The sequence below is a fragment of the Limanda limanda genome, chromosome 12 (genome assembly GCF_963576545.1).
Source record: "Limanda limanda chromosome 12, fLimLim1.1, whole genome shotgun sequence".
NCBI lineage: Eukaryota > Metazoa > Chordata > Actinopteri > Pleuronectiformes > Pleuronectidae > Limanda > Limanda limanda.
The window spans coordinates 18807002-18878707 of record NC_083647.1 but is presented as its reverse complement, the minus strand read 5'-3'; the positions used below and the strand labels follow the sequence as shown (position 1 = coordinate 18878707).

The 71706-nt window shown below is 43.7% G+C and overlaps 3 protein-coding genes across 4 annotated transcripts; 2 read left to right on the top strand and 1 right to left on the bottom strand.

Annotated features, from left to right (window-relative positions):
• Positions 1 to 34493: 34493 nt before the first annotated feature.
• lbh (LBH regulator of WNT signaling pathway) lies at positions 34494 to 45107 on the top strand. Its single transcript, XM_061082715.1, has 3 exons — positions 34494 to 34736; positions 40293 to 40395; positions 43269 to 45107. Exons 1-3 carry the CDS (start codon positions 34708 to 34710, stop codon positions 43497 to 43499), a joined length of 363 nt encoding a protein of 120 aa, XP_060938698.1. The 5' UTR covers positions 34494 to 34707; the 3' UTR covers positions 43500 to 45107.
• A 7223-nt stretch (positions 45108 to 52330) lies between these two features.
• lclat1 (lysocardiolipin acyltransferase 1) lies at positions 52331 to 64023 on the top strand. Of its 2 annotated transcripts, none has more exons than XM_061082246.1 (6): positions 52331 to 52488; positions 57415 to 57582; positions 57990 to 58188; positions 58787 to 58933; positions 60517 to 60633; positions 61621 to 64023. In XM_061082246.1, the coding sequence occupies exons 2-6, from the start codon at positions 57415 to 57417 to the stop codon at positions 62139 to 62141; spliced, it is 1152 nt and encodes a 383-aa protein (XP_060938229.1). In that variant the 5' UTR covers positions 52331 to 52488; the 3' UTR covers positions 62142 to 64023. The 2 variants fall into 2 exon arrangements, with proteins under 2 accessions (XP_060938229.1, XP_060938228.1); XM_061082245.1 differs by having other exon boundaries at positions 52331 to 52659.
• Positions 64024 to 66351: 2328 nt separating this feature from the next.
• Positions 66352 to 69730, bottom strand: ypel5 (yippee-like 5). The gene is made up of 3 exons (XM_061082439.1): positions 69568 to 69730; positions 68360 to 68526; positions 66352 to 68244 (listed from the first exon to the last, which is right to left on the bottom strand). Exons 2-3 carry the CDS (start codon positions 68498 to 68500, stop codon positions 68020 to 68022), a joined length of 366 nt encoding a protein of 121 aa, XP_060938422.1. The 5' UTR covers positions 68501 to 68526; positions 69568 to 69730; the 3' UTR covers positions 66352 to 68019.
• Between the last annotated feature and the right edge of the window lie 1976 nt (positions 69731 to 71706).

Here is a 71706-nt window from a genome sequence, read left to right as displayed (position 1 = left end):
ACCCATCTGCAAATGTCTTAGAATAAATTGCCTTTAAATCCTTTTCCCTGACTCCTGGCTTGTGTTAGCTATTTAGATCCAAAGAAAGAGCTGTTACACCATCACTATCTGTTTTCATGCAATAAATGTGTCAAGGATCTAGATTGATATTTACAGAAAAACCTGTCTTCATTTAATAACAGCTTTCAACCGAATCACTATGCAACACTGGCTTGCAGCAGTAGTTTCCCTCTCAGGGTCCTTAGAGGCTGAGTCAATTTCAGTTGTGAGTCAATAAGTGTTTGTGACTCACTTTATGGGTCCTTGTTCTCCGTGAGTCACCGGGACAAACCATTACAATTCCCGCAAAGTGACTTTCTCGTTGGGTTTCGTCTTGTTGTATGCACCCACTGTTTGGACAGAATAACTCCCCTAATTGACCTCTTTCATGTTTGCAGTTAAAGGTTTAGTCTGTGTAGCGTCACTCAGCGGGCAACATGAACTAATGACAATCTCTCTCACTCCTGATGGGGGTGGTGTTCTCCTCAATGCAAGTGCTACCCTTTAAAAAAAAAAATCTTATGGGATCCTAAAACCACATTTATTGGATGAGTGCTCCAGGGCCTGTTAGTTAGTAATCCAAGTGAGTAAGTAAACAGTCACTAAGGACACATCCGAAACAAGGTGGATAAATCTGGGAACCTTGTTTAAGAGAGGAAATTATTTCCATCCCATGTTGTCAATGTGTTTTTTTTAAAGGTTCCCTGCCTACATTCTAGAAATATACTTATTTAATTTAAGAAGGCATGTTGAATGGGGGTGGCATGGTGGTGCAGGGGGATTGGTCACAGACCAGTGTTTCCATGGTCCCGTCTCCAGCTTCCCCAGTCCGTATGCCAAAGTTTCCTTGGGCAAAGCTAAAACCCCAAATTACTCCTCACGTTTCAGCAGTGTGTGAATGGGTGAATGGGACTTGCAGTGTAAAACACTTTGACTGGTCAATAAGTCTACAATAACGCCCATTTACCATGTTCTGGATTCGAACCAGGGCCTTAGTATGCAGTTTGCCTGTGGGTGAGAGATTAAGTGCTAATGGTTGTTTGTCTCTAGATGTCAGAGCTGAGACGTGATGGTGAACTCTCCTGAGTGCATCTCCTCCAGTGTCAGCTGGGATTAGCTCCAGCCCGCCTGCAACCCTTAAAGGAAAAGCATAGATGATGGACGGATGAATATTGGGCACAAATTTACATCAGACTTACACATTAGCCGTTAAAGATTATTACTTTACTTCACTAATTCAGCAGAGGTGTGTATACTGGTTCATATTACCTGTTACGTTGCTTCTGTTACTCAGCTGTCAGCCCTTTTATATGTGCCTTTAAGCAACTTCAAATTCTCCACACCTCCATGTAGCTTCTTTTGTAAACAAGAAACAGAGACAGAAAATTGTGCTCTAACAAGCAGGCACTTAATATGATTTGGGGGAATTACTGATGATTCTCTCCAGAATTCTCTCCCCACCTCAGGAGCAAGGTCATGTGCTCTCCAAACTCTGAAAAAGGGTTGACTCCTGAGTGAATGTGCAAACTTTGGAGGAGGTCACGATTCTCCTCTTTTTGGTAGATACTGACTGTCCACTGAATTAAACTGATTCCACCTCTCCATCAAACTCCTGGATAGAATAAGCCGACTCCCAAACGTAGCGTTAGTCAGATTAGTATCTATAAATGAATTACTGAATTTAAAAATGTAATCTATCTTCATTACTGAAAAAAGTGTGTTTGTATGCTGCCGAAAACAGTCACTTTGATATGAATTACTGCCAAAACTGAGAGTTATCTTCCCACTGACTGATATGACCTTCGTCTGAACAGGCGCAGAACGACACCGTGCATAATCCCCCTTTTTTGAGTTTTAGTAGTTTATATGTTCTCACTCATGTTTTTCAACTGAACAAGTACAAAATAGTAATATGATCACCAAACTTTATCCACTCCAGTGTTTCAGACTAACTCTTTTATTAGGTGTGAAGAGCGGTTGCCTAATGTGGATTGAAGCCCGAAAACCGAGGGGGGAAAACATGAGTTCTCAAAATGTAGTCAGGTTACTGAGGACACGGCCTGAGTCATCCATAGTTGTACCCTCACACACGCACACACACACACACACACACACACACACACACACACACAACTCCGTCCCCTTCCTGCACCTCTATCTCCGAGGTGCTGAGAGCAGAGGTTTTGGTTCCATCATCGCTGGCGGAGCGGCTGCAGACAGGAAGAACCGGCCCATCTGCTAAAGTAGTCATTGCTGCTGGTGCTGACTACAGAGGACGTGAGTTGTTTTCTTTCGGGCCTGTTTTTGTTATTTAACATTAATAACAGCCGGTTTATCAATTCACCACAGTTCAGTTCTGTGTGTGTGTTTTATTAATATGATAAATTGGACAGAATATGGGTAAACACACACAGTGGGGTGGACGCAAAATCACGACCACCTGCACAATCTAATGCGATCCACCCCGACTACCCCCTCTGTGAAGCTTGTGATGTTGATACTCTGTCGCTATGGTAACTTTTGAGGCCACCGTCTGCCGTTGTATTAGATTGTGTAACAGGTGAACTTTTACATTATCGTCCCTGGGTAGCTACAAGGACGCCGAAAGTTAAATTGGCAACAACACAATTTGTCGAACTCAAATAAGTGAAGCAGAACGCACTCACGCTAATGTAAGGAAACTATATTTTAGAGCAGCAACGCGACATACAACAACAGCACAATGGACACACACACATACATAGACTTCAAAGGGAGCTGAAATTATAGCCTGCGTACTAACTGGGGCCTGGCATCCTCGGCTCGGCTCTCTCCTTGGTTCTCCTTCATCTGAAATAAATACACCCACAAATACAAAACAGGCAAATACGAAAACCGATGAAACACATGTTTTTCTTGCAGTCCGTAGCAATTGTTTTCTTTTCTTCTTTCATATCTGAGGCAAATCTTTGGTGAAATATCGCTATGGCTGCAGCATACGCAAGCCTTTTTCTCATTAGTGCTGTACACGCTGGTTGCAGCTTTATGAACTGGTGCAGGGCCTGTTCAAAACCTGCCTGTTCGGAATGGGCTGTTTGTTTGGCCTGTGGTGCAGCCGGTTGCAGCCTTCTCTCTGAAACTGTATGTGACCTGTGGTAATTGAGCCGTGGCGAGTAAAGACCGACAGTGGGCCTGAGTCTGCAGAACCCTGAAGCCGCCGCTGCTGCACAAAGAGCTGTTCACCTGTTTACTCAAAGTGCAGTGAAGCTCGACTCATTACGCGGAACCGTGAAGAACCCCAGAGAATCACTTGTTGCTGGCGTGAACGCACTGTTTGTTGCAGTCAACAACGTCACTTACGTTGATGAGTCCCAGCTGCCGTTGCTACCGAGTGCTGGTCGTCTGTTCATTCAAATTTGTATTAGTATTGAACATATCACATCGTCCAAATCGCACTAAATTCAACACTGCACTTCATTGGGCTCTTAAAAACAGTGTGAAGGCGATAAGATGAACGGTTCTCTTGAGATATGCATTCCATGTAGAGACAGACAAAAGATTTCTGGAGTTATTAGATGGATCATTTCAGATTATGCTCACAGTGTTGGGCTGGGATAAGACACCCACATGTGCAGATGAGAAGATGTTCCTTCCGTCACGCTCTTTTTTCCTGAACATGCACATTGCCAATCTTGCATGCAGGCGTCCAGATAACAGCCTGCGAGAGTTCAAAGTGTTAACGGCTACACACAAACCGTCACTATCTCGTTTTGGTTCTTAAATTTTGATGGAGTGATTGTTTCACTTTGGGCAAATGTGGGAATCATATTTCCAAGGATCGTCACAATAGGATTTCTCCCTGGAGGGCGAAGTTAAACAAAACCATTCCAGGGATTCCTGGGCTCTGAGTATTATCTGCTGCTTGGACCACCGTCCATGAGAGGAAAGAAAAGGAGGCGACCTTCAATCTTTTAAAGATGGGGTCTGAACATCTAAGCGGTTGGAGCTGCACAAAATGTGTTTGACGTGTCAAGCAACAACCCTTAACAACTTAGGGAACGGTATGTTTTTTAGTGCTGTGGGTTTATAAAGTACATCTGCTTTCTTTCTTTTTTTATAAAGAGAAATGTTCTCTCTCTCATCTTTTTCTTCCGCTATAAATCAGAGACCACAATGGCACGATGAATAAAAGTCAGGGACAAGCACAGCTCTGTTGTACATCTCACTAGCAAGAGAAACGTCTGTGTTTATGCTCTCATACATTGTTTTTTTTTGTCCCGACTCTCTGTGTGTCTGTCAGCCTCAGCTGTCCATCATTTGCGGTTGTCTTTATCGTCATGAGAACCCACTGAAGAGGGATGCAGAGGATTAGCATGTCCTTGCTAGAATAAATGATTAAATCCACCCTCAAATGTTTTGCGGAAATTGCGGTGGATATCATCAATTTACTCTTTTTCATTCCTTCTCTCTAACTTTGAAGCGTTTTCCCATGCACTGGCTGATTGGTATTAAAACTGTGGAAAGATTGGGTAAGCTATTACGCTGGTAGTTCCCTCCCTCTCTCTCTCACACACACGATGCTGTTTTCAGTATAGTTTCTCTTACAACTATTTTCAATAACTAAGTCTATTCAAAACACACACACACACACATGCACATAAAGAGCCAGCTGGATGAGGCCCACCCTGCAGCCTGATCTAGTTAGCGCTGCAGAGCGCGGCCACACCTCAGAAGAAACGAAGGAAATGATGGGGACAGGGAGAGAGAGAGAGAGAGCAGTGCTCTGGGATCGACCCCTCGGCTCTCTCACGTTATCTTGAGCCTTGGACCCGGCTGCTCCGCGGTCCAGAGTCACGGCGGTTATTCATTTTGCCGCGTGTGTGGGCACAAACACACGTTACCTCGGATGCATCTGCACAGAGGTTCCCGCTCGATCAACATTACAACAGCGAACGTCTTGTTTACGAAAAAAAACGTGTTATTCATAAAAGGCCCAAAATAAGCCGTTATCAATTGTAAGTGATTAAAAAGGTTGTCTTTGCTTTCCAAAACACTGAATGATTTCTGATCTGGCGCTCCGACCAGCAGAACAACAGTGTTTGCATGTTGTGCAAAACAGTTTATACGAGAGGTACACAAACAATCAGTCTTTTCTGATCCACCACTCCCGTGATTATGGTTTGATTAGTTTAAGGCAACTAAAACTACTTGGGTGAAATTACTGGAAAATTGTGGACGTGATTAAAAGAAACAAACATTTCTTCTTGGTAAGAAATGGGATGTGAACCGTGGCCGTCCGTGTCAGAGTCGAAACCCTAGTTTTCGTAAACATAACACGCATTGTTGGCATGTAATGCATGTCAAAACAAAAGGACTTTTCATGCAAGGCCACACAACGGTGGAATCTTGAAGTGTCACTCTCTGTCGGACTGTTAACACGCCTCAACGCTCGAGCAGCTCGTTTAGATCAGATCCTCACATGCCCGCACTGACGCACACTTGTTGTGGCAATTACGAGCAAAGTTAACTCTGGTCTTTCTGCAAGTTCACTCACAACACGTTCAAGTACATGATGCATAACAGAGACAAGAAAATGTAAGTCTGTTATAACAGTGTATGTTGTAGTAATAGAGGCTACAGGTCATGTTGTGTCGTTACACTGTGGGTTTTATTTCCATATTTCCTGTTATAGACTTTATATAAGGATGAACGCCATGACAGCTCTCCTCAAAAGTGTCTTCATCATAAACCCTGCATCCTCCTTGTTTGTGGATGGGACAAGGATCAAACCAAAATGTCAACATACACTTCAAATAAATGTTTCTCAAATATGGTTTCTGTCATTTTAGGGAGTTCTTATGTGAATCTATGAAAACAAGGTGAAAGTCTACAATTGCGAGTGGAGACTATCTCATGATTGGTGGAGTGTGGGACCCCATCCTCTGATCACAAGTCATTAGCCCAAGATGGAATCGTTCATAAGTGGGATATTTTTAGTTAATTTCTAGAAAGTGGAGATGTGTCCCAACAGTCTTTACTGTTTGAATCTAGATGATCATATGGGTTGTAGAAGAGCCAACAGTTTAGCCGTATTAGCTAGCCCAGGTAGGTTAAGTGTGATGATCTGCATCTGAAAACCTTAGGTACCCAAGATCTCAGCAATTACTTTACAGAGTGCAGTTCTATCATTATCAATATGACCAGTGGTCTTAGTTATGAAAATAACACCCAAGTATTAAATAAAACTTGTTTTTATAACATTGTAATCACATTACTGCCTTTGCGTCTAAAAGAGAGTATTTTTTATCGGTATCACAAGAGGACTCTCGTAAGGAAAAAAAAAAAAGCATAACATGAGCACAAGCATAACAACATTCTCGTGGAGAGAGGACGTCTCAAGGCACATGTGTAACTACAATTTACAGAAATCTGATTTAGATTAGGCTGCACTAATGCATGCAGGTTACAGTGGAACGGAGCAGAGCAACATATTGCCTGGGAGGGGGTAGAGAGTAATGGAGTGTGTGTGTGTACGTGTGTGTGTGTGTCTGTGTGTGTGTTAGTGTGTAGGGGGGTGGGCTGGGGCTGAGCTCACAGCTGGGAGAATGGTGTGCTAACCCTGCCAAAGCCTCAGCACATGACTCCCACCACTTGTCAAAATCACCATGTGTGCAATAATGTGATTACAGTCTGGTTACTATTATGATTTAAAACAACAGCTTGAGCGGAATAGAAGAAACGCACTGCCCCGCAGAATGTGTGTGTGTGTGTGTGTGTGTGTGTGTGTGTGTGTGTGTGTGTTGGAGGGTAGGAAAAGGAGGCTGGAGGGGGGGGTATGGGTAACAGGAGTAGGGAGGGAGCATGTTGGACTTGTGCCCCGGTACCCTCCCTTGGTTCTCCCATCTATGCCCTGCAGGGGGACACTGGGTGGGGGGGTAGGGGGGGTTTCAGGGTGACTGTCTGGGTCTTGTCATGGATTTACAAGTTGGGGGAACACTTTATGTCATTTTCTCCCCCCCCCCCGCCCTCTGTAGCCCCCTTACACCATCCACAGCCTCCCCCCCCTTCCTTTCATTCCAGGTTACACAATCACTGCGCTGCACACAAGGGGTTGTCATCACAGGTGCAGCCGAGATTGGCCAGGATAAAGGAACGCTTCCAGCTCAAGATGTTTTTCCCCTCTCTTTTCTTTTTTCCCGAAACCAGCTCCGTCCCTCTCCTTTCTTGTTTTCCCTTTTCTTATCCTATCCTCTAATTCCTTGTTTTCCTTATGTATGCTGCACATTTTTCACGTACGTTTCCTCCATACATTTCTTTCTATATTGTTCATATCTTCCTGTTCTCTAAGAAAAATCTGGCTTTGTTTTTTTTTTTTTTTTAAGGGAAAAACAGGCCACCCTTCCCTGCCACCACACAGGGTTTGTCCATTGCCTTGATCAAAACAGTCACTCTGTCCCCTTCAACTTCCCAAACTCTGCCAGAACGATCACTCACAGCCTCTCGGTGATGCCTGCCCTTTGGCTCACTCCCGAGCATCAGTCATGCAGCCGGCAACGCAAAGGTGTGACATCACCAATTTGCCAAAGTTGTGAATATGTGTCTGTTTGTAATTACGCAAGGAAGGTTTTCAGCTCCTCGGCCACAGAGAATGGTGAGCCTCCTTTCTGGTGGTGCAGCCTTGGCCGCGGGGCCAAATGGAAAAGAGAGAGGGAGGGATGGAGGAAAGGAGGCAGAGAGGGAGGAGTGTAAACTGTAACCCGGCAGCGCAGCATGTTAGAAGCTGGACCCGGTCCACACAATGCCGGCTGGGCATGAAGGCAGCTCTAACGATTCCCTCCTGGGCATCTGGAAGTGGGAGAGAGAGAGAATGAGCGAGGCCCACAATGCCACCCATCTCGGAGCTCAGCTAAGGAAAACAAATGCCAGCGGTCACAGAGAGGGGATTTCCGGTTAGAGTCACCTAATACCTCCCTGGAATCTCAGAGCTTTGGAATCCAGAGTTGTGGAAGAGCTCTGGTTGGTATAAGCCACACAGCAGCCATGTAATTCTACTTTTAAGTTCCATCTCTCCTTATTAAACTCTGCCAGCTTAGCCTCAGAATCCAACTCTCCCTCTCTGTGCCAGCTTAGCTTAGATGAAGGAAATAACAGTGGATTTCACCGACAATAAAAAGATCAAGTGAGTTATCCAGTTTAACAAATCAGCGAAATCCCAAAGCGTATGACTTCCGCACTTCCTCATTTAATTCATACTTTTCCCAGGTTTGATCCTCATTTGTAGCGAGTTTTAGCTTTTGTTAACTACAGGCCGGATACAAGAATTTAGAGCAGGCGCTTGGCACAGCCTCGGGTCGTGAGACTGAGACATGGTGTGAAGCATGTACGCTGCAGAATCTCACGCTACATACAAACTACTGCGTTTAAGTTTTTAAAAGTTTTTTTTGTTGTTGCAGAAAGAGCGAGTGTAGCTGTTAGCAAAGACAAAAGGGTCAGCAATGCTAGTAATTGATACGCAAGCGGTTGTTTCCAAACATCTCCAGACTGAAATGCAGCCCTGGAGTTTTCAAATTAAAAGCGGGCCAGCAGCGATTCTAAACTTTTCCAGTTTAGCAGCTCTAAAACTCTGGAGTACTGTGGACAGCAGAAATTTCCGTAGCTTTGTTGTTAAACTAAGACGTAGTTGTGCGGTTGTAGCTGTAAATTAAAACAAGCCTTGTAGCTCAGGCCATATTGTGTTAGTGGGGCGGATGTAGCCTGAGACTGAGACATGGTGTGAAGCATGTACGGTGCAGAATCTCACGCTACATTCAAACTACTGCGTTTAAGTTTTTAAAGGTTTTTTTTTGTTGCAGAAAGTGTGAGGCTAGCTGTTAGCAAAGACAACAGGGTCAGCAATGCTAGTAATTGTTTCGCAAGTGGTTGTGAGTGTCTCCGTCATTGTTTCCAAACATCTCCAGACTGAAATGCAGCCCTGGAGTTTTCAAATTAAAAGCAGGCCAGCAGCGAGTTTAAACTTTTGCCGTTTAGCAGCTCTAAAACTCTGGAGTGCTGTGGACAGCAGACGTTTCCGTAGCTAAGTTGGTGTGGTTGTAGCTGTAAATTAAAACAAGCCTTGCAGCTCAGGCCATATTGTGTTAGTGGGGCGGATGTAGCCTGAGACCGGGACATGGTGTGAAGGTGCCGACACCAGTCTGTGCATGTGCCTGATGTGTGAGAGACCTGAGCTGCCCAGTCACCACTCATACGCAGGATAGTTTAATAACCCTGGTAGCGAGGACCCTCATCCGAGGCCTAACCTTAATTCTTTCACCAAGTCCTTTTTTTTTAACAACAGATGTTGCTAGACAGAACAAAAAAAAAACCAGACTCCTCATAGAAATAGTTTCAAATACTCCCTGTTGGCTTTTAGGGAGAGAACCAATTGTGAGGCATGTGTAAGGTCGTGTGTGCTGTGGAGGTTTTGGTCCAATTGGTTTTATGGCCTCTTTCGTGTCTTGTGATGAAACATCTGTGCACATTCGCGGACAGACTACAGTTGAGAGCACCGGGTGCATATATGTCTCGCGTGTATTCGGTGCTGTTTACAGTCTGTGCTTTCACCAGAATAGTACATGTCCTGTGAGCACTCCAGCCTCTCCAGTTTAGCGCTTCAGTCAGGGGCTTACGTGCTCCGGGGGACCCTGTGATGAGGCAGCTGTCTAAGAGAAGTGTTTGTACATTTACGAAAACATGTGCACGTCCGAGCAGGCCGCCTCGGTGCTGCTCGTAGCACCACGTGACCCTTCACTCCCGATGCCGCGGCACGGTGTGAACGAGCGAGGTCACCATACGCCGCGGCCTGATGGGAGTTTAGCCATCTGTCTGGGCCGTGATGAATAGCAGGCACCTGCAGAACTCACGGAAACCAGTGAGATTGAGAGATGGAAAGGAGGAAAGAGAGAGAGTGTGCGGCTGTGAAATTGGCAACAAGAGACCTCACCTGCTACGAGGCAGAGCAATAAAAAAACAGCCTCCCTGCTAAAACCCCCACCTCATACACCCCCCGAACCACCTCTGTCATACACACAGACACATGCAAACACACGCTCGCACATGTATGCTAGCTCAGCCCGCTGCATTGGAGATGTTTGTCTTGCTAATGTGCAGCACCACAGGGAGAATCAGCCTTAATGCAAGGAGACCACAAGCTCTGTGCTCTGTGGTCTTAATAAGGACTAAACCACTTGCCGAGCCGGGCCAGAGCTGGATCGAGAAACCAGAGAGAGAGAGAGAGGAAGAGAGAGTGTGAATGAGTGATGATGAAGCGAGAGAGCGAGAGAGCGAGGGGACGGAGGAGGAGAGAGTACGAGAGAGAGTAAGGTCAGGGATTGTTTTACAAACAGAATTCCTTTAATTAATCACCCTGTTTGAACAGCTGGCCTCCTGGAGACAGGTCGTAACGGGATCCCGAGGTGGAAGTGCGGATTACAGACGCGGATTCGGCAGAAAAATATTAGCTGTCAAACGCTGCGGCGGCCGAGAGGTGCAGAAGAAGGCCCCTGTTTCCTGGTGGTGAGAGAGCCACAGACGGGGGGGGTTGCTCAACACGGCTCCCCGAGGACCGAAGCCGCACCAGACAACCTGGAGGCCTGCGGAGGGGGGGGGGGGGGGGGTGCACCTCGGGCCAGGGGGCAGAACCCCAAGGCCGGCCGCCGTCTCCCAGGACCGAGCCCGGTGCGGCGGTCGGGGGGAAGGGGGGTTCAGATTCAGGGTCAGGCTCTGATATGGGACTGGAAACTTTGAGACCCCCGTGTTGGCCTTTATGTACAGGCTGCACATCAACAAGCGCTCGCAGCTGTCAGGAGAGAACGCAGCGTCCTGGTGCTCCGTGTTTATTATCGATGTCCCAGCAGAGGGATTGACATCATGGTTAAGAATGTGGCTGCGGAATAGTTGGCTACCTGCTCTTTGTAAATAAATACATTTTGTATGTAGGTCAGATTGCAGACAGGTCGCTGGCATTTTGAGGGGAGGCTGGGAATTACATTTATTCACAGAATATTCCTCAGTGGAGGTTTTTCATGACAGGAGGTTTCTGTGAGATCTTTGGTTTCAGTTACTCTGGCGTCTATTGGAGCAACATTTCAGTGGGAAAGTATCACACAGTGAGTTTTGTTTGCATATTGATATATTAACCTCGGCCAGTGACGTTATGTTTTTATCTTTTTTTTTTTTATTTGATTGTTAACAGGATTATGCAAAAACGAGTCGACTAGTAGGATAACAAAGAAACTTGGTGGATCAGGGGGCGGATCAAGAGATTCTCTACCTTCTTTAACAATGCCAGATGACAGGTATTTTGTCTGTTAAGGCTCCTTTATACTTCTCTGTTTTTTCGGATACGGACAGATAGAACGCCCTATCCGCCGTGGAACGCCCTCTCCGAGCGCATCGGAGAGCTTTTCGTGCACCTCTGATTTTTCTAACTGTCCGTGTTTATTTCGGAGACCCCACGGACAGCCCTTGGCTGTGATTGGTCCGCGAACGACATCATTTCAGTACGACGTCATTTCCGTATTTCACATTTCCGGACCTCAAACTTCCGGTTTGCTTCCGGTTTTCTTCCGTATATCATAAGACGGCCACGGTATAATCCAAACACAACTACGATACGAATATGGATAGCAACATTGAAGAGCTTCTAGTGGAGGAGGTCCGGAGGTACGAGCACCTGTACAACCCGTCTACGAGGTAAATAAACACACGTTGACTTCTTCTTCCCAGACATGGGGTAGGCTTCTCTGAGCTCGTCTTCCGTTGCGCCACCTACTGTCTGGCGGTGAACTGTTTACAGACGGACGGTTGTCGGAGAAGCAAAAATCAAAAAGACTTCCAGGTATCCGTGCGTCCCACTCCCCAAAACGGATACGTAGAAGCATAATGGAGCCTTTATTGCTAGTGGGACAGATTTGATCACCGGACGGCCACTTGTAATGTATCCGAGGACAAAGAAGAAGACATGTTTAACTTGGTATGCCTCTATAGCCACGCCCCCACTAACTGCAGGTCTGTTCGCCTCTTTATTAACATTTTATTTATATTGAATGTATCACGTGTCCAAATCGCACCAAACACTGCACTCCCTCAGGCCGTTAACAATACACATGTCAAGTTTAAAGACGATTAAAATTAACAGTTTGCGAGATATGCGTTCCACATACAAACAGACGATTTTTGTCGATATAACATGAAAAATACAAATTCTGTGTATTGCAGTACTGTATAAGCATAATGAAGAACATACCAAATTCCAAAAATAATGTTTTCTCTTTCCATCTCCTCTTTCATATGTTGTAAGAAAATGAACTGTCACCAATTCTCCTGCCTCCTCTCCTTCTTTCTTTTTTCCAGCTTCCCACTCTCCTCCTGTCTTTGTCCCAATATCTCATTCTGTCCAGTAGGTGCGGGAGGAGAGAGAAAGGGAGTAATGTTGGCTCAGGTGCTTGATTGTCAGAACACTCACTTACACTGTATTTACATGTAAGGGGTTAGGGAGGAAATAAAATGTTCCCCGACCACACACATGCACTCGGCACAGCACAACACAGCATACACACATAACCAAGATGTATCACTCTAATTGTGTAAACAGCAATATTACTTTCAGACCTTCCACCCCGCCTCCACTCCCTCTCTCTCTCCCTCTCTCTCTCATGGCGATGATGTAATTACCAAGGCACTTAATTAGTCATTGAGAGAGTTGGAAGAGGACGCAGCTCCAAAATGAGATTTACCACTTTGTGAGGCTGAACCACAATTCTATCTGCTCTCATTTAATGAAAACTAATGACAACCACGATTATTTTCACAAAACAAAGCTGGGGCTGTTTATAAAATACAACATATGACTGTAAGGCAGGTCAGATATATATACGGCAGAAACTACAAACCTGCCTGGACAGTGCGTATCAGAAAGAAAAAAAAAGAAGAGAGCTTCTTTTGAACATCTGTTGGACTCTCCTTTGAGAGCCCCATAAAATTTCACCTCCGAGTTTAGTGGTTATTTTCTGGGTCGCTCTGTGTGTCCCTATAGGGAGGCAGCAGCTTGTTCAGTGAACCGTGTTCAGTTCAAAGCGCAGAGAGGAGTTCGAGGAGTGTTGAGGACGATGATGTATAGCACACCGGACCACCGGGGTCACGGCTTTGGTCTACCCCTTCTCTGTGTGTGTGTGTGTGTGAGCAGTATAACAGCAGTATTAACTCACAAAACTGACACATACACACATACATGCAGAGGTAGTGAGAATTAGGGGGATTGCATTTAACAATTTTGTACTACATTTCTGTAACTTTTCAAAATTGACAACCCGACATTCATGCTAAATTTACATTGATGGATCAATTCAGAATTTATCTTTTTTTTTTGTGAAAGCAGATATGCATTGACTATCCAAAAGTCTGTAAGATAGTTAATCAGTTTTATAGCCACGTTCATACTTGCACTGAAGTCTGTACATTCTCATGAAATGATTCAAGAGAATGTATAAAAGAAGGCAAATATCTGAGTTAGTTGAACAGCAGAACTTTTCCTGCCAGGCCTTGAGTCAAATATTTAGAATATATCGGAGTGAACCAATGAGAATACGGCAGGAAAATGTCCAGAAGGTTCGCCCTGAGCAAGTGGACAGGTTGATGTTTCCAACACACGAGAAAAACAAAAATCATCCAAATATCTCAGGATGAAAACACGGAGCCATGCACGAAGAAGATGCATGAAGTTGTGAAATTGGCAAGACAGCGATATTGGATAGCTCTCGTAAGAACGCTCCAGAGATTTCCCTGTTGCTGTGAACGTGTCTGACCCGAACAATGTTCTGCTGAGATCTTCTCCTGTGAAAGGTTAACTCCAGAAAACGACATTTCCGGAGTTGACGTTTCATAAAGGCTTATGACACCAGGGTTCACCTTTAAATTACACATTTGTCATCTTACATAATTGATCAACATATAGTCAAAACTATTTTGTTTCTATTACATCCCAACTTTAAATGCATATTTCCTTTCATGGCCCCTAGTTTGTGACCCACACTTCCTGTTAAATTATTCATATCTCAAACATTACTCTAGTGACACCAGTGTGAATTCTTCAGACTTTGGAAATTCCCACCGCAGCCACATTTGATATTATTCACCTGTTTTCACTGGCTGTGTAACACAAGCTAAATGAAATTCATGTGTAAAATTGGTTGAGCGCTTCTTTCAGGAAGCTGTACTCCAACTTGACCAAAACAGAAACTGGGTGTCATGTGAAACTTTGTCTACACTCACTGTGGCTTTGTGTATTTATTTACACTATACACCAGCGGGGGTGCATTAAGAGACTACAGTAATACCCGAGATAAAAGCAGTGACCAAAAACTGAGAGCGGAACAACAACACTGAGTGAAGAAAGATTGTAGGATATGAGGTCTGTGTAGTCAAATCAAACCAGGATCCGAGGCTCGAATATATCACGAGGCGTTTGCACGAAGTCGCACCACAAGAGGAATGGAGAAGCTTTTCCGCGGAGTTCAAAAACCACTGCAGCATTTCAACTTTTTCTCCGAATGGTGTCTGTAAACAAGCCATTTCAGGGAAAGTCAACCCTGAGAACATCACTCTCCAATTCCCAGGGTGCTTTCACGAGACGTGGTCCTTTTGTTGTGTCCTCGTCAATGTGCCGAGTCGTGTGTGTGCATGCTTGTGTGTGTTGTGACCACGCATGTTATTGCCTTGTGTTTGCATGCCACTGCAGCAGGAACTGTTTGTCCCCAATATGAGAAAGCGGCGGTTCATGCACATGTGCGAGCGCCCACTACGTGTGTTTTTGTGTTGCTCTGGCTGAAGTTTCACGGGTTTTGCTTCCATTACTCCAAAGAATATGTTTTGAATGCATTTGTGTGTCTGTATATCCCCCCCCATACACTTTTCTTTCTTTCTTCTTTTAAGCGGTTCTGTGTGTGTGTGTGTGTGTGTCTGCTCTTAATGAACAAGCCACGGGATAAACAGCTGCATGATAAAACAATTACAGTTGGTTACATATGTGATGCATAGGGCAGAGAGCGAGGCCGAGAGATGGAGAGCGGAGAGAGAGGTCGAGAGAAAAGACACCACGAGAGATGACAAGAAGCGATGTGCAGAAGGCGTTGGCGAGGGAGCCGGGCACGAGAAGGGAGACGCAGATCGCCACGGTGGCTCGTCCGGGATACTCGAGGCGCTCCCACGTCCCTCCGCTCTCTCTCCTTTGGACGACCCTGCTCCCCTCTGTCTGCGTTGGGAGAAAGGAAACGGACGAAGGATTTACTGTTGGGTCCTGACTTGTACACATTCCTGGTGTTGTTTTTCTCCCCTCGGCCCCTCGGCCATACCAAAGGCCTCTAAAACAACAGGCTGTCAGGTTGTGACAGCTGGCTTCAAACAGCTCCTACAGCAGCCCTGCACCCAGGTTCCCAGCCTCACCATGGAGCTGTGTATGTGTGTGTTTGTGTGTGTGCGTGCAGATGGTTCTATATATATGTATATAAATGTGTGTGTGTGTGTGTGAGGGTGGATGAGAGTTTGTTTGGTCTGTACATGTGGATGTATGGGCGCTTGTATCGGTGTCTGTGTGTATCTATCACTTTGAGATAAGTAGGACTTCAGTCGCTGAGACTTAACATTTAAATCCTTTGGTGTGTGTGAGTGCGTGTGAGGATGTGACACACACACAGACACACACACACACACACACTCACACCCATCCTTATTCCCAGCAATGAGCACAGGTGGCAGAGTGCCTTTGAAGCACTGCGAGCCTTCTTATAATTCCCCTGGCCATCCAGGTGTGTGTGGGCTGGCCCCGTCTGTCTCAGCGAGAGAAGGCCCTTTTTGTCTGAGCTTTGTCAACCAGGAGAACACCGCTGATCCCCTGTGACCCCCCCCTCCACCCCCCACCTTCCTTAGAGTGCTACCACACCTCCGAGATACTCCCCGGCCTCAGATGTGGGAGCTGCGAGAAACCAAAGCTGTGTGGCGGCGAGCGGAGGGGCAGCGGAGGCGGAGGGCGACGCGGTGTAGGTGCAGCGGTGGTGGGTGGGGATGAAGGGCTCCTGAAGGTGAGCGGGAGCAGCCCCCTCTTAGCACTAATGGGATAATTGTTTGCGCTCCGCAGGTGCTCGGCGTCCAAATGAGGTCACAGCTCAAGTGTGGCTCTTCAGAAATGGAGGAAGGTTGGAATTTGTGTTTTTTTGTCTGTGATCTGTCAGATGAGAAACAAACAAACACACACACGCACACATGCAACCATGCACACGTCAAGGATGGGTGGTGTTGTTTAACTAGTTTACACACAAAGAAAATGCAGTCAGACCAATGTGTCATAGCAGATGTATGACATTGTACTGCCAGAGGCTACATCCATACCAAGATGCTTTCATTTTACATTGTGTGTGTTTTTGGCTCTGCATCAGTAAAAAATCTCCGCCCATGATAACACACCTGAAAATGCAGATCATGTGAGCGTTTGTGTACATTGGGCTTGTGTGTGCAGGTGTAAACAGGAAGCACATTGTCTACTCTGCAGTCTGTTGCCTAGTCACAGAAAATACCAGAGAAAGAGCAACAACAATGCTGGAGAGTAAGACCTGGGATTTATTTTCTTGGGCCGACAATGAGGTGGAAATGTTTCTGGTAATAAGTGTTGACAATGGTTTGCTGGTAGTCAAGTTGAAACTATTAAGAACCAATCAGGGAGCTCCGACAGGAATGTGGACGGAATAAATGTAGCAAATGTGAAGAGTTTTAAAGCTAAAATGTAGTAATGTTGCATGTCAAAAGAATACACTCATTTGTTTAAAAAGGTGACAACTTGTTTGAACTTGTTTTTTGGCCAAAATAGTTTTTTTAAAACTTCCAGGAAAAATTTAATCTAAAAAACCTGGGGAAATGGATTTAACTGGGTTTTTACACTCAAAGACAAATAAAGTTTTATCGTTTGATGAAAGTGAAGTTCTGAGTTTGAACAGTTAGTGGGAACATCTGTACAAGTGCTCTCACTTACTAGTTATGGGATTGAGTTGCCTATTAATTTAAAACAGTTCTGAAGTCACTTTTAAATTACGAATCTAAATTTGAAGGTGTTAAGGGAATGAAAAGGAGGAAGTAGCACAAACATTGAGTTTTTTTAATCTCAGTAGGACATGAAGGGTTTTGGATTATAAGGCATCAGAGCCACTGGCTAAACTTTAGCAGCAATGAGGAATACAAATGTCAAGTGTTTGTTTGCAGCTCTTCCTCTTAAAGAAGTAAACACAACCTGCTTCTTCACTCAACTCTTAAAGCCTAATGGAACAAATCCACGGTGAAAAATTCGTATTCACATTAAACACGAGGTTGCACACCAGCAAAACATTCTGTACGAGCCACACAAATGCACAAAATACACTGAAAGATGAACACACAGCATGATAAGCCCCTCCACTACTGTCACTGTTCTTTTGTTAATCTCATGCAGGTATTTTCCTTATGATATTTCCTGTGCTATTGAATCACTGATTGTGTTCGTCCTCCGCTGGAAGCTGCTTGAAATCCCCCTTTTTATTCCATCTATGGGTATTTACAATCACGTCACGTTTCAACAAGCTGCAACAACTGAAAGGTTTTCACAGTAATTCCAAGAAAAGTGTGTTGTTTTTCTGAAGAAGTTGGATGGTTTTCTCCGCTAATTTGGCTTAAAATTATAAAAATAATAATAATTTCATATTCTAAAGTAGAAGTTGGTTCCAAAGAAAACCGATGGGTCACAGGGAAGTCTGTGGATTTTTCAGTTACAGGAATATTGTCATTGGAACAAAATAGGTTGCATGCATGAATCTTAAAAACATGTAGAATCGATCATCACTAAGTGTAGCACGATCACTCAATCATTAAATTTTGGATTCAGGATGCTGTTATACACACCGTATACTTGATACACTGTTTTGAGTGGGAGGGGAATTAGTGAGAGCCAAATAAAAACTTACGAAACAGGATGTGTCTTCTTTTATAACTGCAGGTGCATGACTCCACAGTGGCTTAGTTAGAATCTATACTGTTAAGAGTGAGCTTTAACTCCCACGTATTAGTCTTAAATCAACCATAGCACTTATTTCAACCATAAATCATCATATCGCAAGTTTGAGGTGCCATAACGTTACCGAGTGAATGAAGACACTCTCTGTCCAGGTGCAAGTTGACTTTCATTGCACTAAACACATCAGAAACGCGAAGTTTTTACGACTGTCCCGCTTTGTATTTGAGATTAAACGTCCACCGTGAATGACTGCAGCCGACAGTCATTCAGTAAACAATGTTACGAAAGTGGTTATAAAATAAAGTCATCATCAATACAAACTATGCAGCCTGTTCATTTACAAAGACCGGTTTCAACCAGCCGGTCAATCCAGTATTTTCCCCAAACCAAGGCTTACATAAGATCACTGCAGATATACAAGCATGTCAGTCATGTTACTGCCATCTCCGACCACTAGCATGCTAACTGCTTTACGACCCGGTGTATTTACGTAAAAAGGATTACAGCTGACAGTCAATCAAGATACACTACCCACTACTACCATCTGCTGGCGGGAATAAGTGTTGCCCTGCAGGTGCAGAAGGTGACAGCAGGTGAGCGTTCTTCTTTTCAACAGTGACATAAGCACTTCATAATAATAGTGGTGGGGTACCACAGGAATACAGTAATAGCAAAAAACAAGAACTTTGCAAAGATTCCCAGCATCAGAATAAGCAGGGTGCACCACAATAACATGGCTACGCATGTTAGAGCCCATTTTGAAAGCTCAAAGAAATATATCATTACTCACCGGCACTTGAAAAAGGCAGAGAGCTCTTAGCCACCAGCAGTACGACTCTGAGAAACCGGTCCTCAGGGGCTGGAGACTTTGGAGGATGCAGAATGAGGCAATCTTAGTTTGCCGCATTGATGGAGACGGTCTGGTCAGCTCAAGGTTTCCGTGATCGGATTATTACAGTTTCCTACAAGATTAGAAGTTTGTTAGTTTGATATTCGTATGAGTTGCAGCACAACACCTGCCAGAGCCAGTACCCCCATTTCCATTAAAACCTGCGTCCTGGGAAACATTGAACCAGGAGGGATCCACATGTTGGGAGCCTTCTTTTCTCAGGGAGAGAGGACGTATTTGCCGCCAGCCTTTTAAGGAGCTTTCGAAATGGGACAGACAGGACGCAGCACAGTGACATAATCAGTCTTCAAATGCAGCCTCATAAGTAAACAGCTGCTGAATCGAGACACAGCATTCGCTCCAGTAGGACCAGGCCCAGAGGTGAGCTAGCACACAGCAGCCATGACAGTACACATGTGGTTTTGGCTTTGATTCTAATTTAAAAATATTACTCACTTAACAAACTTGCTCCACTTCCTGTTTTGTTAAGTTGAACTAAATAAGGTGAATTACCAGGGTTTCATGAACTCATTTAACAAAGCATCACACCTCAGGCTTCACCTGCTTCTCAACTCCGCCCCTCTCAGGACGTGATAGGTTACAAAATCCATCCCACCGTGACCCTGATTGACCGACACTGACTGATTGCCACCTGTCTGACCAATACACAAAGACAAACGCACCTGAAACGTTCAAGGTCAATTCAAAACATAGGAAATTTCATTGTCTTACAAAAATGTATATTTCCCCATATTATTGTCCAAGGAAAGTAAATATGTCCCATCGACCCAGGTCATATTTCAATACATATAATATAAAAGAAACCCAACTGAAATGAGTAGTAAGAGAAACATGTGTGAATAAAATCAGTAGGGAACAAGTCTGTAAAACCATTTTCAGAAATGAACTCCGGAGAATTGGGTCCCGACTTTCTCCCGAGTTTGTCTTTCACACATGAACAACGCAACATGAGTTTCTACACTCAGAAATCTCCGGAGCACTCAGGCGAGGTGTGGAACAGTTTTTAATTTTTTTTTATTTTGTCACTCATTTAAAAAACATCATCAACACTTCACTTGCGGAGGATCTCCTGATGTGTTTCCATGTTGGCTCATCTGGACATTCTCTGTTTGATCAGGGATCTGAACGGAGAAAGTCTGCAGTCTCTCACTCGGACTCGGAGTTCAGGGCACGTCTGAAAGCAGCTTAAGTGGGTCTGGAGTTTAGATTGTTTTGTCAGCTGCTGTATTCAAGCTCAGAAACAACACTCCATGCATACTTCATGTTGATAAATTTGTATTCTGCTAAAGTGACATTCATGAGAAAGTTTTTCCACCTTCGTCTACAGTGTTTTTTACACTGAACGAACTCCGGAAGCGAGGTTTCTCACTGTCCCTCTCGCCTCCGAGGCCGTCTCTGTGCACCTTCTGTGCTTTCAGGTTCGTCTCCGATTGGCCATTAAGCTGTGAGTGATTTTATGGCTGTGTTGCAGCGCTCTGTTTTCACAAAGGAAAATCATATATTAACTCGCTCTCCGGTCCAGAGGGAGGTTAAAGTCCCAGGTCAGCCACAGATCAGCGCGCCTCGAGCTGGATGGGACTTTTGTGTCTTGCTCATTGAAACTTCAGCAGGGCAGCTGAAGTTCACACAGGAAAAATACTACCCTTTAAGTGTTTTCTACAGTGATTGTACATTAAAATGTGTTTAGAGGAGTGGAGTGCACTTTGGAAACTATAATGTGGAATTTAAAACAATCCTCCGGGCCGCTCTCCCGCTCGTCCGGACAGCGCTCTAGGCTCAATGCCACAGCGCGCATTGAAGTCACAATGGGAGACATCACAGAGTCACGGCCTGTAAATGTTAGCTTTAGTTTCTTTTACATCAACAGTTTACCCATCTCTAATTGGAACATGCCCCCCTCCCCTCCTCTTTCTATCTAAACACATAGGCCTGCACGCGCACACGCATGTACGCTCACACATGCAGACACACGGCCCGGCATGCACGTACACATCCAGAGGAATTATGGGAACATCTGGAGGAGCTCATCCAATGCACAGACAAACGTTTCCTGGAGAGAACCAAAAGAACCATCAGAGCGGCTTCAAACAGCCCGCCACGGCGAGCGCAAACACACACACACACACACCTCCTGGCCACACGAGGTAAAGGCCAAGATCAGATGAGCCGAGGGAACAAAGAGCGTCTCTTTGCACTCGCCGTTATTGCTTCGTTTAACGTTAACTCTCCGAACACAAGGGCTCGCTTTCTTCTCCGCCCGCGGCTCATCTGCACTTTCTCGTGTGTGTACCGCGCCGCCAGGGTCCCGGGGCCCACCAGGACACAGAGAAAGCCAGGGGCCATAAGTTACTTCTTGTGAAATAATTTCAGCATGTAAGGGTCAGGCCGTCTGGCCCCTGACAAGCTCCTACGACACCCAGAGTGCAACAGGGAGGGGAAACCAATACACTGCATGGGGATGTACGAGAAACTCGGGTGTTTCAAAGACGTGAGGCGGCTACTGACAAACCCACAGACAGAGAAGAAAATAGAACTTCAGCAAACTTCAAATCCAAGGCTATACATTTGTTGTTTTTCGACCATAAAAGTAGAGGGATTTTAACGTGTCTCATGTTTTAATACAAGCAGGGAAAATACGCTTCTTCAATTGTTGGTTTAATGTTGCTCTGCTTTGTATAATTGTTTGTTTGTAAGCAGGATGCACAAAAGCAACTGAACAGAATTCCATGAAACTTTGAGAGATAGAGAGTTTTTTGAACTTTTTATGGATTTCTTCAATAAATAGACTGATAGATTTCCTTTAAAAAAACAGGCATATTTAGACAGCTGATGTATTGTGTCTCGAAAATCTCGAGTCAGACATTTGCATCAAAGAGCTCATAGAAGAGACAGATATTCAAATTATAACCGAACCTGTTCTCTAAATGAATTATTCACACTTAAATATTGACCTTTCCTGATTCCTAAAATCACTGAGTACAGAAGGATTTGATTTTGTCAAGTCTGTGAAGTTGTTTGATCAAAGTGCAAACACAACTTAAGCTGCACATGTAAACTCTTAATTAATAAAGTCCCTTGCATTAGTCGACTCTCCCTCCTGTCCTTCTCTTCTTCTCTCAGTTCCACTCTCTCTCCATCTCTATTCCTCTGTCAGACGCCGTTTATCATTATCACCCCCTCTCACCTGAGACCTCACCCCTGGGCTCCCCTCTTGCTCCACTTCCTGACCCCCCCCTCCCGCCACCCCCCCGGCCCTTTCACCCTTCCTCTCCCCTGCCACTGCCCATCCCTTCACACGTTCTCCCCCCCCCCCGCCTGCCTCCCCCCACTCACCTCCCTACCACCTAGTGAGCACATTTCCTTGCTCCCTCCCTGCCAACAAAGGGGGGGAAAAAAAGCTTTTACTCATTAGTGGATGACCCTTGCCCCCAGGCCACATTTTAAGAGGCTCTACTTGACTCCTGACATGGCCGTCAGCCATCAAAACATGTGCGTTCAGTGCATATAGACCTGGAAAACCAAAAGGGGGGGGGGGGGGGTGTATTGATGCCTGCGGTTCGATGTGTGTGTCACAGCCGTCTGACAGGAGACAGACAGGTTCACTAACTACCGCACAACCTTGTGTGGTGCGTCCTTCTGTCTCCGGGCCAGACTCAGGTGATGGTTTCCCACTATGGAGATGGATCTCTCTCTCTCTCTCTCTCTCTCTCTCTCTCTCTCTCTCTCTCTCTCTCTCTCTCTCTCTCTCTCTCTCTCTCTCTCTCTCTCTCTCTCTCTCTCTCTCTCTCTACCCCCATTAGCTTCGTCACCGATGTGTGTGTTTACTCATCGGGTTAAGGTGAAGGGTTCGAGTCTAGCATGTCAGAGTCCCTGTGTAATGGTGCTGATGCTTTTCTAATTGCTCACAGAAGTTGGATGTGGTGAGCTTGTTTAGGATCTAATGTGTTTGTGTTTCTAATTTCACAGACAGGATGCACACACACACACACACACACACACACACACAGTTTATCACACTCCTGGCCCCTCTCTCGCTCCCTCCGCCACACGCACACACACTTGTAAACATTCTGCTTGAAATTAAACAAAATCTGTATGTGGTTCTCATATATCAACAACCGTTCTTCTTATCACGTTCATACTTGACATGTGTATTGTTAAGGGCCACAGGAAGTGCACTGTTCAATTTGGTGCAATATGGAGATACATGCAATATTGTTTTGACTTTGGACTCAACAGCGTATGTGACACGTTCAGGACAACGGCAACAGCAACTGATTCTCCAGTTCAGGGTCCTGAGGCTACATCGGTACAGCTAAAAAAAACAATGTTTTGTCAGAGTGGTCACATGACATGCGTTTTCAGTCATGTTAAGACGGACAAGGAGTAAATCTGATATAGAGCTAAAATGCAGTTTTTAAATAAAAATGTAATAGCATGATGTAGCTTTAGAACAGTCATTGCACTAGTATCAAATCAAAATCCTGCATTATATACTTTTTCTATTGTATTGGGTAGATTTCTTCTTTCTTTTAAAGAAATTAGTGGAGAAACAGCAGCAGTTTCAAGCTGAAGACGTGAGCTCACCCGAGGCTATCTCCTGCCCAGGTCAGTGTGTTTTAATGAGAAAGCTGACAGCATGTTTCCTGAGGCAGGGTGCTGCTACTGTAGTAATGGCCCTTCACTGCTGACAGGTTCACGCACACTCCTCTTTTGATGTGGCTCTCTCCTCGTGCTTTGACCTCAGCTCGTCTGCTTTGGGAACGTTTTTTTTCTTTTCTTCTTCCAAGAACAAGAGAGCTTTTCAAAAGGCAGCAAACAAAGCAATTAAGGTGGCGTTTAACCCGGTTTACTGTGCTGTAATGTGACGTCTACCCCGGCAGGGGCTCTAATATAGACACGTCTGAGAGGATGGGTAATGTTGCTGATGCATTCTTTAAAAACAGATAATGATTAAAAAAGCAGTGCAGCTACATTGGAGGAACTTTTTGAAACAGAAACACAACAAGAACAGAGAAATAATTCACATAGCCTTAGGGACTGTGGAAAAATTATTAGGGGAGGACAGGCTGTCAAAGAAGGGGAGGGTTCCTTCGTCTTTTTGTGGCTCTAATAACTGTTTACTTAGCAGCTCTTTATTCACCATTTGGTTGTGTTTCCCACATATATATTATTCTGAGATACTGTTGTCAAGGGTCCAAAGATTAAGTTGATAACACTCAAACCACATAAAGGGTCTTGCTTTCTTCACAATATATGACTCCATCCAATCTCTCTATAGGTTAACACAAATTTCCATACGGCCCCTTAGCTGGTTGTGTTAGAAGTTGGGAGTCTGGGGGGTCAAAGGTCAGGGTCGATGTTTGGCCCTGACGGGACCGAGGCTGGAGCTCAGGAGGAGGAGGTGGAGGTCTAGTCTGGGGGTCTGTCCTCACCGGCCCCCCACCCAACCCCCTGTATTTGGACAGGGTTTATTTTCATCCTCTGCATCAACGTTTAGCACGAGAAGTCCCGTAGTATCTCCAGCGCCGAGCGGCAACTGCGACATGTGGCCGCCAGACCCCTCCAGACCTTCTTCTCCTCCCTCCCTCCTCCTCCCACCCTTCAGCCTCCTCCACCGCTCCTGCTGTTCCTCTGAAAACATTGTGTCCCATGGCATGAGCAAACATGTTTGGCCATCTTTCCTGTGAACCTGTAGAATGGCAGGACCCCCCCCTCTTTGCAAAGCCCATAAGACATCCCGGCCGCCTCCCAGTGTAACTCAGAACTGGTGAGACAACAAACCTTGAAGTTGGCTCTCTGTGACCTTTGAAAGGTATTTTAATGGCCCTATCTCCGTGCTATAGAAATATTTGGTGGGGCAGGGTTATTTTATCTCGCTGGAAAGTGGAAAACTTGGAAAGGCTGCCCTCTAGTGTTTAAAGTCGTTACGGCTCAAAACGAGGATTCGGCAGTCGCTGCTTCCAGGATTAATCACAATTTGGTTTTCACACCAAGGCTGCGGCTCGGAAACAACTGTCAGAACATTACAACCTGCCTGATGGAAACCACAAATGTTAAAATATTTATATAGGTCCAATAGTGTTGATCCAACATACATTAACTCAGTTTTATTATGTTTTTCAAATCCAGATGCAGAGAAACACATGAGGCCACTTGCAGAAATGTGGCTTTTTCAAGTCTGTCACTTAAACTCTTGCCTAAGCCTCAGTCGTCCTTCATCCTCCAGCTAGTTGCAAATGTGTTTGCCATATGATTGCTTCCAAAACACGGCTGTTTACTCATATCCAAAATAGCCATGAGCCTGCAGGGACTGAGAAGTTATTTGTATTTTCCTTCTTTATTGAGACGACAACTTTCCCCTTTGCCCCAGTGTCAGTGCAGAGTAAACTGGATTAAGTATGTGACGTCAAATAATGTGAGGGAGTAAAGGTCAAACAGAACCATCAAAGGGGTGGGATGTAACAAAGCACATTTACTCCACTACTGTTCATTAATACCTTTATCATGTAGTTGTATTTTACTTTATTATTAGAATTATTATGTTTCACTTTAACTTTACTAACAGCAAATATCTGTACTTTCTACCCAACATTGGTCCATTGATCCAAGCAGAGCAGGCAGGTAACATTAGACCCCGCCTCCTGCAGCAGTCACACTCACTGGTGAAGAAGAAGAATCACCTGAAATGAATCAGAAGAAGCCGAAGTGTTTTCAGTTGCATCATCTACACCATTTTGTATTAATGAGACATAGTTCATATTATTCTTATTAAACACAATATACAGTAGGCACAGTTAATGGTGTAGTATTTACAATTTCAATACTTTAGGGACATTAAAAAAGCTCATATCTACGAACAAGTTTTTGTCTTTTTGTTTGTACTTTTAAAGAAATAAAATTACTTAACCACTGCTGTACATTCTTCTGGTTTAATTTGTGCAGTTTGTGATAAATCTCTCGCTAAGTCATCCTCTTACATCTTCAGTTCTGTGTGTGAGAAAACATTTTGACGTAAAGATTTTGCTCTTGGTGAAGAACCCACAATCTTCAGTTCCCCTCAGCTCTGCACGGCTTCTCCTCTTATAGCTCATAGTTTGTTTGCTTTGCAGAAATCTGAAAATACACGCTTTGTTTCCAGCTGCAGCAGCCAGCTGTTCCCCGACCGACAGAGTAAGCAACAGAGCAAAGCCAAGGACGTAAAACATCCAGCAGCTAAAGACATATGCATTTCCTTCGAATTTCGAGGAAATTAACCACAAAGGGAGTTTTTAAACTCAAAATATATGTTATTGTTATAACATGTCTTGGGGCCTTAACTTCTTTGACCACTGGATGTCACTGTGTGCAAATAAGTAACTCTCTGCTAACATGTTCACTGTGACAACTCCATAAAGCAATAATAGGTCAGACAAGGGACCAGGAAAACCAGAGGTGCCAGTAAATAATGAGTCTGAAAGTTCTCTGCCTGGTGTTTGCTTTGGTCACTCTCCCATGGACACTGGACGCTTGTGTCACACCATCAAGCCTCAGCTCTCCAACCAGCTGATGACAGCATTATTGTAGTTAGGTCCCTGCAGGGTTAAGGTCAGTGTGTTAAACATTATATGGGCCCTGGCGGTGGAGCAGCGAGCAACAACTCTTTTCACCTGCTCTGCCGGCGTCTTTCTGGAACCCGGCGGAGCTCCCACGGACGTGTGAGGTCTTTGTCAGCGCTCTTCATTTGTCTCCCTCACCGCCGATAGAGGAATACAGTAAATATTTGAGAGAGTTATTGCCGGGATTGGATTAATTACATGCAGTCTTGAGTTTCTGCAATGCATCTTTTGTTCCCGGAGAAGTCACACAACATTAACAAGCTGTCAAGCTGTGCGCTGACATGGTTTGTCTCAGTGACTCGCTGTTTGGTATGTGTGTGTGTGTGTGTGTGTTTGTGTGCACATCGGTTGCAACATTCACGACAACACACATTCAAAAATCTGTGAATTTTCATTGCCAGGAAGTGGAGAGCTTGAGATGGTGACAGCGAAACAGCACGACAGAAAGAACGGGGGGGTAATGGAGCTTGACTAAACCAAGCGCTTATACATAAATTGACATGTGCAATTAGGGAGATGTACACAGTCCCCCTGGTCTGTTTAAGATCTGGAATAGTTTCCTAACAGCTTCAAGATGCCCTGTTTTGGCTTCGGTTTCAAATCCAAATCGGGTTTGACCTCGTTGAATGATGGTGCCGGTGGAACTCTCTCTGTGCTCTTTGGCCGACGTCCAACTTCGCACCAAACACGACGGCCAACGCAGGACGAGGGTTCGGCGTCACTGGAACCTGATTAATTGTGACCTGAGCTTGAAGTTGTAAAAACTGACCTTAGCAAGCTGCTCATAAACACTTTGGATTTTGATTTCCTGTTTATATGGTGTATGTGTGTGTGTGTGTGTGTGTGTGTGTGTGTGTGTGTGTGTGTGTGTGTGTGTGTGTGTGTGTGTGTGTGTGTGTGTGTGTGTGTGTGTGTGTGTGTGTTTGTGTGTGTGTGTGTGTGTGTGTGTGTGTGTGTGTGTGTGTGTGTGTGTGTATGTGTGTGTGTGTGTGTGTGTGTGTGTATGAAGGTTGAGGAGCATTAGAGGAGATGAGGGTTTTCGCTGGTGTAATAGACCTGGAACCTGTCAGAATGAAATGCTTTGGGCCGTTCTCGCTGTTTTCTGCTCTTTATTTCTTCTCAAGATTTTTCCTCCTGCCTTTGCCTCTGGCTTCTTCTTTCACACGTGACCTCTTCGTTCACTGGAACTCTCCAAACTTGGTTCGCACTCTACATGGGCCAACACCAGGCCGACTGGACCTGCAGCACAGGGAGGCGTCCAACGGGTTAACGACAGCTGCCAACATCTGTAGCTGTGGTTAGCTTTTTAATTGTGGTCACAGAACAAACAGCTTGAATTAATGAAGAGGTTTATAGGTGTCTTAGCATATGTTCAAGCAGCAGTTTGTGCTAGTTTTACCAAAACACGATGATGAATTACACGTCACTGCCAAATCCTGTTGATTTCACCTGCACTTTAAACCATGAATCTTAATCCTGAGCATCACTGACTGAAAGACAATCTCAAAATATTTTGAAAACTAAACTATCAGTTCAGAACTCACTTGTTTTTTCCACAGTGGCCCTAATCATCTTCCGTAGTAACACTTTGGATTTTGATATCCTGTTTACATGGTGTGTGTGTGTGTGTGTGTGTGTGTGAGTGTGTGTGTGTGTGTGTGTGTGTGTGTGTGTGTGTGTGTGTGTGTGTGTGTGTGTGTGTGTGTGTGTGTGTGTGTGTGTGTGTGTGTATAAAGGTTGAGGAGCATTAGAGGAGATGAGGATTTTCGCTGGTGTAATAGACCTGGAACCTGTTAGAATGAAATGCTTTGGGCGGTTCTCGCTGTTTTCTGCTCTTTATTTCTTCTCAAGATTTTTCCTCCTGCCTTTGCCTCTGGCTTCTTCTTTCACACGTGACCTCTTCGTTCACTGGAACTCTCCAAACTTGGTTCGCACTCTACATGGGCCAACACCAGGCCGACTGGACCTGCAGCACAGGGAGGCGTCCAACGGGTTAACGACAGCTGCCAACATCTGTAGCTGTGGTTAGCTTTTTAATTGTGGTCACAGAACAAACAGCTTGAATTAATGAAGAGGTTTATAGGTGTCTTAGCATATGTTCAAGCAGCAGTTTGTGCTAGTTTTACCAAAACACGATGATGAATTACACATCACTGCCAAATCCTGTTGATTTCACCTGCACTTTAAACCATGAATCTTAATCCTGAGCATCACTGACTGAAAGACAATCTCAAAATATTTTGAAAACTAAACTATCAGTTCAGAACTCACTTGTTTTTTCCACAGTGGCCCTAATCCTCTTCCGTAGTAACACTTTGGATTTTGATATCCTGTTTATATGGTGTGTGTGTGTGTGTGTGTGTGTGTGTGTGTGTGTGTGTGTGTGTGTGTGTGTGTGTGTGTGTGTGTGTGTGTGTGTGTGTGTATAAAGGTTGAGGAGCATTAGAGGAGATGAGGATTTTCGCTGGTGTAATAGACCTGGAACCTGTCAGAATGAAATGCTTTGGGCGGTTCTCGCTGTTTTCTGCTCTTTATTTCTTCTCCAGATTTTTCCTCCTGCCTTTGTCTCTGGCTTCTTCTTTCACACGTGACCTCTTCGTTCACAGGTACTCTCCAAACTCGGTTCGCACTTTACACGGGCAAACATCAGGCCCGACTGGACCTGCAGTACAGGGAGGCGTCCAACGGGTTAACGACAGCTGCCAACATCTGTAGCTGTGGTTAGCTTTTTAATTGTGGTCACAGAACAAACAGCTTGAATTAATGAAGAGGTTTATAGGTGTCTTAGCATATGTTCAAGCAGCAGTTTGTGCTAGTTTTACCAAAACACGATGATGAATTACACATCACTGCCAAATCCTGTTGATTTCACCTGCACTTTAAACCATGAATCTTAATCCTGAGCATCACTGACTGAAAGACAATCTCAAAATATTTTGAAAACTAAACTATCAGTTCAGAACTCACTTGTTTTTTCCACAGTGGCCCTAATCCTCTTCCGTAGTAACACTTTGGATTTTGATATCCTGTTTATATGGTGTGTGTGTGTGTGTGTGTGTGTGTGTGTGTGTGTGTGTGTGTGTGTGTGTGTGTGTGTGTGTGTGTGTGTGTGTGTGTGTGTGTGTGTGTGTGTGTGTGCGTGCGTGTGTGTGTGTGCGTGTGTGTGTGTGCAAAGGTTGAGGAGCATTAGAGGAGATGAGGGTTTTCACTGGTGTAATAGACCTGGAACCTGTCAGAATGAAATGCTTTGGGCGGTTCTCGCTGTTTTCTGCTCTTTATTTCTTCTCCAGATTTTTCCTCCTGCCTTTGTCTTTGGCTTCTTCTTTCACACGTGACCTCTTCGTTCACTGAGCCGACACAGGTACTCTCCAAACTCGGCTCGCACTCTACACAGGCGAACACCAGGCCGACTGGACCTGCAGCACAACGGGTTAACGACAGCTGCCAACATCTGTAGCTGTGGCTAGCTTTTTAATTGTGAGGCCCAGCGAGCAAGCGAGCAGCATGGTGGAGAGGGGGCTGGCAGGCTGCATACTTCAGCCCAGCGTTCACAGAGCAGCTTTCCGGCCGAGCATGTGGACTCAATGATGGCGTCCAGGGGTGTGCTGTGCTCCTATGAAATATTAAATCTGCTCAGGCCCCATGTGCAGACAGACCACCTGCAAGCAAGCGTGGCGTGTGGTGGGCCCGGAGAGATCAGAAGTCCCTTAGCAACACACACGCAACAAAACCTCCCCCCACCCCCCGCACAGGATCAACCTGTGTGCTCACACTAATGGAGGTAAACACATGCAACAAAGAAGAAAACACTGTGATCATTTAGGGGGAGATCTCTAGAGAAGTGTTCAGTGCTTCTCTGAGGGGTTTCTGTTTGAAGGAACGGAAAAAGTTAGAGTCACTGCAGCTTCCAATGAACAAAAGACTCCTTCTTGAAACAATCAGCATGAGCAGAGAACCACAACGATGAAGAAGAACGAGAGAAAGAGAGAGAGAGGGAGAAAAAAAAGGACAGAGACGAAAAAACCCACTACTTCCAACTGTCAGAGTCCAAAAAGGGAAACTTAAGCCTACTTGGAAACGCAGCCAAGAGGACAACGGGTGCTTGTCGACTGCCGTCCCCTTCAGGGCCTCGTTCATTTACACGTTGTGCAGTCAATCCTCAGCCCCCCCCCCCCCCCCCCCTCCGCTCCCCTGAGGCTTGCCTGCCTGCCCAGATGTGCAGCTGTTTATGTGGAGCTGCAGGAGAAGCAGCTGGCCTGCACGTCCGCAGACCGACCAGAGGGGGTCACTGTTCCTCGCTCGGGTGATCTTCTTTCACTCACAACAGGTTCAGGTTGTTTACAGGATACTTCACTTTAGACCCTTCTTTGTTATCAGTGTTCACATTAAGTGTTCACAATCTCTCTCTATATATTTATCTGCTGTATATATATATTTATCCATACGCTGAAATACTTTATTCATCTGCTGCCACCTGATCTAGTTGATATATTCTTCTTTCACCTTAACTGTACATCATCTATGTCTGATTTACTCACATTCATGCACTTGGATCACTTTAATCAATCAGTATTTATCTACGTTCTTACAGCTCGTTATCCCGTTCACTATCATGTTTCGGTAAAATAGACTACTCTTACTTTATAAGTTAAGTATACTGCACTTTTAAATGTCTGTGGACACTGCACTGATGTCGTTGTTGTTTTCCTTCTTGTTTTTACTTGTTGTCTTGACGTGCTTTATGAGACTTAGAATTGCCCTCCAGTGACGAATAAAGTTTTTTAATTTGAAGAAGCGAAGGCCGATTTTTAGGACATTTTTAGAAGATGAGCTTCTGTCTGTGATGTTAGGATCTGGACTGACATATCATTTGAAAAGTGGATAATATTCAATCTTATTACAAACCAAGGCACAACCAGTGTTTGATATATTGAGGGGAAAAGAAGGATCAGTGCATCAAGTTGAATCAAGGAAACAAATAACTCCAACTTACATTAAATTTGCACAGTGCAGTGCAATTATAGACACATTATACAATCTTTTTTTACATTATAGTTTATAGTTCATGATAAAAAATGATTGTAGTTTAAATTAGTCCATGCTTTGCACAATAATCAGTGAATAAATGTTTATCTTACAGCTCATGAAAGGCCCCAGGTGTCTCATTCAGTTATTCTATAGACACTAGCGACATCCTGTGGTCACTGTGTGCATCTGTCATAATAAAAGGCCTTTGAGTTTCTTTCCTGTTATTTCTTCATTTCTTGTTAGGAGGAGCCAGAGCTGCACATGTCAGAACCAGATGAGGTCACAGAACAAACAGCTTGAATTAATGAAGAGGTTTATAGGTGTCTTAACATGTGTTGAAGCAGCAGTTCGTGCTAGTTTTACCAAAACACAATGATGAATTTCACAACACTGCCAAATCCTGTTGATTTCACCTGCACGTTAAACCATGATTCTTAATCCTGAGCATCACTGACTGAAGACAATCTCAAAACAATAGGTAATCAAAACAAGCCTTTACTTTGAATTACAATTAGCTCAGAAACACACATTGGAAAAATATTTGTAGCTTGTGTGAAACTACAAGATCGACAAAAATTTGAATATATTATTTTAAGTATTTTACAATATATTTTACTTTATTTAACTGGGTTTGACTCTATTGCAACATATTTGTCTTCAGCTTGTTCCATCTCTTTATTGAACCTTCATCATGTCGACTGAGGCCTTCAAAGCCAATTGACTCCATGTTTTCGTGACCATATACATGTAATTCCAGCAAATATACAAGGTTTCTATATCTTGTAGCCGTCTGTAGCCATAAATTATTAGTGAGTGTGACACTTCCTCTAAAATTATATGACAAAAACATGCCTTTTGTGTTTGAACAATATTTAAACTGGAATACATTTGGTTCACTTCCTTGCCGGCTGGCTGCTGCTAATGGTTAAGAGGGTTTATGGAAAGTCTTTGTGGCGCATTTCTAATTCAGAAGTATTTATTTCCTCAGTGTTTGCTCTCTGCCGGGCATGTGTGCCATCTGTTATCACCCCAGAGAATGGAGCAAAGGCCATTCTGAAACTGGCAGAGAAGCTGTGAGCTGCATTATAATGTCCCCACAAAGACAGTGGGAGGAGTGTTGATGTTTGTTCTTGATAAAATATGGGATACACTGTAGATTTAGTATCTCTTCTTCTCGTCATGGGTTAAACCCCTTCAGATCATTTCCTTTTACGTGGGGTCCCGAACACAAATGAGAAACAGAAAAGCATAAAGGAGAATAATAAGTCACAGAACGAACAACAACAAGCGAACATAGTCTGGAAAGACATAACAACAAAAGTTACAACCTTAGACTACACACAATCAAAAGAAAGAGAGAAAAATATATGAAATCATTGAGCAGAGACATTTTTACTCAAAACATAATCAGTTAAGATTAAGATACATTTATTTGTCCCAAACACATGCACAAGCACACTCATGCAAGGAGGGAAATTTAACCTCTGCTTTTAACCCATCTGGTGCAGGACACACAGAGCAGTGGGAAGTCATGTACGGCACCCGGGGAGCAGATGTTGGGGGAGTAAGGTGCCTTGCTCAGGGGCACTAGACAGGGTAGGGAGAATCCTCTTGGATTTTTGGACAGATCAATCCAGGTTCGTCTTTTTGTTGTTTCTCCGTGGAGTCGAACCAGAGACGAACCAGAGACCTTTTCTGCCAATAGTCCAAGTTTCTGCCACTAGTCCATCGCCTTTGTTTTAAGATGAGAGAATCAATCAGTCGAATAAACGAAATTCAATTAAATTCAGTTGTATATGTATAGGGGGTTATCACACATAGATTAAATCACAACATGCATTATCTAACGGCACTTGAGTACACAAGGCAGAGGGAAAACATATAAAATAGGGAAAGGAGGAGAAGTGGGTGGGGAAGATGTTTAAAGGAAACGTATTCCAATCAGAAGGAGCCCGGAGCAAATAGCTTTTCATTAAAAGGAGAACATAAAGTGAGCTTCTTGAGTAATCTGGTGAATAAGGAACAAACAAATGGGTTCAACACCCAAACGAAATCACTGCACGTCCACCACACGTCCCCTCACAGTGCCACACGATGGCAGTAGAGGCCTGTTGGCACGTCACCTCTCAAGTTGGAGCGCGCTCTTGAACACCTGCTTCATCTGAGCCAAGGGGACAAAGACAACTGTGCATTTTACGTAACGTGAAGGTCAAACTTTGTGCCAGAGGTCCTGAACGCAACGTGCACGTAAAGAAGTCACAGGAAGTCAGAGCACTGTTCCCCTCCGAGGTTCATGGAACATACTCTGCGTGTCTTTACGCGTGGTCAGTTTCACATTGCCCGTCGACACAATCCAAATCCTGCAGCAGGGACCGTTCTTTACCATCGTCATTATCGTCATTACTATTAATAATATCATTTTAAAATGCAGACATAGATTTGCCCTTGAAAGATATGTGTTAATGAGCCCATCTCTCTCTCTCTCTCTCTCTCTCTCTCTCTCTCTCTCTCTCTCTCTCTCTCTCTCTCTCTCTCTCTCTCTCTCTCTCTACCTCCTTTTGTCATTCAGGAGGAGGTGAGGCTGTCACTTGTGTGTTGCCTTGGAGACTCCAAATCAATAGCATCATGCTGCATCTCCTCGTCCATTCCCAATGAGATGGCTCCGCCGCTGCTATCGTCATCCAGCCTGAAGAAGAGGAGGAGGAGGAGGAGGTGGAGGAGGAGGGCCACCTGTGCTCCGATTGGCTCCTGCCTGGTAATGAGCTGCCATTGAGGATTTCAGGGAGGAGGTGTGTCTCCTCTCGGCTCCACGAGTGCACGCCTCTCGCACATAAATACTCAACACAACTGTGGTGCGGATCAGACGCGCGCACACACAAAACCAGTTGTTTGTTGTTTCCCAGAAGTGTCGCTGTGTGTGTTTTTTTCTGTTCCTGTGAGTTTGAGTCGGAGCGGAGGAGAAGACGAGCATCACCAACAAGAAAGAAAGAAAGAAAGAAAGAAAGAAAGAAAGAAAGAAAGAAAGTAGAGAGAGAGAGAGAGAGAGAGAGAAGTCCTCGGCTGTAATTGGCAGCAGGTGGGAATTCATGTCTGTATTCTCCCCGCAGATTTACTGGTGAGTTGTGCATCCTTTCCTCCTTGTGTGCTTACTGGTTCCCTGTGCGTTGTTGCACTGTGGAATACATGACGCACGCAAATAGCTGTGTTGTGTCTGCATGTGACAGGTAGAAGAACAATGCAGCACATAGTTGCGGTGTGTCTGTGTGTGTCTGTGTGTGTGTGTGTGTGCGTGTGTTCGGTTGATGTCCTCCTCTTTTTGTTTTGCTGCACCCACTCATGTTTCCCCTCATGAGGTTTTCTCTGGGGTGTTGCCCCTGAAATTGGAAATGTCACACAGCACACATGGATCTGAAAAAAAACAAGAGGAGGGAGAGAGAGAGGGGGAGAGAGGGGGGGATGGATCTGGGTGTCACCTTTTTTTTAAATTTTAATTTCCATTAAGATATTTACCAAATTGTTTTCACGCTCCAGTTTGTACCAATTCCGAAAGGTCAACGTGGTCACACAGCTTCATTTTTGGGCCTCAGGGGCTGAGAGGCATTATTCCACTTTTTCTTTTTAACCGTGAAACAAACACACACACACACACACACACACACACACACACACACACACACACACACACACTGACTTTGCTGTGTCCTTTTTTTAAACAAGTGAATGGAATGATACTCTGCTTTCAGCCCTTGGTCTTTAGTGCTGCAGGTGCACTGCAATCGGAGAAGGATGGATGCACTCTGCTCCTATCTATTACTCCAGTGTCATTTTGTCATCATCATCCCCTCTGACAGTGTGACTCCTTGCTGTTGTTGTTGTCACAGGAGCCCTGAGTGTGTCTTTGTGCTTTCAGACGTGTTCCTGTCTGCGTAGAGGATATGAGAGTTATTTCTGAGACAAAGCTGTGTTCCAAACCTCAGCAGGCTTTAAGCCATCTCGAGCAGGAAGTTGACAATCATCAACGTCTTTACTGGAAGCAACTCTCTCCTGTTCTTACTCACAGTACAGGGCCAAACTTCTCCATTCTTGTCATGTTCATTTTAATGAGAACAAATTAAGATGCTTCAGTCTTGTTCCGAGGGCGTGATCGGAAACTTACCGAGCACGTATTTCGATTGGAGCTGCGAGTTTGATTAAAATATTCCATTGTCTGCACTGTCGCTCTCTGTCCGTGGAAAGAGGAAGACGTGTTCTCTCGCAGCAGCAGCAGCAGCTGGAAGACACCCAACATAAATGATCTCTCATACATTCTGTTCTCAACATCATATGTAGGAAACTTGCTGCAAGTTGCTGGGACATGTAAGGTAATTTTCACTCCTACGCACTCGAACGATGTCTGCAGCGTCAAGCTCATTCCAAAAGAATCTGGATATGACCCATTCATTCCAGCTCACTCCTGGTGGGGGGGGGTTGTCATACTCAGTCGCCCCCCCACCCACACCTCCCCACCCACCCAGAGCTTAGTGCTGGTGTGAAACGTCAGCGGCTTCACCCCTGTTTGACTGAGATTTATGATGGTGGTAGTAAGAGCAGAGGAAACAATGTTGATAACGCAAGATGCAGATTCCTCCTGTGGAGCTTGGGGGGGGGGGAGCACTCGGGCTCCTGTCGGCACCTCCGGCACAGCACACGCCTTCCAGCTTTAACCTGTGGAGACAGGTGGAAGACGCTGGTGTCAATCTTAGGTGAAGAAGATTATATAACAGACATATTTTGAGTGACAGGTGAAGCAGATGGTTCTACAGGTGGTGCGTCTTGTTAGAATGAGACTGGCACCTATACAAGGTGAGATGTCTAAGGAGTCTGGTGGCTTGATGTGAGGTGAAGCAGTTGTTAAAAAGGAGATGACTTCTCTAACTGTTAATCGGCTCCTCCACTGGTCACTGGGTCAAACACCAGTGACTGTACTGGACACGGCTGATAACCAGAATGTTTTCTGTTGTCGTCCCAGTGACCTTCAGCGTTTGGGGAAAATCAGTTTGAAATGATGTCAACGGCTTTTAATGGAAATGGATGTAAAAAGGTTTCAACTCAAAAAACACGAATCAACTGTGGAATTTGAACTTATCCTTTCAACAACATCTGTCATGATCGTTTTTAAAGTGTTGTTTATGAATTTGTTATCATTAAGACTTTAGAAATTCTTATTTTTAGATTTGCATGACCTGCTGGTCCTCTGTCCCACCAGAGGGTGAATAAAAAATTAATAAAAATGCAATGAAAAGGTCACCACCGATTTTTATCTTTGAGCTTTCACACGGGCGCAGCTTCTAAAAGTAATGTATAATACATTTTCAGAGTTCAGAGCTGCTGCAGCAACAGATTAGTTTTGGATTGATAATCTGTCAAAAAAAGTTCCCTAAAATGTATTAAAAAATTTTCATTTCATCACTATTTCTCTAAGCCATAAAAGATTTCCCCATATTAGTTGTTTTGATTAACCAATGGTCTAAAACCGAAAGATATGAAAATGTTTATCTGTTTTACAGAAAGATAAATAAAATCACCAAATATCCACATTGAAGAAGCTGGAACCAGAGAATCCAGTTGCTTTTTACAAATCGGTTAAATGATAAAACGTTTGTTTACCTCCGCCAAGGATGTTATCGTTTGTTAGTTTGCAGGATTATACAAAAACCACTCAACCAATTGATTATGCATAACCTGGAGAAACATGTCACATTTTGGTGCAAATATAGGATTCATTTGTTTGTTTTTTTCCCCATGTCCACTGATTTCCTCGGAGTATTATTCATGGAGGTTGCTGAGAGAAAACCGGGCTTTAGGGGACGAATATGTGTTTGTGCAGATCAAACTAAAACCAATCTGGTGAATTTAGGGAACTGTTCCATTCTGGTTAACATGTCATTGATGACCTAAACCATCGACAGTTTCCACTCTCGACTTGTAATCCATCCAATGCCTGTTTTGGACGCATACCTGAGTGTCTCCTCCTCTTACCTGGCGTCCATCTGTCCTCTGGCCGGCTGAACATCAGGTCGCTGGCAGGACTGATGCAGGTATGCCTTATGCTGACTGGGTCAACAGGTGAGGGGGGGTTACTGCCAGTGGCCACACCAGCCCATATATCAAACAAGGCACATTTGTCTTTAAGATGTGTGACTTCAGTCTAGACATTTTAAGTGCAGTGTATAACGAGCAGCTTAGGTATCCTCACGTTCCGGTGAGACTATAACAAATGAGCCAAAGACGCAGGTTAACTAGCTGTGTCCTACTTTTACAGATTGGTTACTTGCAGAACACTTAGCATGCCATCTCTGTGAGTCGCTCCACCTCGGGAGAGAGAGGGACTCGCTCAGCCCAGCTCGACACTTGAAGCCGTAACAGATATGACTGGAGTCGGTGTGTGTGTTTGTTTCCTCCCAGGTCGACTCGTTACTTGTGCAGCCCCACTTCCTCCTCATTGTGCCCCTTTATGTTTTATTAGGCCGATGTTCTGTTATTCTTAGCCGAGCAGGATGTTTATACGATCCCCGAACAGAAATATGACTGGCAAGGCCCAAGTGTTTATCTTTATTTCCCTTCCCTCCCTCCCTCCCTCCTTCTGCACAGGTCTTCACTGTCACGGCTCATCCCTCCGTCCCCTCCTCTGCTGCGCTTTGCATGCCTGACTCACATCATTTTTTTTCCCATGTTAAACCGTGCGAATCCTTCCAGCTGCTTTTTTTTTTAATGTATATTTTGGGATATCCAGCTATTGTTTTGGCTGATTGGGCTGTGTGGACTGACTGAAGTGCAGTAAAGGTTAATATATGGTGATTAGGCCACATTTTTAGATTCACCTGACACCCAGCTATGACGTCAGTGTTTCCTTGTGAGAGCTGCAAGGTGTGTTTGTGTGTGTGCGTGTTTGTGTCAGAATTTAGCGATTTTAATAATTGATGGCATTGTTAATTCGGCCTCTAAGACTACAAAAACAAAGTTGTGTGTGTGTGAACATAGAGCTAGGTTGTGTTGTGCCCATAAATATTAACCTGAAAATATCCTTAATTTTATTGACAGACTTTCAAAAGATTATAAATTTACAATGTGGAGGTCAAAAAGTCCCGGGGCTCATCTGGAATTGTTTAATTTACAGAATCTGTGTTTGAATCCACACAAGTGACATTTACATAATAAGGTTTTGATTTAAAACCGTAGTCTGGCGCAGTTAGAAAACCCTAAAAGTTTCAGTAACACAGCAACATCTACCATTATCTTTATCAGACCAAGTAAAGGCCGTAGCAGAAGAGAACCTTCGTGATAAGCTATTAATGAGACTTTAAATTCCTGAGAAATGTCCCTTTACGAGTTTAAATTTGTCCAACAACATCTGCCAGAATTTAAGTTGAACTCCATGGATTCTCACAGCAAAAATATCCCCAAAATACCATCGTTCATGTGTCGATAAACATGGAGATGAAGGATTTTTAAAAAGTATTCTTGGTATACTGAGTTGAGTCATGAATGGAAACAGAAAGACAGGGCTGTGCTTTACCGAGGAATTCCCCATAAGCTCCTTGATGAAGATTATTTTTAGCTTTGACTGTTTGTTTTTGAAGGAGCTTCTGTTTGTGTCTTCTTCTTCTCTTGTCTAATGGACATCAAAGCACAAGAGATTAAATTTACATAATCGCTCCTTATCTAAAAACAATGATTGAGTCACTACCATGGAATTATTTTTTACTGCTATGCGGTGACATTTTTATTTTGTAGGTCAAAGCCCACACACATCTTCCCCCCCCCGAAAAACAAGTCCACTGGATCAGATAATGGGTTGGATGAGAGTGAGCTTCTTATTGTGTTCGCTTTTCTTTGTCCCATTTATCCAGTGACCACACAAACCACGAGCCTGCGGCCGCTGACCACAGGGCTCGGGGCTTTAAATAGAGAGCGTGAGAAGGCCGCCCAGCATCTTGTCTCAAGTCGGCGTCCGTGTCCGTCATGGGACCCGCGTCACGTCAGTTTCAAAAGAAAATCTCTGCTGCAACAAAGCTGCAGAGTGGAAAGTGGATGCAGGGAAACGTGGATAAACAGCCTCGTGCTACTTTGATCTGAAACGGAAAAGTTTGACCGGGCTTCGGTGGAACTGAGTGCAAACCACAGCTCGCCCCCTAGCACACTCTCACAATGACTGTGTCTTTTCTGTTTGCTAGTGCAAGAGCACATCATCCTGTATTTAGAGATGGTCACCTGACGCAAGCCGCATCGTGAGCCGTGCAGCTTTGCAGAGCATTAGCACGGCAGCGCGTGGAATGAATGCTCCGTGTGTTGTGGTCAAGTTGTCTGGAATCTTATTAACAAAACTAGCACAAGTGCAGGGAACCAAAGTCACTTGTCACTTGTATACATGTAGGATTCTTTAATGTCGTATGTGTGTTGGTATTCAACAAAATATGTCACATGTGATCACTGGCCAGTTTTCATAATCTTGATCTTAAGAGTCCTTTGGCGTTCTCAGATACAAATGGACTCCCCTACTATATTTAGTACAAAACCAATGGGGACAGCTATTATGCAAATTGAAAGGTTTTAATTAGGCACTTGAATATGTTCCGTCTTCATTGTATCTGTACTCATAACTCCTCCTCTTCTTCCTCTTCCCCCCCTGCAGCCCAGTGTTTGTGCCCAGCCGAGATATGACTGAGGTGATGATCAACACCACCCCCATGGAGGACATGAGGCTCAGCCCCAGCAAGGACAGACTCTCCTTCCAGGTATAGGACACACTCACACGCACATACACACACACACACACAAGCACACGCAACTACACACACACACGCACACATGCATGATAGGGAAACGCTGCCTCTGGCCCAAATTCCCTACCCTTACATTTTTATACAAATGTAAATGTTTATCATGGACATTTTGTCTGTCTTCGTCCATACATTATGGAGAACTGGACTGGAGATAGTGGAAATATCATAACACTGTATATAAAGATGGATGACATGACTGCTCCCCTGAAGTGGAGCCAAAGCATCTTGATTGTTCCCTGGTGGCTGGATGCTGTATCTGTCCTAAATCCTGCCTCCATGTTATTGGATGGGACAGGGACCAAACTATAGTTAAAATATATGTGAAATAAATTTCTCTAAGGTTTCTGTCTGTTACACAGTATGTCCATTTTCAAAATTTCGCTACAGTTTGGGTTTTAGTTATTTGATACTATTTATAGAAATATATATATATATATATATATATTTTAAAAAACACTACTTGCTCCAAATGCGGAAGATGGCGGCAGTTGTTTATTTTGGTTTCATTTTTGAATAGTGGGAAGAAGTGGAGATGCAAAATCCATCTTTTATAAACGGTCTATAGTATAAATCTACAAGACCCCCGGACAAGCTAAAGTATATAAACAGATTGAAAATAACTAGGTTATACAGCGGTTTACATTTATCCTATTTTTAACTTTATAAAACTTTGGCGGTCACGGTGGCTCATTATTTTAAACATGCAGAGGAAATGAATGCAGTGGAAATTGTCTGTAATTTTCTGTGGCCCGTCACAGAAGTAAAGCCTGCAGATTGAGACGGATGAGAGACGCAGCCGTCAGGTGCTCCTGACAAGTTGCTTCCTGCTGCTTTGTTTTTACTGTCCGCTCTACACGGCCATGTTGGAGACAAAACCACTTCAAGTCACAGCTGCTTGAGTTTAGTTTCACATTTGTGGCCAGGGTGAAAGAGCTTCATCAATTTCATCATCATTTGCCGTAAAATGGTTAAAGTAACGGCACATTTATGGTCACGGGTGCTGAATTATTCTGAGGTAAATGGGCCACCTGCTGGGCCTTTCACAACCCACAGGACAAGAAGGTCATTTGAGTTGAATCGATTCATAAAAGATGATGATACAATTCAATAATTTGTCTGAAAGCTGCATTGATCGTACAAACCGTTACAATGACCCGCGGATGCCATGCTGTATGCAGACGTGGATTCTGAGAGGATGTAGACTGACCCAAAAGGAAAAGGAGGCTGGCTTCCTCTCCCAGTTCACACCCCAGCTGTGAGTCTGTCTGAGGATGAGAGGAGGGCGGAGCGGAAGACGTGCGGGGTGCCAACGTGCCACTCTTCCACTCTTCCATCACCACTCCCCCACTTTTGTTTCTTTTGCCTAAGGTCCCAGCCATAGCTCAGAGATGCACTATAGGAAGCAGTGATACTACGCTGTCACTTTCTCCATGATGGGTGTCCGGGGCTTTGACACAAATTATGTGACCATTTAATTGCAGCTGCACCTTTTTGTATTGGATATGAATGTGACCTACGTGGAAAATAACGAGAAAAAAAAGTAGCAATGTCATGATTCAGGCGTATAGTGTGCATCGTGAACACACACGCCAGAAGATCCTGAAATAGCCGGCATTGTGCCTAGCTGATGATGTGTCGTTGCTTCCTGCCACTGGAAGTGAAACAAGTTATGACATGTGTGAGCTGAGGGTCCAAAGGCAAGGTCACTCCTCGCTGCCTACCTCCCCTTGCTGCTGACGCACAGGGAGGTTTGGCCGCGCAGGCGTTGATACATGCAGACATCAGACATGAACACGGGCAAGTTCATACACATAATCGCACAACAGCTCATTTGTAAAGCAAGCGATCGTCCCGTACGTACTTTCGTAACCCAACAAATTCCCAAATTCTCAGGGGATATTTAAAGCTTATGGTCTTTTTATTATTTTTGTCTTCCTCCTCCGATCTCATCTTCCTCACAGCTGGATCCCCTTTATCTCTTTATTGTCTCTGTCTCTCTCTCCTGTCTCATCTAATGCTTTCTTTCCATTTGGCTCTCGGCCCAGACGGTGACATTGCCGGCCCCCACACTCCCTCCGCCAATGTCTTGGAGTGAAATATTCAGGTCTAAAAATATTCGTCCACTTTATCCAAACAACAGCAAAGGAAAAAATGCTGTTCTTGGACCAGGAGTGGCAGGGTGAATTTTTCCTTTTTTTTCTTTCTTCCCCCCTCTGGGCCATTTCTCTGGTTTCTGAGAACACAGAAAATCTGAGGTAGATGTCCGATCTTGCCAGAATAGGGAGTGCATGTAATCTCTCTTGTCAGAATATCTCTTATGCCCTTCAGCTTCGATTAAAATATCGGAGAGTGGCACCCTGCATTCCTATAAGCACACGGAGCAGTCTGGATTCGCCCGTGACTCCGTGTTCTTTCCAAAACCTGTTTTGTTCTTCTCTGACACCTTTTTCACAGGATTATAAAGCCTACAACCTTAACATGTAATTTGGATGGATATTCTTTTCATACACATCATGTCCCAGCAAACCTTTCACCTTTTGTTTGGTTTCACCTTACCCAATCGAAATGCTATGATTACACGCTTGTATAATCTTCTGAGTAGTGGCTGACGTGGTACTGAATGAGTTTATAAGCGGCTACAAGCTGCTTGGCAAGATGCCTCGCAGAGTATTTTCGATTTATACATGATGCGGCATTTACCGTGGGCTCTCGCTGGACGGCCTCTGATGTAACTCGTCCCAGTGCGGTGTCTTTTTTGTGGTAAGCCCCTGTTTGTGTTAATGAAAGATTCCTAACTGGTGTTTCACCCCTCGTCTCTCCTTCAGATATTCCCCGACCCCTCGGACTTCGACCGCTGCTGCAAGCTCAAGGATCGCCTGCCGTCCATCGTGGTGGAGCCGACAGAGGGAGAGGTCGAGAGCGGAGAGCTTCGCTGGCCACCGGAGGAGTTCCTCATCAGTGGCGAGGATGAAGAGGAGGACGACGACGAAGAGGAGGAGGAACACAATAATGGCGGCATCCAAAATGGACAGGCCACGCAGAATTCTCAGCACTAGAGGCCGCGCTGAGGCACCCACGCTCCCCTGTTCTGTTTCTCTCTGGTCCACGCTCCCTGTCACACACTGGTTACACTTCACCTCAGCACTCGGCGGACCGACACCTGCCGGACGCACGTGCAGTGTCTCGTGAAGCCATCTCGCTGCCCTTCGACACCAAAGCATCACTCCTGCAAGAGAAAGCAACACAAACACACACACACGTTCTCACAATAATTTATCCTCCTGGACTCAAACGCACCCAAACTGACTTGAAAAGAACACACACACACAAACAAACACCCACTTCCTACCATGCCTCCCTACCACTGTGTGTGTGTGTGTCTCGGCCCAGAACGGATGTCCCGTGTGACGGCGGCAGCTCAGTGCCTCACGGACAGGTCTTATGCTGCAGAAGGGGGGGGGGGGCCACTACCGCTCTGTACCTTACTCCAAAATGGCCGGCGTCATGACCCCAGAGACTTTATACTCGCATACAGATCCAATTGTGGTACCCGTGTGGGATTATTGTCTACAGCTCACTGTTTCGGTTTCTGGATTGATATGATTATTGTGATCGCCACAGCTGTCCATAGATTTGTTAAGTTTGGGGATTTGCCTTTGTGGGGTATTTTGTGCAAAATGTTACTTGGGTTTTATTTTTTTAACCCCCATCACAGGATTTGTTTAAGTTATATAAATAAATAAATGTCTGCATTTACGATTAAAAAGGAAAGATTTAATCATCTTAAATGAATTAGGTGAACGTTAAAGAGGGCGGGAAAAACAGTTATGAATGCTTATGTCATAAATTAGTTTAGGACAGAGTCATGCAACGATCGTCATCGCTCCTGTTATCATGGGACAAACTGCAGGTCAATGACAAGGCAAAGATAATGTGACGTAAGCGGCTTGTCCAGAAGGCGAGAGCTCGCTAAACCACGAGGGGAGATTGAAATGTACAGCCCCGATGAAGGATGTGTAAATACTCGTTCCCCTGAGGCCTTTTTTGTTGCTGTTAGTTTTTGTTCTCAGCATCTTCGTATCGCTCTGAGCTGAACGCATCTGAATAGAAACTTTCACTTTCCTGGTCTTCCTGTTCTTTATTTTCTTTTTTTTTTAAAACGGCTTTATGTCTAACGTTGTGAAGTTCAGCTCACGGGGGGGAATTCAGACTGTAGGACGAAGTTCACAAACAAGGATGCGGACGGTATGTGACGCAGTATTAAAAGAGTTAGGTCCTGTTAGTGGGAAATCTCACTCGCTCTCATTCTATTCACCCGTATTAAAAATGTGGTGGGGTTGGTTTTTTTCTTTTCTTTTCACTTTTTAGAAACGCAACAAACTGTTTGTGAAAAGTCTTGTCGGTCAATACGTGGATCTGTGAATCTGAAAAACTGTCGTACAAGCATGACTGATGTACTATGTCCCTGTTCTCTTTCCGTAGTTTTTCATTCGAGTGGCATTAGGGCTCCGTACAAAACATCTCTCTCTCTTCGTCCGTCACCCACAGGTCCCACATTGTTTTTGTAAAGCTCAGGGAGATTAGCCGCCATCTTTCTCTTGTTTTTTTGTATTTAGACCACTTTTCTCTGTGACAATTACAGAGGCTGTAAATAAACATTTGAATTTGCTATCCAACTGTGTGACAATATTTGACTGAAGCGTAACTGCAGTTTTTATGGTACACGATAGAGTAAATGAGTGTTTATGACCCTGGGGGTTTTCCTCCAGCGTGTTTTTAAAGTATTGTTTCCGAGAGACTTTTCATTTTGTGTTTGCTTTCATTTTACTTTGTGAATCCCCCCCCACACTCACTTTGCCTGCAGCGGTTTGAGAAAAAGCAGTATTACTTCCTGCGCGGTGCTCGTCTCTTGCACAGAATCTCTCCACGAATGCAGATGCACGTATCGTATATAGAAGCGAGAACAGGCCACATGCTACTTCCTCTTCAGCACGCACACAGACAATCACAATCTGACTCTTGGCAACAACAAAAATCTTAAACCTCCACTCTGAAGCTTTATTTTTACATCCCTAAAACGGAACATCTTTAAAATATTACACAATGCCACCCATATAGAGAGCACTGGTTTGACCCAGCAATCTTTCAGCTTTACAATTACACAAGTATTAGGGATAGTGTGGGGAGTAAAAGCCTGTGGAAGCAGCTCCTCACGCTCTGCCCATAAACACTCACCACAATGATGCAGGACTAATAAAATGTGGTTGAGTGGAACAGCTCTAATGGGGAACTGGGGGACTTTACAGGAATAAACAAAAAGCTTTCTGATCACAGTTACAATGGAACCTTCTGAGGTGATTTGCTGCTACGTTCTGTATTAGCGACCCAGCGGGTCAAGTTTGATTGCTCAGTACCGGGAACAGTCCATCAGAGCTGCTGCGGTATGGACCTCAGGGGCCTAAAGGATTGGCCAAGGTGAAACTTTCAGGGCTTTAAAGTTGCTTCCTGGAAAGAGAACAATGAACTGACATTCTACTCTGCTTCCTCTTTCCTGAAAAAAAAAAAAGAAGCTGTATAAAGAGTTATTAATACCCCCCAGGCTTGTGGTAGAATAGCGGTTAGTGGCAGTGAGCATGTGGATGTAGTGGCTTTAGTTCTGGGCCAGAAAACGAAATGTCCTCTGTCCCTTTTCTTAATGACTGTTCCTTGATCTCAGTGGAAAATGCCATGAGATCACGGAAAGAAGAAGTCATCAGAAGTTAGGGAAGGACAGAGCGCGGCCCCTTGAGAGCGCGGCCGACCCTGCGTCCACCTACTCAAGCATGGGACATCAGCAGGTGACCTCTGAACTTTTGCCGTCTTTCAGATATTGCCGCAGAAAGCAATATGCTTCGGCATTAATAAAGAAAAGTCCTGTCTTTCGGAGGCTTTAGAAGATATCGGAGGAAGCCCTGGAGCATCTTTTCTTTGCTTTTATACATTTCAAGAGGCTCTTATGTTTAGCTCCTCTTCTTCACCCAGAATCTCAGTTTCAAAGTTGAAAAAGAATGCAGTCAGAAATCAGCATTTTGAATCTCAATGACTTGTTGGTTTGTTTGCATATGTTGCCGAGCCAGTGTCAACTTTATCTGATCACAGCACAACCGCAGAGTCCTGATAGGGCAGATGAGCTGAGTTTTTCTTACTTAAAAGAAGTTATATATAGACTATTTGGACAGATGATAATATTTTCTTGGCTGCCAAGAACTTGATGAGCTCCCATGTCTTCATGATATTGTCCAGCTGAAGCCAAAGACCAGGGGCCTAACTTGAGACAACATCAGGCAAAATATGTTCCTATCAACACATATAAAACTCATTGGCATTTAACTCTGAAAAACTGATAAGATAATCTAAACCGACCATCTACTGGGTCAAACGTGATATTTTCCGGACCAACCAGCTCTATCAATCTTTTTATGCAGCTCTCGGCAGGAGCATGAATAAGCATATTTCCCCAAACTACTCCATTACAATCTAAATAAATAACTCCTACAGACGTTTTCTCCCCTGAGCTTAAACTCGATAGCTTATTTAGTCATGGCTGTTTCACGTTACAAGAAAACATTCTCGCTTGGACATCAAGTTTTTCCGAGAATTAACTCATACACTCCCACATGGATGTGCCCCATTGTTGTTGATGTCACTAAAGATTCTAACCACTTTATCTCTTGTGTAAAAGTATTTTTACTGTAAATCTGCTCATTAACAACCCGGTGGTCCCATGTGTCAGCGTTTATTCTGCAACTGGCCCCGGACAAGGAGCTCTGGGTTCTCTGTGACATACGGGAACAAGGAGAGTGTCTGGCACACCATTGTTGGCACCGTATCTCTGAGAGCGTGCGCGCCTGCGATGTATTAAACCCGTTGTTAGGGTCCTCTGAGTGAAGTCACTGATAGCTCTTCTCACTCATTCTTGGAATTCTTTCCGATGGAAACAATCCCATCGCTGATCCCAGTGTGTCAGCGGAGTCTGACCTGCCAACCCCTGAATTCTCCCCGACTCCCAACTATAGTCCACATTAACACTGTTTCACTGTCACTCCTCCACACATAAACTCACACCAACCCCTCCATGTGCCATAACATAACCCACCCCCCCACTCCCCCTCTAGTCTTAAGTGTCAGGAGGAGAAAAATAATGCTTATCCTCTGAACTCTTTTTCCACTCCTTTGCCATTTTTTTCTGCCCTTCTCTCCAATACCCTTGTTTTCTTGTTCTTTCTATTTTTCGCTGTCCCAGACTTTTATCCCGTTCTGTTGTTTCAGCGAGTTTCCCATACTTACATGACAGGAGACATGTACTCTGCATTCCCACAGAGCAGGTTATGTAAGTTAAGTTAACATTTCATCATAAACACTGCCCTTCTTCCTATAACCTTGCTATTTTAGTGCTGCAACCTCATTGTGTAAGCCCCCACAAAGGTTTATCCTGTGTGTGCATGCAAAACCGCATCTGTGTGTTTGTGCAAAGTGTGCAAACAGGCCGCATGCGCTCCGAGGTTTCATGTATAACCGTGTCTGTTATTATGAGCGCCGTGTGCGTAAGGGAAAGATTCTTTTCCCATGGTTCCTCAAGTGTGAGAAGAAAGCAGAGCTCTCAGGACATGGAGCAAAAAAACTCTGCTGGTTATTTATAACCTGTCTGGAGACGGCCCACTGAGAGTAGACACATATCTGGCACTGTCAACAGGAGAAGAGCTAGAATAAGATACGCTGAGAAGCACACAACAGGGAGGATTAGAAGGTGAAGAGTCAGGGGAAGGGAAAAAGAAGGATGTGGAAGAGGTAGAGAACACCTAGAGGGGAACGTGTGTAAATCACAGATCCCAGACTGGACGTCTCCCTCGGTGGCCAATGTAGATAAGGACGTAGTGAGATAAGGTAAAATGCAGCCACGGCACAAACGACACTTGGGAACCTGCTTGGTGTTATGATGCCCTCATAAAAATGTTACAACTCAGGACTACTGTACTTTCCAAATGACATCAAACACAACATGGATTACGTCAGAGCTCCAGAAGTCTGAGACAAATCATTTTTTGGCCTCACAGTGCCACATGAGATCCAGAAACGATTTCTATTCACAACAAAGCCTGCTCGACTTCACAATTAATCAGACTCAGGCACATCCTGAATGCCAAACTGCACGTCTGCACCCCGGCCTTCGAGGACATAATGCAACTGCACATATTTCGATGGATGAGTCTGATCACCCTGGGACTCGTTCTCTGTTTAACATGGTGATCTCCAGCTATGTGTCCATCTCATCCTCCAGCTTTTTAAAGCTTCGATCGATACACGTCTGCTGGCATCTGCCTCGTACTGTAGTTTTTATGTGTTAATGTGCAAAGCCACAGGTTGCCGCTCCTCCGTTTTTGGTATAAATAGCCATTTTATGGCCCAGCCACTGTAATCCTTATTGCCTCGAGACCGGGGCTGGAAAAGGAGAAAGAAAGGGAGACAGGATCAGAAACACACAGACGGAGATAACGGATGCAAAACCAGTTCCAGTTAAAAAAGAAAAACAAGACAGGAATGTCAGGTGCTTTCAGGTGTCAAGTGCAAGGGTGAGATGTGCTGTCAGTGTGAGAAGGAACTTCACTGAAAGACAGGTTAAATCATCCGTAGCCCTTTTTGAAAGTTCAAGAAAAAGAGCTCGAGTTCATGAGAGGCAAGAATGTTTAAAAAAGCAAACTGGATGAGTTCTTTTCTCAATAAAGCCTTGTTAAGGAGCTATAAATAGTCTCAAAATAAACCAAAACAATGCCCGAAAAAAGTCACTGTCTCCCTCGTGGGCTTACATAAGTGGAACGGCATGTCCAACGAGAATTAACCTCGCCGGTCTCTGCATTTATCTGCTAATTGGGTCTGAGCGTTCACTTGAATATTACTTGGCCGACCTCCTGTGTTGTCTCTATCAGTGAATATAACTTAAGTGAGCATGTTTTCTATCTTTTGGTGGATTAGAGCGAATGTGATTCTTACCGCAGGGCTCAGATATTTGGAATGCTTAAAGGTAGTATGATTAGGAGCGCTTGATCATAGTGCTTTGGCCAAATTATTTCGGACAAGCGTCATTAATCATGTGGATGTGCTTTGCTTTGGAAGGTGAGTTGGCATCAAACTGTAAAAAAAATAAAATCTGAGCTTGTTTCGGAGCGGAGTTTTCCGATCCCTTCTGAAGTGATGCGTTGACCCTTGAGAAGTTTATACTGATAAAGCTATACAGTTCACTCAGTCGCTCAGATAGAGTGCATGCCATAGGGAGCAGGTCATGGAAAAGTCTTGAGTTTGACTAAGTGCACTCTCTCTCTTTTACCCCTGTCTGTCAGTCCTCGTCCACCTCACTCAGCCACGCACACGCAGCCACACACACCCAACACAACTCCATGTGCATGCTCGGATACACTCAGACACGTCGACCGGTCCGAGCGCTCGCACATCACTGAATGCTGAGGTAATTTGTAACAGTAGAACGGCTCATGACGGTGGGTAAGAGAAACATATGACACATGCTGGGATTTACACTACTTTAAAAGGCCATGTTGGGAGACTCGGTCAATGCCAGGCCCTGACGTCTGAATGAGTTCTGACTGATTAGCAGCACCGGGATCTTGGGGTGGAGCAGTGCAACTTGAGCAAAGCTCCCTTGAGCGCACAACAAGTAGTTACAAGAATGAAGTGTAGGTGTAGCTCTCAGTGTTTGAAGACATTTAGGACACAGCAGAGGTTAACTTCCTGAAATGAAGTGGGTGGGGTCTTGAATCATCAAAATATTAGCTCCCGACGGGGAAAATTCTCGTGAACGCCATCACAAGTTGGTACAACCACTCGGAAAGTCTGTGGTACACGAGACATCATCACCTGAAACAATTATCATCATTTTACAGTCAGCTTTAAATAGCAGCAGATTTGTTAAATGTTATATTTTTGTCACCTGCAATCTCTATGTCCGTCTCTCATTGGAGCCCAAAACCACTTTTCGACCAATACAGATATTTATTTGATTAATATGCACGTTTGAGATGTGTCTGTTGCACCAGATCCTTTTTCTTTGCACTTAGTTATTAAGCAAATATTGAAAAGAGTTGTTGTTTAAACGCTCTACATATATAAATACAACACATTTTAAAGTTCACATCTTATTCACTGTTTTAATCTAAGGGTATAAATGATGGACCTTGGTGTAGTATTGTAGTTTTGTGCTGTTTCTTTTTTTATTGTGCTGTTAATTATCTTTGTTATCATCTTTTTTATTGTCTTATTATTTTGTTATCACCTTTTTATTTAACTATATTTATTGTCCCTCGACCGCTTTTATGCGATCAAGTTTGTGTGTGACAAACCTCAGTGTTGACGTCTGGTCTTCCTGTCACGTTGCTTCCTGCCGATTGTTATTTCTCTCGCAATTGCATTTTGCTTTGATGTACAAGTTTGTCTTTTGTTAAAGGTGCTATTTGAGTAATAAGTGTATTATTGTTATTATTATTTTTAACCTGTATTGGCCAATTTCCCAGCAGACATTTTGACTTGACACACTTTGCAGTTTTCAGACATAAACTTTAGATAAAGGGCAGACAATTGAGCCTGGACATTTTCTGGAGATTGACTTTATCATATGAAGAAATCAGCAAGAGATCCAACGCATCCGCAACAACAAGAAAATCTCGGGAGCGTTTGTGTGAGGTGTGGCATCTGGGTAGAGCATGCAGGAGGCAGGACATAAGGTGCAAATGCTGCTGTGGAAATCACTTGTATTTGTTTATAGAATAGTGACACCGGCTCTTTTTAATCCAGAGAAACCTGTTTTCTTTTTGTTCAGTTTTGCATCTGTTGTAGAAACCTCATCAATCCACCCACTCACAGTGAATCTTCAGGATAATCTCCTGCTGCCTTCTCACATCGTGAGATGCGAACAGAGTTTCTACCAGGGGGCTGGCAGGAAAAACTCCATAAAGTCTCACAGTTCTCACATGCATCTCTGTATCACTTGAATATATGGAGTTCAGTGCATCTCTGTAGTTGGATTAGCAAAGGCCAAGATGTTCCTCATCAAATTAACATAGGATAGTGATTAACTTTATGATTTTACACCTATGCTATTCCTGCTGTGTCATGTCAAACTGTCTGCTGTAAAAAAAATAGAGCCTATTTATGATTGACATGACAGAGAGTGTTGTAATAAGTCAGTTGGATGATTTACTAAAACTCTAGCATAGTTTTAAAAAGTCACGTCGCTTGAATATTTCCATTTTGTCCCGCCTGATTCTTCTTCTCCATGACATTTTGATTGGAAATATTGTCCACAAAATATATTTGAGAGCAACATTTGTATTTATTTCATTTATTCTTATTTATTTATCGAATACAAACATTTTTTAAAGTTGCACTACATCATCACTGAGGGGAAGAATTGCCTGAAAACCAACCAGAAGCTTAATAAGTGGCAGATAATGACAGAAAATAAGTAAATATTTGAATCTGAAAATGATCACATGCAAAGAATATAATGCATTGTTGCTCAGGAAATTAATTCAACTGCAATAATGATAGAAAAAGTATCAAATTTAGTTTTATATGAGAAAAAAGATGACTTCTTCCACCATTGGAACATGAGTAGAGTGATCTGCCTTTTTCCCTTTGCAACCCTCGACTCAAACTCTACATACAGCTTAAAATATAACGACCACATCCACAATCAGTGTGTGAAATCTACTTATTCTTTAAAATGAGGGCACATGGTGCGGCTGCTGCTGCTGCTCATTCTGCCTCTGTAGTTTCCACGTTACTGCAGATTCTATAAACAGCGCCCCCTGTCTGCGCCTGGGTGTAAGATAAGATAGGAGGTGACAGGTTGCGCTAGCAGAGCAGCATGGCGGCTACACTTCAGCTGCAGTGATATTAAAGTAAAGAAACATAAAGAAAGTGAGGGAACCCCGAGTCCGCGACAGACTCCGCTAATAAACTCCGCGAACAGTTTTCGCCCTGAAGACCAGTAACGCGGTAATTTTTTTTTGTAAATAAGCCTCTGCTAGCTAGCTTAGCTCATGTTAGCACGCTGCTAACTAGCTAACTGGCTGGGCTGCTATGTCGCAAGCGAGTGGTTCGGCTAACAGGAGCTAACGCAGCTCGCTCGCCTCAAGCAAACCTTGCATTTGGAGGAAAACCGAAAAGGTGGGTGTGTTGTCATTCAACGGCATGTAGAGAATGTTCCACTGTGGTTAGCACGACAGCTAACTGAGCAGGTTTACCCGGGCTAACATGTGCTAGCTTTGTGTTTAAATGTTGCCTTTAAGGGCTTTGCTCTGTTAGCATGAACGTTGTTGTTGTCAGCTTCGGTTGTTGTTGACAATTCGCGCGCTGCAGGCAGAGATTAACCCTGATAGCAGCTAGCAATGCAGGCTGATCCCCTCCAAAGCGAATGCTATATACACTAACGTTATTTTACGAATACTGCAACTTTTGGGCTGAGTTGTGCTAAGTTTTAAAATCGCAGTTATTAATGTTTTAACGCATGATGTAAACTGTGTGACGTTTGCTTTGCACACTTGTCTTGATCGCTCCCATCAAAGCTGTCACTCATTTGCATCTGAAGGCCATGTCAATAACTAACCAGGCTTCATGCTAACAGGAAGGATTATGATGTGCACATCTTCCTGTTTGTGCAAGCAGTCTCCTTCGTGTTAAACCCATACAGTCTATGGTTAAACCTTAACTAACCCTCGATGCTCTCTCGCTGCCCCACCCTAACTTAATGGAAAACTGCTCTTGATTATTCATCTAGCAGGCTTGGGTTTAACCCGTCTGCTTTTCCTATTGCTGTCAAATTTGACCACAGGAAATACTACTGGTTGTTGAAGTAGGTGAGATGGCAGGTTGTGAGGCTCCAGTCACTGCACCTCATCATTTATCTTTAGATCAGTCAATATGTAATTCTGTAAAACAAAAGTTGATGTAAACAAGAGCAAAGTTATGTGCACGCTGGAGTTATTGTCAGAATATATTACCTTTTTCTATACCTGTGTTCAGTATGTTTGCACAGTGTATCTATCCCCCAGGGGCTGCTTGAAGGTCACTAAAGGACAGTGTCAACAAAAAGTTTCTCCTGAAAAACAGATTTTCCATTGCTCTCAAATGAACTTGCAGAAAGTGCACATCCCTGCCAAAGCCCAACAGTCCCCTTATAAAACCTCAGTTAAATCCACTGGACCCATTTCCTTAAATTTGGATCTGCAGCAAATTGAACTTGCATAGATATAAGTCTTCTAAATGTTCCAGCTTTTTTTTGCATCTACGTTAAATAAAATAATCCTTTATTAGTCCCACATTGGGGAAATGTGCAAGCCCGTAAAAGCCTTATCTTTCAATGTTAAACAAGGTGATATGGAAAAATGCTGGATCTGCCACGTGATCCAGATCCACGTAAAAACTGATCGGGTTCCTCCCTGACACTTACTGCAGCCTTAAAAATGTTGTGGTAATTTTGGAGTAGCAGTAGTTTTTGCATAATCCTGCTAACTACCCTAATATACATACAAACATGCCCTACAACATAATCTTCTTTGGGAGGTGATAATCATCTCAGCCTGTTAAGCCTTCTGTATTATGTTTAGTTAAGTGTTCGAGTCCACAAGACACTTGGAGTTCCAGGGACAGACAAGCAGCCAAATCCAATACAATTGAAGTAAATGGCGACCACTTATTAAAACGTAAAAAATAAAAGAGCAAAGCCATAAAACCTCCATACTGCTCATGTGGTGTCATCTAAGTGTCCGTAAATCCCGACATCAAATTCGACTCAAAACAAACAAATTTATTTTAAACCATGTTTTTAGCTTAAATGTCATCTGTTATCCTCTGGAGCCGCGTCTGGTGTGAATCACAGCATTGACTGATATAAGCCTTTCAATTACATATTGGTATCAGCTAGGCCTAGGCAATAAAACGATGTCAGTAATTATCGCAATATATTTTTAATTAATAGTAATATAACAAAGTTTATATAATGCCAATGAGTTGTGCAAACACAGTGTTTTGCTGTTTATCAAGTTTTGGTCATTTTCTGCTCATCAAGTAGTTATTTTCCTCAGAACGATTTGCATTTGTTTATTTTCTGAATGCAAGTTCATGTAACTGAAGCCTTAATTACAATAATAATAATTACTGTATTTTTTGGGAAGAAAAAAAGAGATGAAGAGATGTAGAAGAGATGTAGACGATGAAGACGTTGTTGGAATGGATTTGGATTCTTCCAAGTGCCCTTTAGATCAATAAACAGACCTGCACTTAAATCTGTTTGCAGTTTAATTATCTATTTCATCATCCTTCCTCTCTTTCATCCTCTTACACATACACACACCACCTAAGCACATTGTTTAGCCTAGACATGCTTGACCTCTTCACTCTGCTATGCTCTACTGGGATGTCTGCTCTTCTTGGCTTAAAGTGAGGAATGTAAAATGATTGCCAGAGAATTCAGACTTGGACTATGGGGAGTATGCTGTGTGTTGCCTCTGCTGGTGTGTTTCGGGCAGTGCTTTCAGGATAATTACATCGGTGAAAATGTTAAACCAACCCAGATGGATGGGAATAAATCAAACTAACAGCGTGTGCTAGCTTTGGAGTATGAAAACAAAAGCGTTTCCTTGGATGCCTTACGTAAATAGTGTTGGGTCCCTGGTGCACATGCCAAGCAGAACAAAAACATGTTTATTTAACACTTTAATGTTCATAATTCCATTCAATTCTCACATCTCCTACTCCATGAGTGTTATGCCTCTGTGCTGCGTGTGTTAACTGACTCTGAATGTTCCAGCAGCCACCCAAGGGTGTGTTTTTTGTGTGCGTGGGGACATAGTCTAATTGTGGCAACTGTGCTGAGCAAGCCTTGTTTCCTCACCTGTCTCATGCCTCACATTTTCCGTTGTTAAAGCCAGTAACCCTTAAACCCTCATTGCCAGCATAAACATGCACGCAAACAGACTTGCATTTTTTTTAATTGCACCTTCAGCCACTTTGGTGAGACTTGCTGCGTCACGGTGACACAGAGGTTGTCGACGTAAGCAAGAAGATGGGCGTGTTGGGGTCAGGTAGTCTCAACCAAATGCTTGTGCAATCATAATCGTAATTGAGGTGAAAGGGTGTTAATCACTGTTAACATTTAATAAGAAAGCACCTGTTGGATGACGTGGCTCAGACTACCATACGTCAGCAAGGCAGGGATTCAATCAGATCATGACTCAGCGTAATTCTCCTTGTAACCTTCACCTTACACCTGCAGGTACTGATCCAATTGTAGTTCTAAGCTTAAGTTTAGTTAAATCTGGTGTTTGTCTTTGTTTATAAAAACTTTGGATATTTTATGTGTTTCTGAACATCTATCCCATACTATGTACTACATGAGGTCACCAAAGTTCATGTACTAATAAAGTACAGCCAAAGCAGGTGCAACAAGATGAACAGGACTTTTAGAGAGATAATCAAGCCTGTCCTGTCGTACCAGGAAAAATAAAGTTAAAATACCTTAGTTGGGTGTACCAGAGGTATGTAGGGGTTTTCAAGACAGATATAATCCACATTTAGTATTACCATTGGATGCTGAAGAGGTCACCACTGATGTCATTGAAGTGACAACTGATCCCCCATTGGTATGTCCGTATGAGCCCCTATAAACGTATTTGTTAGGTCATAGACAATTGAAGGTCCTGTTACTTGTTTTTATCTTCCCTCAGGGATCTAATGAGGTATTTCTGTGGCTTAACTAGCATTCAGTCTACCCTTCTTTTTACATTCATCCAGGTTACTGATCTCTATACAGTTGTGTGTGTTACATCAGCTGTTTTCAAAATGACCGTGTCATGCTTACATTAGTGTCAAAGACCCTACTGGTGTATGGGCTTATAATGACTCCAGGATAGCTATCTATGGTTGTGTCACTAAAATAATGACCTGGCAGCATTTGTTGAAACTTCCTGTTACATTAAAAAGTTATGGAAAATATTTTGTTGGTTATAGTTGAATTTTATTACGATATTTTTGCCACAGCACCGACGGCAGTTAGTGGACAGAGGCATTGTTTTCTTGGGTTGTCTGTCCGTCACCTTCTTGTTAACATGACGTGTTGAGTAGAACACCTTGAGGGAATTTCTAAAAATTCTGTAAGAACATTCAGTTGGGCTCATGGATGAACTGATTTGATTTTTCATGGTCGAAGGTCGATATGACCTCTCATAACACGTTTTTGATCTTGTGAACGCAAGTTGTCAGGAACACCTCTTTGTTGATCTTGTTTTTGATCTTGAGAATATCATAACTAGGAGAGTTCTTCAAATTTGGTACAAACACACACTTGGACTCTAGGATGAACTGTAGATTTTGGTGGTTAAAGTTCAATATCATGATGAACACACAAAACAGGTTTTTGGCATTTTGAAGTTGAAGTCTTCCCTAAGAGGCCAGTTGTTACTTGGACTGAAAAAAATGACAAATTCTTATAGACCGAAAATACTGGTTGGTGGCAGCATTCAACCCGAGTGTGGCTGTTGGAGATTCATGTCAGAAAAAGTGTCTCAAAGGTTGCGCCACTAAACGTTGAGTTAATCATTCCAAAGCCACAGCCACACTTGATTTAGTGACCACGCACCCTCGATTTGTTAACCGCAGTCAGAAAGATTCTCCTATTTACATTCCTGCCGTGGAATGTCTGCCTTGGATTTTCCACTGTTTGTGGGAAAATATGTCGGAAGAACAACAGAACAGCAGGCTTCAGTATTGATGAGCTCCACTTCAGCGCCTTTCCATAGTAGCAAGACGGGAATACATTCCATCAACATTATTTTAAATTTGTTTTTATTCCTATCTTCAGCTCACATTTTGCTTAGCTGTGTGACCTATATTCCAACTAACCTCGTCTCCTTCATCTCTCCACAGATGGCTGTGTCGGTGCGGGGCCTCTACTTTATGGTGACCCTGTTTTTGGGTAGTTTCTTCGGAAGTATATTCATGCTGGGCCCAGCTCTGCCCCTCATGCTGCTGTCTCCTGCCTGGTACCGCTGGATCACGGATCGCCTCGTCGCTACCTGGCTCACCCTGCCTGTGGTGTGTACCCCGGCCTTTACCGAGCCTAATTCTGTGTGTGCCAGATGGTCTGAAGTCACCTAATTGACACAGCTACGATAAGATGCGTCATCTCCAGCTTTATTTATTCTTCCCTGTTTATTTTTGTCAGAAGTACACTTCATTTATTCAGACTGCCCTTGAGAAAATATATGCAAATCTTGTTTACAGTGGCAACAAAAATGAATAGCATTATTTATTCATTTTCATCTGACTCTTTTCTCTCTTAAACTCATCTTGCCACCATTCCTCTTCCCAGTCTCTCCTCTCTCCCTCTTCATCCTTTTTTAAATCCGTTTCTATCTCTTACCCACTCTTCTTTCCATTCCTCCCCCTTCGCACTACTTTCTTTTATCCTCCTTCCATCCCCACTACTCTGCGCTTTACAGGCCCTGCTGGAGCTGGTGTTTGGGGTTAAGGTGGTGATAACAGGGGATGGCTTCGTTCCGGGGGAGCGCAGCGTGATCATCATGAACCACCGCACGCGCCTGGACTGGATGTTCCTCTGGTGTTGTCTGCTCAGATACAGCTACCTCCGCCTGGAGAAGATCTGCCTCAAGGCTATCCTCAAGGCTGTGCCTGGCTTTGGTGCGTGTACAGTTGTCAACCTGCTTATACAAACTTGCACAACTTTGCATACTAAAATATAATCTTTTCTTCAAACAGCATTTCTTCAAAGTAGTTTACATTGAAGAGGAGGGGAAATCATTAAAATGTGGACATATAGAATAGATAGGAAAACACAGGCCAGTTTATATAAGCAAAGAAATACGCAATTTTTATGCCTCCACTTCAGCGACAACTAGTGGCCGGAGGTGATACATTTTTGCTTGTTCTTGTGTATGTCCCATTGTTGTGAACAACTTGAGGGAATTTATTCAATTTCAAAACACTCAGGTAGATACAAAGATGAATTAATCAGATTTCAGTGGTCAAAAGTCACGGTGACCTCACAAGTCTGAACATATTTTTAGTGATTACTGAAACTGCACTGGGTGGCTGAGTCTTCCAACTGGAGACTGGTATTTCTAGTGTTTCCTGCAAACACTTCCACCAGCAAGTTATCATTGAGCATGATGCAAATGTCCCAGATCTCAAGGACAATTCTTAAAAAAGTGTTGCACAGTCACTTGAATACGAGATGTAATCAGTCACTAAAGACAATGCACTGTGTGTATTTTTCCAGGCTGGGCAATGCAGGTGGCCTGCTTTGTCTTTATTCAGCGTCGTTGGGAGGCGGACAAGAGACACATGGAGAACATGCTGGACTACTTCTGTGACATCAGAGAGCCACTGCAGCTGCTGCTGTTCCCAGAAGGCACAGACCTCACTGGTGAGAAGTCCAAACCGCATCGCTCCATCCATACGTGCAACACTTGGCTCACAATTCAGTTGTTATTCTCAGAATGTGTCGTCCACCAGCCAGTTTGTGGAGCTCAGTGGGGCCTGACACCTGACACTGTTACGCAAACATAATTTCAAAGTGATAAGACGTAGTCAAATCCCCCGACACACCCCCCACACAGTCATTTCTGCAGGAATGCTCTGATCTTGGGTGTCCAAAGCCCCTTTGGATCACAATTAAGCCAATCAGAGTCTAGAGCAGCTTTTCTAGGGGAAGCTTAACTTCTCTTTACATTTCATGATGTCATGACCTCTCGTGATGTCATGAGGGGGTCCAGTTTTGTTACATCATAATTGGCTGGCAGCTTTAGGGCTTTAAAAGATTGTTTCACTTTTGATGTCGCGGTTGTACTTGCGCGTGTGGTTGCACGAGCTTGCGTCTGCAGTTAAGTCTCTTAAACCACTGGGCTTATTGTGGCGTTATGTATACAGTATGTTCTGAGTAGGGTTGCAACTGTAGGAGACTTTCACGGTATGACAACTGTCGGATAATAAAAGGTTTCACGGTATCACTGTTTCACAATCCATTCTTGTGGAATCTAACCTAATATCCTCCTTACCAGTGCCTGTGTGCCAGTTGGTCCTAATGAATTAACAGAATTATAATCAACTGATTTACAAACACAATTTAAAAAGTAGCATGTAACTCTGACACGTTGCATAACTAAAGCATGTTAGTTTGCACACGCACACCTCCAGCTTCATGAACAGGTACTGGATGTACTTGAGACCCTCTACAAACTAAATTGATTGAAAGATTGCATAAGAGTTACAAGTTCAGTACGTCCCCTCGAGGGAACAGAGGCCTGATCAGCAGAGGTCTGTCCATACTACCACTCTGTGTCTGAAGCAGCTGCTTGTTACATAATATGATTAATGAGTCATGATATAGTTTACATGTTCCTGCAACTAGCTCCTGAGGAATGTCTGGTTAATAAACACTCATCTTTCCTGTGTTTATGTACCGCTCTGGTTTTTACAAATGTGTAAGTGTTTGTCACTGGAGGATGTGTTTCATAAATGATGTCACATCCCGTTGTTTTTCCAGCTTATTTTTGAGATTGTATCACTCTTGTTTTAGTTCCTAACGTCTATACAGTGTCAGGCTGTCGTATAGAATATGCATGTATGTGTATGTGCATTTGTTAACATTTTACCCCAAAAGTTTCTTAATTTATGCTCGCTATGTTCGGTTATATTTGTTTTCTTTTCAGTAGTTTACAATTAACTTTGATTAAACTGTAAAATATCAAGCCTCAGTTACATTTTACCAACATCTCAGGAATCGTTGCCAAATTGCTTTAAATTTAACATATCTGTATTGGAGCTTTTTACCCCCTAATATAGTTATAAGGGTTAAATAGTTTCACTTGGTTGTAACTGTAAAGTAGATAGTCTATATATAAAATTACTGATTGCATCCTACTGAGAAAACAAAACATTTTTAGCACAATGTACTTGTGAAAGTGTATGTGTCTTCTCGAGATTTATCACTGTGTCTGTCTCCTGCAGAAAACACAAGAGCAAAGAGTGATGTGTTTGCCGCCCAGAACAACCTGCCAAAGTTCGAGTATGTGCTGCATCCACGAACCACTGGATTCACCTTCATCGTGGACAGACTGCGAAAAGGTCAGCTGGGATCCACTTCAACACTTTTCTGAAATCATGTTAAGACAATAGTCCTCTTAAAAAATCTGCTAAAAATGTTGTAGATGGTGATGCAACAAACAGCGTTGACGACAGACCAGTGCTGTGTTATTTTCTTTTTTGATGATTGGAATGATTAGGTTGCAAAAAGAATAAGTAGGGCACACAGCCTGTCATAGTTATGGAAACACAACGTCAGCATAACCAGGGGAAATTGACATACTATAATGACTAGTTATTCCACTGACGCTGTTTTGAGAAGAGGGATCATACCTGTTATTCGAAGATTCAAACCTATAATTCATCCTCCTGCCAGCCATTACAGCACCCCTGGGATTCGCCTGTTTCCCTATGAGCCAATTATGGCAGTCGTCCAGAGTTCTTAAATACCACTTCTGGTCTCGCCGTCTCGAGCCCCACCCGCCCTGGATGCTGAGCATGGCACTAACTCTCCAAGCAGGTGCTGTGAATCATTATGATTTAACAAGACTGAGCTAATTCTCCTCTCGGGCTCTCTGCAGCGCCGACTAACATGCTGCACATGTCGTCTCTGTCCAGTCTGCCCCTCTGAGCTCTATTTTTTCCATCAGAGACCTGAGCTGTACAGGAGCAGGCGCTGGCAGGCGTCCTATACACTTGATATTTCATTCAGTTCTCCCTGTGTTTTGTCCAAGCACTGATGATAGGATGGTATAGAGCTCATGGTTGTTTTGAAGGGATGAAGCTCTAAGCCTCTGGATAAAGGTAGATGTGTATTTGAGTTAGGAGCTGACATTTTGAAAGGTGAATATCACAGTTGAATAACTAGTGTGGATGTGATAAGGGATAATATGAAGTCTCCTTGTATGTCTCTGTCTGGAACTACACAGTTCAAGTCGGGACTGTTAAAAGTGGGAAGTCTTGGAGTCAAAATCATGTTCTGCTGTTCTTTTATTAACTAAACTTAAGAAATGGTGTCCTTTTTCTTAGGAGACAATCTGGATGCTGTCCATGACATCACAGTGGCCTATCCGAAGAACATCCCCCAGACAGAGCGCCACCTGATCCTGGGGCTCTTCCCCCGCGAGATCCACTTCCACGTCCGCCGCTACCCAGTGTCTTCCCTGCCCGGCTCATCAGAGCTAGAGTCTTGGTGTCGAGATCGCTGGGCTGAGAAGGAGGTCCGTCTCCGCGACTTCTACTCCAGCCAGCCCCGGGCCTTCGACAGAGAAGGTGTGGCCCGTGTGCCGCCCTGCAAGACGGAGCTGCGCGTGGCTCTGATCAAAGCCGCCTCGCTGCTGTACTGGACCAGCTTCATCGCTCTGTGCTTCACCGGCCTGTGGCTGTGGTCTCCAGTCAGGCTCTATTTCGTGGTCATGGTTGGAGTGTACATGGCCCAGCAGAAGCTGGTTGGGGGGGTTGAGCTGATGGAGTTGTCCTGCCATCGATACTGGAAGTCCAGAGCTGCTGATGTGGGTGACAAGAAAAAGAAGGATGGGAAGATGCAGTGAGGATGGAAGACTGGATTGACTGGTCAATGGCAGGTGCTTGGCGAGGACGCTGAGGACTCCATTGTCTCTGTGTGTTCAGTCAAGAGGGCTAGAGGATCCCTTAGAGGGAGTCAGAACTCCATGCCTTAGAAAGGGAGTCGTACGTGCTCTCCTGCAGTTTGCATGGCTTCAGTGGAAAGATCTCAACTTTCTGTTGAAGGAAAAAAAAGAGGAATGTTATGTAAACTTGTGTTGGGTTCAAGAAATTCATCAAACATGGCGTCACCTGCCCTGTAATTCTCTTCCTGTATAATCACAGTCGATTCGCTTGCTGTCTGTGCATTTTATATGTTCTTTTGTTGTCGGTGTATCTGTTGTTGAAGAACCTCAGTGTTGACATGTGTCATGGAATATTGTTGTTAGTAATTATTTTTTTTATACTATTGCCATGTCAACTTATTTTTTTAATTGACTGTATCCTGTGTTGCCCTTGGTTTTATTTTGTATTTTTCATAAGATGTGGAACCGAGCCATAGTACAGTTCAAATGTACATGTGATGACTTGATTTACCGATTTTCAAATAAGCACTGTAGTTAGTGGGAGTATGATGAGACTAATTAAATGAATCCATCATAGGACGGGTACAATTCCTAGAGAATTATCAAGGTGTATACAGGTATATATGTACCACTGTTTACCTTTACTGGGTATAATTGCCCTTTTATACAAATTGGGGAATGGAATTTCCCACTTAGTCGTGAGAAAGAACTTGTGTGATGTTGTTTATCACTCTAAAATACTATGTTGAAACTTATATATAATTCTGCTTGTTTGCTCAAGTAGCTTTTGCGCATAAAAGCCAAATGTGAGAGAAGCGGACGCGATGTAAAACAGTACCAAACCGAATGTAGTAGGAGAGTGTAGCTTCACTCGCCACTGACGAGCTCTTCTGCAAGTTCCACTGAGTCCAAGCTTGTAATCAGCGACTCATCAAGATCAAACATCTGACTGAGGCGTCTGGATAGGCGTAGAAGCAGATGAGCTTTGTGCCCTTTCTAGGATTGAAGGGATGCCGCGCAGAGGCAGGAAGTGGGTGGTGCTGGGGTGGAAGAATGCCCTGTTGGGGCAACATTACCCTTCAATGTGCAGGGTGGCACAGAGGACCAGACTTGGAGTGGAAAACTGGCCCTCAACTCACCCTAATCCAAAAAAGCCCTGTAATGCCCACCTCTGCCTTTGTCACTCTCTAGAGGACTGGCATTGATGCGCCTGCTAAACTCAATTAGCGAGTGACAGCTGAGAAAGCGTCTCCCAATTGTGCCAAAAAAGGACAGAAATTGAAACAAGACTGGAGCAGTGCTTCAACCTCACTTTTAGCCACTGACTCGCTGCCACTGAGCTCGATGCCGTCTCAAACCACGTTCATCCTCTGGGTCGGGGAACTTTCGCGTCTCTGACGACCTTTAGCAGTTTCACCGCCACTGTGCAGTGTGGGATCTAGCTCACAACTTCAACCCTAGTTTGTTATATAAGCGTCTTTCATGATCGACCGCACTATATAGAAGTTGTGTGAAGCGTCTTTCCTTTTTTTATGTGAATCTGAAGCTCCTGTAGTTCATGTGAAGGGGCTGGTTTCAGTCACTGTGATCCGCTGTTAACACTTTTCTCAGCAGCATGTTGTAGTTTACCAAACACTGTTCTCTGTCCACATATCCTCAACACGCTCAGCTACCTGTTCACCTGTGCTGTCTTGTGTCGCTCATTTTACAATCACTTGCTGATGCTGGACCTCATTAATGTCACTGTCCTCAGGTACACACAGTGGACACTGTTGTCAGTCCGTCTCTGAAAGGAATATATATATGTATATATATCTCTGAATAAATATACTGTGTCAATTCAGTTGGATTTCCAGACGTTCTTATTTCAAGTTTTTTGCAAATGTCGACTACCGCCTGACAACTCACCTGATCTTATTGGGTAAAAAATTGAATAGCTCATATCACCGTCATTAGGTTGATGGTGTCATCAGTTTTAAATATTATTGGCCCTTGTTTCTCAAACATTTTGTTTTATTGCAGGAAGTGTATACAACTCAAAAACCAAAGTAGTCATATACATTATGTCAGTCTGTTACTTATAAATTAAATGATAGTGAAGATAAATGATTCCCTTTCTGCCTGGGACCCTCCCAGAACCCCCTCAAGAACCTTTAGGGCTCCCTGGCCCTTGTTAGATACATAACAGTGTTGTCACTACTTTATAAAGGAAGTTTGACAATATGCCTCTCAGCTGCTCCCCGTCATCTCACGCATTCTCTCGTCACTGCTTTAATCGACTGTATCAACCCCTACGCTGCAGCGGCTGAGTCAAGACCTTGAACGCTCATGTTACACAACACCAGGGAGTATAGTCTTCATTGGCTGTTTTGCGTGCACACATACAAATATGTTCTTGTCCGCCACAGACGACGAAGAAGGTCAGGAGCTTTGAAGGTGAAGAGCAGTCGCCATAGTAACTAATGTTGACTCCCCTGTCTCCTAGCAACGGGATGTGGAGTGATGTCAATGGAAAGCATGCTATTTTCTCCCGCTGACAGAATGATGTCACTGCTCTGTCTGTATGTGTGTGTGTGTGTGTGTGTGTATGAAGAGAGAGAGGAGGGGAATGAGAGAAGTTTATTTCTACATTCTATATATCGCTGCTCTATCTGAGGGATAGGGGGGGGGTGTGATGGTGATATCACGTGTAAACGGAAAAAGACAAAAAGGTGAGGGTGAACTAAAATAACTGGGGATGGTGATGAATCACTGGCCAATTAAGGGCACAATTATGCTCCCAGTTCTTTTTTTTGGTCTCTTCAATCAAAAATAATCCTCTGCATCTGAATACACTTCAAATTTGCTCAGATGGGTTCGACAGTGGCTGAAAGGAAGACGCAGATGTCATCATTTCACTCGTTCATGTTGTTCTCCTGCTGTTGGACTTGTTTCTAAAAGCCAGAGCTTAGTATTAGACTAGTTGGATATAAGAACCGGACGTTTGCGTCTTGAGAGAATCCTAATGTCCCAAGAGGACTGGATGTCTCTGAAGGGTAGTGGAAAAATAGGTCTCCTTGTAAGCACACACACAAAAGACTGCCACATCCAGATTGGTGCCGTGTCTTTCCAATCTCATGCACACTAATAGGATCAACAGGACGGTGTCATTATCCTTATCTGACCATATGGCTTTTTCAATAAAGACGGCAGACAACCCTGAGGTTATGCAGGGACGAAGTCCGAGACTACTATGAATTATGAAGCAGGACAGTCAGTTCTCTGGAGACAGAGCCTCCTTTTTGCCTCTAGTCATGTCCGGCATTTAAATGGCACTGGATATGCTCATAAAAACATCAGTCTTCTCAATCCATTAATCCTTTAGATCCCTGGCAAAGGCGAAAAAAAAGGAAAAGGAAAGCAACTGCTGTTGGTTACTAAAATAACCCGGGACAGTTTATTTTGTTCAATGACCTTAATTCATATTTATGAGAGCTAAGTTTAGTGCTGCATGCTCAGTGCAGGGCGCCTGCAGGAGTGACTGCAGAGAAGCAGACCTGTTGTTGATCTCACCGTTGTGACAGACACACCAACAAAGAGGCCTTCCAACAGGATCACGGCTATAAATAACTCTGTGGCAGCACTGCAATATTAGTGGGTGGATTAGGGCTGAAACGTCATTGCCTATTTATAAACCAAAATGCAGTCAAACCTCTGCATGGTGGGTGATTCACAGTGAGTGCAGAGTAGGTGGGATTAAGGATTATAGTCTGGATGTGATGTGTTATTGGTCACGAATGTTTCACATTTTCTCCCTAACTGCTCATTCTGTTTTTTTGCCTTAATAGGGCATTTATTTGACTTTACATAATCCATCAGATTTCATTCATTTTCTCCGTCCCAGCGAGTAACATCCTTCTATTTCAATCCTGCAGTGAAGCTCCACGAACCAGGTGAGGGGAGCTAACGTCAGAGGCAGGCGAGGGACTCAGCATCATGCTTCCATGGGAAAACATCCACAGAGATCATCCTGTGCGTCAGTATTCTGCTGCCACCCACAGGCCAAACCTGAAGTTTATAAATCTGATTTACCTTGAGCACAAATTTCATGTAGGACGGCGTATTTCATTTGAAAATGTATAATAATTATCGTTTAAGTGTGTAGAAAGCTACAAAACAAGCACAGACATGATGAATTGAACCCAGCAAGACTGCATCTTTATTTAGAAATCACACCAGAGAAAAATCCATCCGTAGCCATTCAAGAAAACAACTTCCTTTCAACCTCCAATCAGGAAAAAAATAAAATAAAATCAGTCGCTAAAAGTGAACAATAACTGATAAATATATTCTGTCATGGCCGTTGACTTGCTGATATGGATGGTGTCAGCCTCCTCTCTGTGTTTTAGTGTAGAAATGACACGTGCACCCTCTCAAATGACCTTGCAAAGGCGAGGACAAGCATTAACAGCATCACTTGTGAAGGCTGTTCCATTCTGGTAACGCCTGCGGGCTTTCACCACATCTGAAACGGCACAATGTTACACCGGGGCCACGATGCACGCGCTGCGAGTGCGCTTCCAAAAATAACCTCAAATGTCAGGAAAACTGAGATTTCTTTTTTCTAACAGTGTGACATTTTCAAATCTTCACAGGGCAACGGTGGTATAAAACAGGGGCAGGGACACAGGGCAGATTTTAAAGACTTGTTAGTCCAGAGCTCTGCATTGTAAGGAACGAGTCGCCTCAATGAAATGTGCCCTAATATCAGGATTATAAAGGATGTTTTTGGTTTGTTGTCGTTTCAAAAACTGTGTTGAGATAGAGAATGGGCTCTTTGTTAAACCTGTATTGTGTTACTCCCGAGGCCCCGTTGGCTCGTCACCGCTCGACACGCTGAAGACACACAGGCACAGAATCCATAGTAACAGACGCTGATTGGTTGAACTCTGTACCAGATCAACACGAGTTTCCTACTGGGCACAGGAGCTCACTTCCACACCACGAACTGGGAACAACAGGGACCTTTTAAAGCCACTTTGTGTTCATCCCCAAAAATGCCCTGTCAATCAAAACAATGTGACATCATCCGAAACCTGCCCATCATCATGATCAAAACACTACAATGAATACTTACACATGACATCAATCTGTGCTGTATCATTTGGATGTGAACAGAAATTTGAAAACACTTTTGCATTCGGTAAAATAAAGACTAATAAAATTACAACTACCTCTCTTCACTGTGTTTGGGGCTCATTAATGACGGATACTGAGAGACCAAGTTCACGACACAAGCCCCAATAAAGAAATGTGGTTCGGTTAACATTGCAGTGTAGAACTGGGCTGGTTGCTTTGCCTAAGCGTGAGAAAGATGAACACACTCATCTCTAACTTTTGTTTACAGTTATCTAAGTAAGCAAAACAACCAGTGACTGATGATGTCTATTCACGTGCACGTATTCTACTATTATACCAAAAAAGTGTGGAGCATGCCTTGTGGAGCGATGATGAGACTGAGTGACTGCGCATGAACACGTAAAAAAGTGAAGTTACAACAGTGCCCCCTGCTGTTCTGGAGGGATGGGGGTGTGGGGGGTGCACCCTGCGACACATCTATCAGGGAGTATCTGCTGGGGGAAGCCTACTGAGCAGTGAAGCCAATTTTCTAATCAGCAGAGGTCTAAGGTCATGGGTCAGAGACAAGGGGGGATGGAGGGTGAGAGGGAGTGGTCAGCCATCACTTCACTGAGCACAAAGTCTACAGGTGGCGCCATGCAGCACAGGGGCAAAGGGGGTAGAGCAGAGGGAAAAGGAGTGCCCGGGAGTGAGCCTTCAAGTTGGTTTCACACTCAGAGGCTCATGAGGTGTCGGAGGGGACGTGCTCCTCGAAGCCCTCGCTCTCCCGGACCAGCGCCCTCTCCAGGATGACACGCCCCTCCTTGTACCGCTGACTGTCCTCGGTGGCAAACTCGTAGATCCAGCCCAGCTTGCTGTTGCAGTTCTTGCAGCTGACGTCCCTCACCATGTGCCGGCCGGTGAGCATCACTCTGTCCTGGACCTCGCTGTACTGCAGGTTCACCACCTAAAGGTTTCCAGACACAAGCACACGCATGGGGTTTCAAAGCCAGGAATGAGATACTGAATGTGTGTATCCTGAGTGTGTGATCCATCTCTCTCTTCATGGATTTGCACTGTACCTTATTGAAGAGGAACGCTCGGCCTGTGGCTCCTGTGAAGCGTGTGGAGATGAGCTCAGAGCGATTGGTCAGGATGGTGTCGCAGTTGGCGCAGGAGAAGAGGCGTGTTCCGCCAATGTGGTCCAGGAAGATACGCCCCATTGTTAGATCTCTGGAAAATTACTGATCTAATGTGGGGGGAACAGAACAGAAGTTACACATATTGTTTTGTTGGAAAGTGAACTAAAAACAGAAGTTACACATAAATGGATATATATTTCAAAGACATCATTATGATAGACAGGCACGTCACCATATAAACACACACATGCAGGATTTTATCTACGTTACTCCAATACTCAAATATAAAAGCAATAGGGAAACTCTTATTATTCAGGCTTTTAACTGAATTTAGTTTATCCATTCATTTATACATCATAGACTGTTTTACAGATCCTTCATTTATGCTATTTAATTGAATTATTCAATGATTTACTTACGTATTTATTTTCACTTTAATATACTACTATTTACCCCTGGTTTTATTTAATCCTCATAGCATTTATTTTATCTTTATCAATGTATTTATTTTAACTTCCCTATGGTGTTTTCTTATTTCAAATGTAAGAGAGTTATGACAGCGTTTGCTCAGTTACTGTTCACATTGTTTTTGAAAGAAAATAAATGGATTGTAAAGACAAAAGCACACATAAAGTCTAACTGATTGATTGAATGACATCAGAAACCTGTTTCAAGTGTTTGCCACCAGTGAACTGAAGTAAATCAGCTCAATGTCTCATATTTAACTGATTGTTTTCAACAGGAATATAACTTTAAAGCCTTTAACTTAAATAAAACTACACTGTGAACTGACATGATTATCATTTTATTATAAGTATCATTTCGACGTGTTGTTGTTGCTACAGCAGAACTCCATGTCCCTGCACTGTGTTGTGTTGAATAAACATGGCAGCTCTGAAAATAAAAGCTGTCCGTGACGAATACTCGAATAACACGACCCCCTGAGAGGCTGAACCAGCTCCTGGTCCAAACTGGTCGTGGACACATCTTACTGGGAGAGGACTGGGCTGGTTCTCGTCGCGGTTTAGCGCAGTTAGCTCGTCAGTTGCCCAGCGAGACGGAAGCTAACGTCGAGTTAGCCTCTGAGCTAGCAGTGCTAATGAAAACAAGCTAGCAGCTAGAGGACAAAAACAACGGACGCCTATCACCTGTCGGGTCGGAGTCAGCGGGACGAGGTGTCCCCGGAAGCAGCTCGAAGTGTCCCCGGAACTGGTGGAGGTGTCACGGACAGACGGAGCTTGTGCTACACGGACATCTGCAGTTTGTGTCGTCGTCGGTGCCTTTGTTGTTCTTCTCCAGCTGTTCCTGTCTGAGCTGCCAGAGCTACTGTCAACATCCGGCCCGGGAGGGACGTCCTGCCGGCACAGCTCCGCCAGGGGGCAGCAGAGATCCCAGACATGGAAATAGAATGGTGCAATATCTATGGGTGCAACCACAGTGAAAGGGATAGTTCACCCCCAAAATGAAAATGCACTCATCATCTAGTCACCACTATGCTGGTGTGAGTTCACAAAACAAAACACTTATGGAGGCTCCTCACTGATTGGTTGGATTTGGGGATTTCTTCTTCTGCTCTCTTTTTTGCAATTTGTGTTGTCCTACGCGCTGTCAGGTTTTGTGATTTGTCGTCACGATAAAGAATATGAGAGGCCTCATGTTCAACTGCAGCTCCGTCCAACCCTCAGTAACCCTCAATTAAAATTTACAGTCAATTCCCTCAGTAATAGCATTTTGATAGGTGCACTTGTTTTGTTGCAACATATTAAAATGTTATAAACCATTAAAAAAAAAGACATAAACAAAATCCGATAACTCGAGATAACTTGTTGTTTTACTCGTCGCTCGATTCCAAGGGTCGGACTATCTGCAAAGCCGATCTGAGGTCTAACTCATAAAGTGTTTAACAATCTGTTCTGATCTGATCTCATCTCCAAAACTGAACATAAACACTTTTGCTAAATTGCCGGTTGTTAACATAATCTTACATAACATTTATATGAAACCCCTGGTTACATTTATCATCACAGGAACTGGCTGCTGATTGGTAAAGCACTAGCACAGCTCTTAATCAGGGAGGAATATATTTAGACATAATTTATATGAAGTTGGATTATTACACTGTGTAGGGGCGTAGCACAAGATTCTGGGCCCTATGCACAAGCAGTCTCTGTGGGCCCCCCTCCCTCTCGATTCATGATGCGCCTCATACATATTTAAAAAGAATTTACTACAAATAACAGTCAGCTGTGCAAATGGATCTGTGGTGTTTGTTGGGGTAGACACTAATGATCAATACAAACCAAATTTAGTATTAGTAAATATGAAATCGCACCACATTTCAATTATCCTTTCTTTAGACTTTTACCTGCTGTTACTTAAATATAGTTAAATGGGGTTAGTTTGGAGTATTGTGCCAAAAAGAACATTATTTAACTGAAGTTAGCATGTAAGCTAATGTTAAATATTGTTGTGTAACAGACAACTGCGACAAGTGCTGTACGATTTATATGAAATACTATTTTACTTTTGTGCTTTCTCAATTCTAACATTTCTACTCTATTAAGTACTAGAGGTTAATCTTCCTAAAGTGAAGATCATGTTTACTTGGATCCACAACTGTATTAATTCATAATCAATCTAATCTTTTAATGCGCTTGTGTTGCAGTGGTGTACTTTGAGTGGTCATCAAGACTAGTAAAGCTCAATACAGAGCATTTACATTGGATGAATTACAAACAGAAAACCTATAGAAACTATGTCACATTGGATACAAGTTTTAAAAGGTTTCTTATACTAATTATTACAGTGACATTTATTTTTAAATTATGGATGTTTTAAAGTGTGTCTGGGGCTGTGTTGGCAAAAGACATAAACCAAAATATGATTCTGAAGGATTATATCTTTAGGCCGTTCATCTTTTAAATTATATTTTATCTGATATTTTTATTTATAGGAACAGAGCTCATTGATTGACTGATATAAATATCATGGTTATAGCCATGATATAACCATGACTCAGCTGGCGCTGTGTTGGCAAAAGACATAAACCAAAATATGATTCTGAAGGATTATATCTTTAGGCCGTTCATCTTTTAAATTATATTTTATTTGATATTTTTATTTATAGGAACAGAGCTCATTGATTGACTATTATAAATATCGTGGTTATAGCCATGATATAACCATGACTCAGCTTCAGAGTGACCAACAAATCACAGATATGGAGAGGGAGGAACTATCAGGAATCTTCTCGATGCTTATCCTGATAAACTGATAAAGGGACAATA

Bases quoted from the DNA above. Each gene is read 5' to 3' on its own strand.
- lbh (XM_061082715.1), top strand. From the start codon at position 34,708: ATGTCTGTATTCTCCCCGCAGATTTACTG. The intron at 34,737-40,292 runs GTGAGTTGTGCA...CCCCCCCTGCAG, and splicing joins TTCTCCCCGCAGATTTACTG to CCCAGTGTTTGTGCCCAGCC. The intron at 40,396-43,268 runs GTATAGGACACA...TCTCTCCTTCAG, and splicing joins AGGACAGACTCTCCTTCCAG to ATATTCCCCGACCCCTCGGA.
- lclat1 (XM_061082246.1), top strand. From the start codon at position 57,415: ATGGCTGTGTCGGTGCGGGGCCTCTACTTTATGGTGACCCTGTTTTTG. The intron at 57,583-57,989 runs GTGTGTACCCCG...TGCGCTTTACAG, and splicing joins CCTGGCTCACCCTGCCTGTG to GCCCTGCTGGAGCTGGTGTT. The intron at 58,189-58,786 runs GTGCGTGTACAG...GTATTTTTCCAG, and splicing joins CAAGGCTGTGCCTGGCTTTG to GCTGGGCAATGCAGGTGGCC.
- ypel5 (XM_061082439.1), bottom strand. From the start codon at position 68,500: ATGGGGCGTATCTTCCTGGACCACATTGGCGGAACACGCCTCTTCTCC. The intron at 68,245-68,359 runs GTACAGTGCAAA...GGAAACCTTTAG, and splicing joins GAGCGTTCCTCTTCAATAAG to GTGGTGAACCTGCAGTACAG.